Source organism: Gigantopelta aegis, chromosome 8 (genome assembly GCF_016097555.1).
Source record: "Gigantopelta aegis isolate Gae_Host chromosome 8, Gae_host_genome, whole genome shotgun sequence".
NCBI classification, from domain to species: Eukaryota; Metazoa; Mollusca; class Gastropoda; order Neomphalida; family Peltospiridae; genus Gigantopelta; species Gigantopelta aegis.
Window position 1 is genome coordinate 72,938,146 of NC_054706.1, and position 65,028 is coordinate 73,003,173.

The window sequence follows — 65,028 nt, forward strand, 5'->3', positions numbered from 1 at the left end:
TAACGACGCACTCCACATATTTTATCTATGGTTATATGACATTGGCATATGGTTCAGGACCACAAAGATAATGAGAGAGAAAACCCACGCTGCCACTCCATAGGCTATTCTTTTTCCTTAGCAGCAAAAGCTCTTTTATATGCAACATTCCATAGACAGGATAATACTTACCACGGCCTTTATTACACTAGTTGTGTTTGTGTATAAAAAGAAGTTTGATAGAAATAAATAAGTGCCTAACAATTAAGTATATAAATCAATAAATTAAATCATAATATTAAACAAACTCAACTCTTTTAATACACAGCGGATGCATGGTGAATTTGAATATTTATTCTTAAATTTATAATCAAATTTAGATACGGATACATTAAATGAAGTTTATTTAAACGTTTTCCAAATATATACCCTGTCATGATAATATATCTTTATAGATGTGTTATTATTGGTTCGCTATATATAGGCTGTTGTACGCCTAACAACGAAATATACCGAAGTATTTCGGAACCTTACGAACATTTTCGACTATTTTCGGAAGTTCTATTTTTACGCTAGCCTCCATTTGTATATAAGTGTTGGACAGCCATTTTCTTCCTAATCTTTCGACTTCGTTTCAATTAGTTAGGGTGCTAAATATTTAGAAATCTGGTTATATCATTAATCGAGACACAGGAAGATGCAGGCCATTAAGTGTGTGGTTGTTGGCGACGGGTAAGTTTAAAAGTAACTTTAACAAAAAATGTTTACGAATTAATGGAACAGGTTTGACCTCTTCACAGAGTTCAGGCCAGTTTGGTAGCAAACTTGTATCTAAGCAATTTCAGTAAACTTGACGTTTGTTTTCTTCCAAATTAAAGATCGATTTTGATAGACAAATAAATAATTAATCAGACTTACTTGTGTGTTTTTTAAATACAGTTATTATTTGTTATATTGTGCGTGTTAGTTTCAGGAAGTAGAATCGTCTCATTTCCTGACGGGTTCTGTGGAATTTAGGACAGATCCATAAAACAGGAAGCTACATGGACACTGTAACTTGATAAGATTAAAGTAGCCCACGATTCGTTATTGTGTTATTTCTCATTGCAATGGGACAGTCTGTTCGACTGTCATGCTGTAAAAAGATTGCACAATACTTAAAAAAACTTTGGTTGTTGAACTTAAAGAGAGTTCCAACAGGTGCTCTCCTGTCAGTCAAATCAATGAGGGATGCAAAACACTGCACCCCAAAGTATTTAAAAGTCCTAATAAATTGTTAACAACTACAATAAATTACTCTGCTACCTTTAATTACTATTAGATTTTCTAAATTTTTTGTCCAAACATAACTTGTGAAAAACACATTACATTGACATGGATTCCACATATTAGACTGCAACTATATCACCTGTATGAACTTTGTTAAGATCTCCACGTGTAATTTTTCACCGTCTGCCATTTGGCTTTTTTTGTGGAATATTCTTCAAGAGGGGCCGAAGCCTGCTATTAGTGCGAAGTATGTTACGTAATTATGATGAGTGTGTTATACCATAGCACATTATGACGTTAGGTTACATCATATCGATCCACCCCACTTGAAGGAATCCGGGTCGTTTCGCCCTTATTCCTATTCGCCCCCGAGTCGTTTCGCCCTTATTCCCGTTTGCCCCGAGTCATTTCGCCCTTAGAATGAGTCGTTTCGTCCTCCATTATGAGTCGTTTCGCCCCTATGTATTGGGGTGGTCCGAAACAAGAAACTACAATAAATTAATTTTTCGTTCGATTTTACCCACATTTTGTCCAGACAGAAATCTTGAAAAAAACAATGGCATGGATTCCACATACTAGATGATAACCATGTCACCTGTATCGACTTCGCTGAGATCGCATAGGGCAAAAAGTATGTAATTTTGTGCCGGCATCCATTTTGACTTTTTATGGAATATTCTACAAGAGGGGTGACGTCATATTATTTTATTATTATTAATATTATTTGATTGTTTAAAGATACCACTAGAGATCATTGATTTTATATTAATATTTTAATCTTTCACCCCTCTTAAAGAGTATTCCATAAAAAAACAAAATGGCAGACAGCAGAAAACTGCATGTATTTTGCCCTAAACTGGCTGTAACGAGAACAGACATCGATATGTTATAGCATACAACAAACATTTTTTTAAACATATCTTTTTAATGTAAACTGAAGCAAATGGACCTAATTAGAAGAAAAAAACACAAAATGTAATAATATTTCAGACTGGCTCTATGATTACATCTGTATGTGATTTTCTAACGGGAACTCTTAGTTAAAACCTGTTTAAAAAAGCACAAAACACGCATTATTTTAAAACATTTTAATAACAAAATACACATTATTTTAATAACAAAGACAACAATAATGCCATATATAGCATACAACAAGCATTTTTTAAATGTAAACTGAAGCAAATGGACCTTTTAATATTTCATCAGCATAGATGTAAACATGACACGTCAATGGATATTACAGAGGCAAAAAAGCGGTCTCCCCCCCCCCCCCCCCCCCCACACACACACACACACAAAGCACTTTATAACTAATATGTCCTATCGACAATATTATTGTGTAGGCTAGTCTTTGTACTTATTAATATAAAATACATCGGGCCCGTAGGAACTGGGATGGTGTGAGGGGAGAGGTTCTTTAAAATATTGCACATAATAACATATACATATAAATGGTGTTAATGGTTGATAAAGGGTTACAAATTGATAATCTATATCTGATTTGCAACTAGAGTCACGTAAACAAATTTATTCATCATTCACAAACATAAACATGAGGGCGAAACGACCCTGTGTAGAGGGCAAAACAACCCGGTATGGGGGCGAAATGACACGGGGCGATCGAGAATAAGGGTGAAATGACCTGATACCCACTTGAAGAGTATTACATAAACAAGCAAAATGGTCGACGGCAGAAACCTGCATGTATTTTGCCCTATGCTATCTCAGCAGCGTCGATATCGGTGACATCACTAGTCTTGTATGTGGAATCTGTAATGGTTTTTTCACGATTTGTGTCTCCAGGGACAAAATTTGGGGGAAATCTTAACTGTAACTAAAAAGGAAAGTAATTTAGCGTAGTTATTAAGTAGGAAAGTAATTTAGCATAGTTATTAAGTAGGAGAGTAATTTAGCATAGTTATTAAGTAGGAGAGTAATTTAGCATAGTTATTAACAATTTAGTACGGATATTAAATAGAGCCAGTGTTGTCGTAGTGTGGACGTTAACTAGAGCCAGTGTTGTCGCTGTTCTGTTTAAGTCCCGCTTTCGTGTTTTGCCACCACTTCTCTATATTATTCTGCACCCTATTTTGTTTTCCAGCATCCTACTATATTTTATAGTACCCAACTCCGCTATTTTAAAATACACACATTTTTCACACACTGAAAAAATATCAATCAGTTGGCACACTGGACATCAAGGAAACAAGTCTTGGTTTGTGTACTGAAACACAACTGATGAAACATTTCAGTAGCCTACCTTACGACAATTACTGTAACACTATTTTTAACAGCCTCTTATTGTGTCCCATACCATTATCGGTTTTTCACTGTCTGCTATTTGGCTTTTTTGTGGAATATTCTTCAAGAGGGGCCGAAGCCTGCTATTAGTGCTAAGTATGTGACGTAATTATGATGAGTATGTTATACCATAGCGCATGTTATGACGTTAGGTTACATCATATCGATCCACCCCACTTGAAGAGTATTGCATAAACAAGCAAAATGGTCGACGGCAGAAACCTGCATGTATTTTGCCCCATGCTATCTCAGCAGCTCAACTGATGAAACATTTCAGTAGCCTTCCTTATGAAAATTACTATAACACAGTATTTTTAACAGCCTCTTATTGTGTCCCATACCATTATCGATTTGTATGTTTGATATACACAATAAAAGTTATATTTTATTTGAATCATAAACATTTTACTTTTATCATTTCGACAATCTCACGTGATTGGAACAGTCATTCTGTCTTAGAATTTTTGGCTGTCACATCTTTTTAACCGTTAACATTAATTACACTCATTACATAAATTACCAGTTTTAGAAAATTCATCATATCCCAACTCACTGTAATATTTTTATTTTGGGAATATAAAAAAGAAAGTGTGCAGTCTTGAACATTGACTTGACAACATATTTGTTTCAACCATTAATTAAATGTATATTTGGGGTAGAAATTAGTTTTGTGGACTACACAATGTGTCATTACAGTTTACTTTGCATTCTAGCATCATGCTGACAGCCCTCGAAATAAGTCACAAACCATAGGTCAGGTCACATATCAGTTTTGTCTTGATGTTTCCCCATAACTGATACTTTGTTCGTCATCAAGTCTTTGTTTGCAATACATGGTTTTTATTATTTTCTCTGCTGACAGAGCTTTCTGAACATTGTAAATATTATAATACCTAAAGAAATAACTTGTTTCTAATTACAATTATCATATATTTTGTGATGCTAAAATGTCTTACTGACGCCATTTTAATTGCATTAACATCTCACAGGATTTCCTTAAATGGGTCCTACTAAACATCCAAGCACACTGAAAAATTTACTGACACAAAATTTTATGTTAAGCACAATCATTTAGCATGACCCATTCGTCTGGCATTTAGTACAATCTGATGGCAACCTATTTTGACTTCCTACTTGAAAGTAAGAAACTAGAATAGTAACCAAATCAGTTATGACTGATAAATACTATCTAATCTACTAATCAGCTTATTTTGAAGTCTACTAGATGCCAGCTCGGTGTATACATAGCTGCATGTATACATAATCAACCAGACTTGTTAAATATCTCGGGGCGGGATGTAGCCGGTCGGTTTAGGATCGATCCCCTTCGGTAGGCCCATTAGGCTGAAGCCAGTGCCCCACGACTGGTTTATCAAAGGCTGTGTTATATGTTATCCTGTCTATGGATTGATGCATGTAAAAGATCCCTTGCTACTAATGGAAAAATGCAGTGGGTTTCCTTTTTGACTATTTGTCAAAATTACACTATTGACATCCAATAGCCAATGATTAATAAATCAATGTGCTCTAGTGGTGTCATTACACAATTAGTTTTTTAAATATCTCATTATTTATTTTCAGAGCTGTTGGAAAAACGTGCCTGCTGATTAGTTACACTACCAATGCTTTTCCTGGAGAGTATATACCAACTGTGTAAGTACATTTATAAATATGAACAAACATGCAACTCGGACACGAAGCGTTATTTCAAAACTTCTCGTATGTGGGGGTAAAGGAAACTATAGAAAGGGTTAATCCATGCCAACTCACTGAAACTAGTAGCTGACATTTGCCAACTCAAATTTCACACCATTGTTTTTTTTATTATATATGTGTGTATCTTGTGTAGTTTCACCCCTGTTCCAAGTACTTTTGGAGATATGAATTGTTGAAAATAGAGTTCATGGAACCAACATCAGTCTAGTTCTCGGAGCAAATGGCAAAAGTTTAAAGCCGCACACCCTAGTTCCATCCAGCGAAAATAAATTATAATTTGGTTAATCTACAAACCTGTAACACACTTAGATCACATTTTTATCAAATGGAGTGAAAAAGCAGGTTTTATATCGATAAATACCATGGGAATCCCCATGTCCCAATTGCTTGAAATAATTTTGAAAGTTAGTATTCTGATGTCACCGGTAGATGTCGCTCGAAGCACAACAATGCCTACGTCACGTCACGACAAATTTCACAGAGTGCGCACAGACTTGGGGTGCGTTCTTTTCACCTCTCCTGGACATGTTCCAACTGTTCTGTCCTGGTTGTATCCCCTCTCCAGATATCGTAAGACTTAGCAAAATTATTGATTTTAAGGGTTTGTAACGTTTTGTATTGAGACACTTACTTGTCTGAACTTTATTGTTACTGTAAATGTTCACGAACTGTGAAGAAAAATCTCACAAATGAACAACAACGAATCGGATGTTGATTGCGCGAACCGTGCACGAGAAAACAAACCAAACCAAAATGATAACGGTCACGTGGTATACCAACATCTGTGACGTTTACACAGGAAGATTCCCTCTAAAAATAGATTGGACCTCGCTTGCTTAACGGTTTTTTCTCGACAGCACGTCTTGGCAAAAAATGCATTTCGTGGTTTTACAAACATCAGGATTACCAAAAAGCACTTCAGGTGAATGGAAATGTGTATTCTAAATAATAAAATGTAAGTAAAATGCAATTTTATTTGTGAAAAATGGGGTTTAATAGCGAAAAACAATGCCGTAATGGTTAACAAATAGCCGTAACTAGGGTGTGTCCCTTTAACCGACCTTTATTATGCAGTGTAAAACATTTTTTGCTAAATATTGCAGTTTGCATTGGCAGTAAGTATAAAACTTTTGGGTTCATTATAATGACAGTTTAGTAGAACTATTCATATAGGGTTAATGCTAACAAAAAATAAGGCAATCATTTAACACATTTTTACTGTGCCAAATTGATAAACAAAATTTAGGTTTTCTGTCAACTTTTGCTAAACAGAGTTACTTCCCCTGAACTGAACTTTTTTTAAATTTCAGTGACCAGTGGGTTATGGGGAGGGGCTTTAGATTGCATCATAGTCGAGACGATGACCATTGTGCCTAAAATATATATGCCCAATATAATCGTGCCCAAATTAAGTACAAGCATGTTGACCTCAAAATATTTTGCCTCTAAACCACTAAAATGGTAATTTTATTTACATTAAAATAACTTGAAAAGCATTTCAGAATATTGACAACTCTACAGCAGCTGTTAATGACAGTACTGAACTTAAACAATCTTCCTGCATTCAGAAATGACAAAAGTCCCTGTGTCCAAATTAGTTAGATCTATAGCCCTGTGAGGCAACTTAAATTTTTTATTTAAATGAAATATGTTTAACAAAATATGTTTAACATTTAGACCACTGGATTAATTTTTGACAAAAAAACACGTTTAGTGGGTACAAGTTTATAATTTTTACTCACATATATTCACTTAAATGTTTTATAAATACATAAAATAAAGTTCATATTTGAATCGGTAAGTATTATTTTCGTGTATTTTTCAAATTTTTATGCTATTTTATCCCAATGTATGGTGCTTTTCGTTGTTGGTAAAATGATCAAATTTATTATTAAATTAGTTGTCACAATCAGCTATCGATCCCTGAAAATGACTGCAGCATGCCGTCATTGTTACCAAGCGAAAAATACTTGAAAAATGTATATCTAAAGACACAGGAAGCTGAGTTGTTTGCTTCTGGTAAGTGTTATGTGCAAAACGGTGGGAAATATGAATTGGGAAATGCACTGTACATACAGTGTACAGTATGTCGACTGGCGTGACGACGGGCGATATATCTCGCCTACAGTAGTCAGAAGGTTAAAGTGAAAATTACAGTGCCTCCCACTTACTCATTTCACGACTAGTTTTGGAACAGTTGAGTGAAAGGTGGTTATTGAGATCTGTAGCTTTTATTCATAGTTTAACATTGGTCATATTGTTTTCTCTCATCTTCAGTTTTGATAACTATTCTGCTAATGTGATGGTTGATGGGAAACCCATAAATCTAGGATTGTGGGATACAGCAGGACAAGAGGATTATGACCGACTGAGACCGCTGTCCTATCCACAAACTGTAAGTGTCACTTTCTAATATTTCTATTGATCTATTTAATTATGTTTACTTATGTTGAAGGTTGATGTAAAACAATTTATGACATCTTAAATCATTGAACCCATTGAATTCTGATTGTTAATAGAATGAAAACTTATTAATTTAGCCTTAAAAAAAAAAAATGGTAAAGATTTATTTAGCAAATCTTGCGGTGCCTATTACCATCACTCCAAAGTAAAACAATTAACAAACCAACCTTTTATAAAAAAGACAAAAAATACTGTGTTTATGCATTTTGCTTGTAATTAAAACTTAATGGACATATTTCAAAATGCTACTTTGCCAAATTGTCAAGTAAGTCAAAGTATTTCATGTACAATTCAACAGTGGATAAATCTGTAAGTTGAACTCTCTAGGCACAACAATTGAGGTTTGATTGTAGTTTGAGATAGTATAGCTCGAGTCACCTCCAGCCCTCCCCTTATTGATATTGGTACCGGTTAACAACATGTAAGTTTAATGCCACTACTAAAGGTTTGGCATCAGATTTAGGGAAAAAATTGTATTTTTGACACAGTAGGTTGCAGACATTTGGTTGTCGATGATTGCCAAAGCATTACATAGTTACCTCTAACCTTCCCCTACATAACAGTATCAATAAAGGGAGGGCTGGAGATATCTTGAGCTAGAAATGGATTCAGTTTTCTTGTGTAATAATATATAATATAATATAATAAATGTTGTGTACTTGTATTGCAGGATGTCTTCTTGATCTGTTTCTCATTAATCAGTCCAGCCAGTTTTGAAAATGTCCGAGCAAAGGTACGCTAAATGAAGACTTATTCAACATATTACACATTTAAAGTGCCTCTGTAATGAAACAAGCATTTTGCTATCTTTTGGTACCTATATATCACGTTTACAATGTATATGAATCCTACCAAAGTTTAAGAAGATCTATATTCATAATAATCTATCACATTTGTAGCCCTCTCTGGGGAAAACCCACTCAAAGCTACACACCGAGTTACGTAATGACGTGTGATGTCACTCTAGGGCTAGGTTGTAACCACATGTAGTCAAAGAGAACGATACAGACGCTTTCGAGATGTTTCAACTCCAGTGTATATTTTGCCCCAAGCAAAAATATTTCTGTGAAAGGCTGTACAGCTATAGTTTGTCCCATCATTCTATAAAACTGTTTTTTGTAAATAATTTTAGTTTGGTTTGAAGTAAGACCATAAAGGCATTTTGGAAATAATAAAAAATACAATTTTTATGTGCAACTTACAAATGAATCGGCTCAGAAATAGACAATTTGTAGTAAATTCCATGGGACGGACTAGAATATCCACAAATTACCGGACATTGTTTACATTACGAGGCTAGCTTGGAAAAACAAATTGACAATTGTAGCCCACTGGAAAGGACCGTATAGGATAGAATCTGCGATCATCTTTTATCTAAAGACTATGATAATCACTGATAACTGACATTATGGTTTTTAAAAAAAGCAACTAAAAATGCTTGAAAATGTTTTCTGTTTGACATTATCGCGTGGGGCCAGCACACGTGACGACCATACAGGCACATGCGGTCTCGGACAAACATAAACAAGTCGGAGGGTGTCAGCTACATGTATGCGAGAGATTCTAAGGGCAAGTTCATATTGATATCACAAATAAGACGTTTCAATTTTAGTTTCGTACTTAATAATTTAAAAGAAAAAAAGACACGTAATCATTAATAATGTAAATATATAAATATAAATACACACACACTGGGGTAGGTTTGATTTAGTCTTCATTCAAGAATACCAATATATTATAAACCTGTTTCACCACACAAATGGTTCTCGTTCTAGCCAGTGCACCACGACTGGCATATCCCTGTCTGGGATGGTGCATATAAAAGATCCCTTGCTGCTAATCGAAAAGAGTAGCCCATGAAGTGGCGACAGCGGGTTTCCTCTCTCAATATCTGTGTGGTCCTTAACCATATGTCTGACACAACATAACCGTAAAAAAAATTTTATTGAGTATATCGTTAAATAAAACAATTGCATCCTTCTTCCACACAAGAAGTGTGTGTGTGTTGCTGAAAATAAAAAATTAGCTATGGTCTTTATGCATTTGTACTTTTCTTGATCCAGTAAAAGAAATGGAAAGCTATTAAATCCAAAAGCAACAAAATTAACTGTTGGTGGTGTTTTATGTAATATTTATATTTATATTTACATATATATATATACACACACACACACATACATACACACACACACGCACACACACACACACATATATACATTGAGACCTCGATAATCCAGACCGTATGATTTTTCCCTAAAAGTGTTAAGTTTAATGAATTTCCATAGTACTGAATCATACCTGAAGACATATTTCCCTTGAATGGCAAACCAATAAAAGAAATAAGCAACAAATACAGATTTGTATTTAAAAAAACAGGTTTTTTTTTTAATCAAAACCTATATATTGGTGAAAAATAATTCTAAATGAATATTTAAAAAAAAACTATTCAATTTTAAACATCATTTCTTAACTAGATTTTGAATTTTTAAATTTATTTGTACAATCATTTTTCTGTACTTTGATATTTTTCTGTACTTTTGTGACATTTTCATTTCTTGGAATTAGTGTAAAAATAATATACTGACAATTGGTCTCACTTTTAGTAATTACATTTTAGAACGGCAATGAACATGTTAACAAAACGGTATTCTAGATCAGTGAACCATGTCATTCCCACGTTGAAGAAAAATTATTGAACAAAGAACCAACAATTAAACACAGCCGGAGGTGTGAGACCTCGAGTGGTGGCGAGTTCGCTGGGAATCACTGGGATAATTTTTGCGTGTCATAGGCTAAAAATAGCTCGGCTGGCATCGGACAAGTGTTTTTTATCGAGGCGTTTCAGAAAAAATTTACTATTGAAAAACGGGTTGCATTTTTAAAAATTAACTATTGAATCAGGGCTCACGCGACCGGGCGAAGCACGCCCAAACTTCGCTCTGACCAGCCTGACTTGCAGTGTACACAATCACGGATGAATGGTGAAGAACCTGAGGAACACCTATTCATAGATAATAATTAAGTGTGAATGGCCTGAGATTTGAAGAGACACTGGCACCACAAAATCATGGGAAAGGCTCATAGATAAGACTGTCTAGCTCAGACAACACCCATGTCTGGCACTAATAGTTGGAGTAATTATTTAGTTTTACGTAGACTTTGTCATAATGAGTAAATTCAATCTAATTAAAATTAGCTCCACTATTACATGTGAATCTAACAGCAGCCCGTTGGAGCTCATGTCCAGTTGACATTTCATTCGACCAATCAAAACCTTACTTGCGAAATCATGCCAGTGATTTGAAAAGAATTTGAAAACATTCAGGATTATGCCGAAGGTATACGAAATGATTTGGGTGAATTACGAAGTATGCCGGAAACTAATTTCAATATAAAATTTTATATAAAATTTGTTACAAAACCGAAAAAAATGTGATGGTATAGACATAAAATCTGTTTATACTAGTATACAATCCAGAGCTTATTACTGCACTTTCCCCCCTGTTTTTTCAATGTTGAAATTGCATAAATAGTCTTGCCTGATATTTTTAGAATTTGTATGCTTCCGAATACCACTATAAAAGGCGAAGTGTAATTGGTCGATATTTAAATTGTTATTTATTTATTTATAGTCCACGCAATGCTGTTAGATCTACTGGTAGACCAGTAGAGCTAATTTTAATCAGATTGGAGTAAATTCAACTTACAAAACAGATGTCAAAATTATAAAATAGCGGTGACCTGTCCTACATACCCAATGGCCATTTAAACTGGATCCCCAAGTCACTAAAGTGTCCGTGGTAACAGTGTATTAATTAAGAAACTGACGGTGAAACGCATTTAATTGCCTCTGGGTAATCTCAGGTTGACCGTGGTAGATTAATCTACTAGGACAATACTCTGTATGGAGTAGGTATTAAATGAAATGAGAAGACGAACGGTTAAATTAGTGCTTTTCAATTACATTTCATTATTTCTAAAGAAGGCGACATGTGGAAAGGTGATTTAAAAAAAAACATCCTATAGATCACATGTCCATCAATTAGCAGTACTGATGGTAAATAAAATAAAATAAAGTACAGATTTTAAAAATTACACCTGTATTAAGATAACCTCTTTCTTTTTTTTAATTAAAAATTCAAGTCTCCCTGTTGTTAAAAACTTCACCCTCTCTAAAGTTTGAGAGAGAAGTGACATCGCTCTATGATTTTGACCTCGTGTGAGGCCTGTTGAATAGATTAATTTAAACACTATTTCCTTCCATACATCTAATAAAAATGTGTTTTTACACAGGCACTTTAAGATTGTCTTTTAAAAATTAAAATTTTTAGATTCAAGTTTTTAAAAGGGGTTTTGATTATGCAATTTGTCGCATGTGATCGAATCATACTGTGAGGACAGCTAAATTGGAACAGCATTAGTCTTATACGCTATGAGAAATCATATTTGACAAGTCGGTGTGACTAATCACATAAAGAAAACACCCCTTTAGTAAAGTCTCCAGAATTTAGCTACATACTAGTTATTGGTATCAGCAAAAATGTATTACTAAACTCTTATTAATATATTGGTAACATGGAAGAATTTAGGCTGTATGAATTTATATCACATGTTACGTTGTCTCCCTTGTTCATCATACCTGTTGAATTTGACGTAGGTTCTTTTGGGCCAGATCAATTCACAATGTATCAACAGACCCAGGCAGTAAACCTATAAAAAAAAATAAGACACCTGAGTCTTCACTGCAAGAAAATGGGTGTGGGAAACGGGTCACGTAGCATTTAACATATTTAATAAATTGTTTTATTAATATTTGCATCCCTCATTTATGCTGAAAATCACATTTCCATTCGTTTGAATACTCTGCTCTGAGTTCAACTTCTGTTGTATAAATATATAACATCTGTACTAAATAAAAGTTTATTAAATTATTGGCGATAGGTAAAGTATTTGCGCAAATAATCAATATCACTTATTACTATCAGAATTGCATCTGTATATACTCCATAAGTATTTGAAAGTGTATCTCAAACTTTGACCCAGAACTCTGATTTGGTACAGTGTAATCTGTAAGCATAATTATATTAATTATCTCCCTTTAATGTTTGTCCACTTTGAGTTTTTGTTGAATTACATGTCTCTATACCTGATGCACATTTCTTGGGGTGAAATATATAAATTTGTAGTACATTAACAATCTACAAATGTGATGCAACCTATATTTATAATTTGATTTTCCTCAGTCTATTATTAAAACTGAACATTTCTTATCAGACTTAACTGAAAACATAATATCCAGATTACAATTTATTCTGTATCACTTGAACCATGCTATACTTTTACTTCCAGTGGTACCCTGAGGTGAGTCATCACTGCCCCAACACGCCAATCATCCTTGTTGGGACGAAGCTGGATCTGCGTGAAGACAAGGAAACTATAGAGAAGCTGCGCGAGAAGAAACTCTCGCCCATCACCTACCCTCAGGGCCTGGCGATGGCCAAAGAAATACAGACTGTGAAATACCTAGAGTGCTCGGCCCTGACGCAGAAAGGCCTGAAGAATGTATTTGACGAAGCTATACGAGCCGTCCTCTGTCCCAGGCCAAAACAGAAACGCCATAATAAGTGTAAAATTTTGTAAGAAAAGCATTTTAGGGCTAACAATTAAAATGCTGTTTGATTAATTTCATATACATGGACAGTGTACACAATACTAACGTATGTATGCTGTTCATGTTGTTGTGGATTTTGCTATTGCCTGTGGAATATCACATGGGTTTAAACTTGAATGAATTGAAAGAAACAAAACAAAAAAAAGACATTTTAGCTTTGGGGTTAGAATTAAGTTTGCCAAGTGTATACAGTTCCATATTAACAATCTTCCTGCTTCTTTTTCAGTTAATTATTCTTCCTTTTTATTTAATATTGTTTTTTAATATCTTAATATATTCTTGTATTTTAGGACAAAATTATTAAAGGTTTCAGCTTATATGGATCAGATTTTAATTTTTTTTTAATTGATTTTTTTCTTTTCTATTTACGTTTGTATTACTAGCACCAAGTCATCAGTATAACTCAGGTTAATTCTAGACATTTATTTGCATCGTGATTATATTTGCTGGAGGTTTACGGATGAATGCATGTTGGTTGGGGGTGGGGTGCGTCCTAAAAGGACCATCTAATATATAGGTCGAAGTTCAGCATCACTTGGTTATCTTCAAAGCTTGGGAGAGAAGTAGGCTGCTGTGATCTAGGCCATAGAAGTCCGGGGATTTTCTGGGGGTTTTAGTTTAAAAAGTTGACTTGAGGCAGCAATTCCTCTGGCTCTTTTAGTCACATAGAGCCATTAACTTATTAATTAATGCACCGAAGCTAACTACTGTTTGGTCCATTATATTTAGTGGACATCTGACATTTTTAACGGATCATGTGTTAAATTATTGGGATTATTATTAATACTTTTGTTTGCATGGGTTAGCTGTTATTCCCATCTTGTGTTTCTGGAGAATGATGGGCTATGATCTGTTTTCATGTTAGACTGATGCTCGGTTGTTTTGCACCATAATTGATGGGTCTTTGTGATCACTGGAGCATAGTAGTTCAGAGAAAATGATGACCAATTGTACACACACATTGAAAACATAATTACTGTTCTAAAAGCAGAATTGGGCACATTTTACATGTTTAACAAGACACCTAGTTCATCCATCATTGTTTTTTAGCTTGTTTTTGTTTTATATTGAAGAATACATATATAGAACATAAAATGGATGTGTACTAACTCTTGATTCAATAAGCTCATTTCGTGGTGTGCAAAAAACTACTAAGATCAGTTGTTCACTCTGTAAGTTTAAATTTTTACTTGTGATGTGTGTTGAAGGCTTAAATAATGATGGCCCCCACCTGTCAGACTATTGATATCTGAGGATGACCTGTTTATTTATTAGTTGCTAACTTGAGTATGTTAAAATTATTTAGAAATAACGATACTTCGTTCATCTCTTTTTACATTGCTTTAGTTAGACTTGGCTGTGGTTGTTTAATTCCGTCACTAATGTATCTTACTATTTGGTAACAGCCTGTTTTTACTGATGCTCTTGAAAGTCATGTAACACACTGTAAACCTGTACGTTGATGTTATAACTAAGAAATATAGAAGCTATTAAGTGTGTAGCTTTTTTGAAGCAATAGGCCACATGTTGTTTAAGATAGAACGTTTTAACAGATTATCTTAATTCTGTTTGGTGACCATACACTGCAAGTGCCTGGGGTTCTGCTGTACTTGTTAATGAAGCACTTGAAATATAATATAGTGATCAAACTGTTTTGTGTGTGTCATGGTATTACATTGTCTAGATTATTCCAGTGAAGCTGACTGCCAAATGTTTTGCTCATTTGTACAACTTGAATAATGGCATATCAAAGCACCCTTTTCACATGAGGCATTTAATGCAATGAGCACTGAAACGTCTTGTATATCTCAAAAAAATTACAGAATTGTTTTTACTGAAAAGCAGATCAGATTGAAGATCATTTATTCTTTTCCTGTTATAAATATTAAATATTGATGTCCAGTTAAGTATTCTTAAAAGAGAGAACACTCCAAGTTTTCTTCAGTTTGGGGGTGAGAGGTATTGCCTGAACTAGAACAAAGTACATCCTTTTGTCTGTTCAGACCCATTTTGTTTTGGTTTGTTGTATTATGTTTTATTGTGAAAGTGATTGATACAATTATGTGTGCTGTTTTGTTAGTGTTTAGTAGAATGGCCATTATTCTTGTAATATATACTGATAATAATCTTTGTAAGTGATTTAATATATTTCAGTAAATTGTTAACAAGTAATGTTTCAAAAAGAGTCTTTTTAAAGTTGTGACTGAAATTCAAACTTCTAATTTTATTACCAGTAAGTCAGATAAGTTTGATTTTGATTTTGTGTTATTATTATTTTAATTATAAGAGTGTTCTCTGTGGTGATATTATCAAAACCGAACTATTGTATAGCTTGATTTTTTTCAAACAGCATTAATAAATATACTAGTTTGTTATTTTGAGACTAAGAACAGACATTATTTTGTTACAGGTTTTTATCATTATATTAAAAATATGAAAATAATTGTTTATTGGTTATATTAGTTTATTACTGTTGAAGTTATCAAATGTGTAAATAGTTTTAAATATCTATTTCTGTCCTAGGAAATGTCATTACCTTTATCTCTGTTCTTTAGGAATATCGGGCAATATCGGATCATAGTCAAATTATTGAAATGAAATTGTAACAGTGATAATTTTTGTAACTAGCATATTTTGTAAGTTCACTGGCTTTTTATTTGTTGTTTCTTTTTTTTTTTTCATTTTGCACATCAAATATTCATTCATTGAATTTAACATACCGGTACCTTTCTAGACATATAGTAATGTTTATTGAATGTATGTTCAATTTGGAAATTCAAGTCTATTTGTTACTTAAGTTTTCTTGATTTTCAATTATGACACTACCATTTTATTTAAATTTATTTTATTAATATTATTTTTTATATATTCTTTTGGAATTATAGATGGTGTTTAATTTATGTTTATTTTTATTTGTTTAAATAAAATTGCTTCATTAATAGTGCAGTTTAAAAGTGAAAATAATGTGCCACTTATACAGAAATATGGGTTTATTTTTATGTATGGACTTGTTTTCTTCTCTTCTGTTTTTTTTAATGAAGTCATTTTGACCCAGAAAAATTAGTTCATGTTTTATTATGTTGTGTACTAGTAACTAATTATAAATAATGTGTACTTAGGACCATTTATTTCTGTGATTCTGAAATTGTATGTTAAAGGTTTTCATATTTGTATTCTTCACTTTTTCTTTTTCTCTTTTTACTTTTTTTGTTCTCTTTTTTTTTTACTAGTTATGCATGTATTCTATTTTCAAACAGCTTTTAAACAATATTCATTATTATTTTCAATGCATTCGTCCATCTCAAGTTGCACTGTGTTTTTTTTAATGCAGCTGGATATATTAAAACACATTTGTGCATCAAGCATTACAGTATGTTGAATGATTTAAAAAAAATGGTATATGAGACCTTTTACTTGACTAGGACTGGTCTCACAAAACAGTTTCTGCATTGTGTAGCAATACTTGAAATCTCATTGGGCCATGCCTACTTCAAAGATCACTGACGGATATTTAATGTTGCTGTGCTGTAAAACATAGTTAATGCATCGATTGCATTTGTTGCTTGTATATATCTATAAATAACATGGTTGGGATCTCTTTCTCTTTCTCTCTCTCTCTCTCTTTATAACACTACTTGTTATGCATGAGTCACGTAACATTAGTTAATTATGTATAAAGTATGATTAGTGTTATTAATAAAACATATATCTTTGTGTCTGGAATGCTTGGATAGTGATTTCTTCTAACTATGTTGTTGGCTGGACAACGGCAGTAGTTGCTTTAATGGCAGTTTCCAAAGTGTTATTTGTTTTACATTATTATCCGATGTTAATATTTGAATCATGTTCTACTCTAGGCATCTACTCAAATGTTTCTAATGTAAGTATGCAATGCACATGGATTGTCAGATTTCAAAACTCTTGCTCGCTCTTGATTGGGCGTAATTTTGGTAAAATAATTTAGATGCCAGTTCATTCTGTTGCTAACATACCATATTGCTGGAACTTCGTTCCGGAACCAAACTGGCACTCGCTACAGCAGTAGCATTCACCGACTGGCGATCCTTTTTTCATTAATATGTGATAAAGACTGCAGACTGTAGAAGCCTTACTAGACCTCAGATAGCCATAGATTAAAATGGACAGAGATATTGTAAAACAAATATTCTGTTCCTTTTATTTTCTAAAATATTGTTGGATTTGTTTTCCACCTTTATCCAAAGGGTTATACACAAATAAGCTGTCTTCATTTCAAGGTTTTAATAAATTTGAGTAGAGTAGAAAATGTATGTGGAACAATTGGAGCACTTTTTGTGTTAACATCTTTTGTTAATGTAATAATCACTTTGGAAAACTAGTTTGGTTGCTACCTCGAGTATAGTGAAAATATGTTTCTAAAAAAAAAATGTTTTTACCATGTTGTGTATTAATTATAAAACTTATTCTTTCTCTATTGTTATGCATTATTAACCTTCATGTCAAATTGTTCTGGATGATTTTGGTTAAAACTGTGATATCTTGTCAATCATGTTGGTGCTACAAGGAGATATGAAAGCATTTTAATATTGCGAATGTAGCAGAATGTAATCAGGTTGTATCTGAGTGTCCATTACATCTGGAATATTAATGGGAAAACCTCTTCTTATTCTGTAAGAATTATAGTACCATCCACAAAATATAGTGTTATTTGAACTATTTGTTGATGTCAACACCTCTGCACCCAGATTGGCTACTGACCAGGGCCCCGTTCTGTGAAGCATTCTTAGTCCTAAGATCACCTTAAGTGCATAAGATCACTTCATAGATCGAGGCCCTGGTTGGTAGTATTGTATTCAGTTTTGGTGGTATTCATGAATTTAATTTCATATGCTTGTTAAATTGATCAGTCTTGCACCAAAATTTATTTCGACACAAATTTAATATTTCAACTTTCAACTACTACTTTTTTTTCTCTTTTGTTTCTCATTAGCATTTTGAAAGTTGGATTCTTTTGTTTTGAATATAGTTGATTTATAGTTTTGCAGTGAAACCATTTTTATATACAAACCAAAACTAATTTTAAATGGTTATTATATGATTCATAATTGCTATACTCGAGGAAGCTTGCATGCTATGACAGGTTTCATTTCATTTGTTTTGCCCATGGCATAGTATGCTTTTCTACGTGTACAGACTATTGCAAAACTGTACAGTTTGTTATGGAGTTGTGTGTACAGGTTTTGTCACTTTTGATACATATTGCATTATTTCTATTGGATGTTTTGTCAGTGTTGTACATTTGACTTGTATGTGTCACAAATTATATATTTTTGCAGAAAAGTACCCAGCTGATTGTATAAAACGTACTGTACTTTGAACCTTCTATCAGAACAATACCCATCAATAAATTGCATCTACTCATTGACCTTTGACTTTTTTCTTTTTTGTTTGTTCAATATTATTTAAAAAAAAATAATAGTTTATTTTTAAAACTTGTAGAAAAGATTATTTTCTATTAAATTAGTAGCATGAGCTATATCATTGTTATCTACAGTAAACAGTGCTTCACAACTGGTATATCAAAGCCTGTTGTATGTGCTATCCTGTCTGTAGGTGGTACTACTTGATCCCTTGATACTAATAAAAAAAATGTAGTAGGTTTCCACTCTAAGGCTATAAGTCAAAATTACCAAATGTTTGACATCCAATACCCGATGAGTAATAAATCGATTTGCTCTAGTTGTGTTGTTGAACAAAACCTTTTTTTTTCTTTCTGTTTTTTTAAATGGAAAACATTTGAAATCATGATTGATTCATTGTAATAAATCGCACAAACCCCAACTGTTCTGGAAATTATATAGTAATGAAAATGTTTTTGTGAATGGATTCTGATAGTTTCTTGGTGTTAGACAGTCACAGGAACTTATAAATGTTCAGCCAAGTACCAAATACACATCCTTCACAATACCTCCGGTACTTTATTTGCTGTTGGTTATCCCGAATACTCGGCAGTTCGAGAGCTAGACGGGGTGGGACGTAGCCCAGTGGTAAATGATTAATGTTATGGTATTTAGCGTCAAACATAGGGTTATTGTTGTAAAATATTAAAACGGGAATATTTGTCTACCCGGCAATCCCCCCCCCCCCCCCCCCCCCCCCAGCTGAGAGTATGTTGAAAGGTGATTTAATAGATGTTCTATGGAAGGAAGTGTTTTATTTGACGATGCTCTATGGACCCCTTCCTATATTCTGACACCTATAGTGTTCTGTGTCGCAGGTCTTCTCTTTTCCCGAACACGGGCGGGACGTAGCCCAGTGGTAAAGCTCGATGCGCGATCGGTCTGAGATCGATCCCTGTTGGTGGGCCCATTGGGCTATTTCTCGTTCCAGTCAGTGCACCACGACTGGTATATCAAAGGCCGTGGTATGTACTACCCTGTGTGGGATGGTGCATATAAAAGATCCCTTGTTGCTAATCGAAAAAGAGTAGCTCATGAAGTGGCGACAGCGGGTTTCCTCTCTTAATATCTGTGTGGTCCTTAACCATATGTCTGACACCATTTAACCGTAAATAAAAATGTGTTGAGTGCGTCGTTAAATAAAACATTTCTTTCTTCTTTTTTTCCCCCGAACCACCAGTAATTGTACATGCATTGATTGTCGCTCGATTTGCACTGATTGCGAAACTATCTTGTGAAAAAAAGAAACGCAGCTCTCAGTCGGTCACTGTAATCCAAACCCACATGGTTGTCAAAGAAACTAACAACAATAACAGTACTAAAGGTATTTGCTTGCAGACACATTTGAGAGGCCTATAATTTTATGCATGCACACTTCAACAAGGGGCGTATGTCTGTATGGAGGAACAATTAACTACACGTATACTGAGAACACGCATTAAAGTTTTATCTATTGTGTATTTGTGTGTTTGCGTGGTGTATATTGTACTAGTATGTATGTGTGTGTCGTGGGTATGTATATATGAATATTTGTTATGGGAAAATATACCGGTCTATGGAAAAGTGCATATAAAAGTTACTAATGACGTGGTCCTACTGACTCCCCCCCCCCCCCCAAAAAAAAGGTTTAAAAAAAAAATAAAAAAAAAAAAAAAATAATAATAAAATAAAAAAAAAAAAAAAAAAAAAAAAATAAAAATAATAATAAAATAAATAAATACAAAAGTTGTATTCTTAATTAAATACGCCGTTCCCTTAAAAACGATTCTGTGCGTGTCAAAACGTTTACCAAATGTTGACATCCAATAGCCAATGATGAATTAATTAATATGCTCTAATGGTGTTGTTAAACAAAACACTCTTTAACTTTCTTTTCTTTTCCCATTTCCTTGGACAAAAATCAATTTAATTTAATTTTTATTATTATTTTTTTTTTTTTTGCTTTTTTTTTTTTCCATTCAGGACGTCCTTTTGTTTTAGGATGTAACTTACTTATGCAGTTTGTAGGCTACTGGGTCAAATTATCAAACTACACTCGGTCAAAGAACACATAAGAAGTGATAAAGTGTACATAAAAGATAACTTGTTGCTACTCGGGAGGATTAGCTTGTGTGGCAGCAGATGAATTCCTTCTTTAAAATGTGTTTAGGTGTTGTTAAAAAAAAATCTTTCCCTTTCATTTAGTATGAATTAAATAACGATGAGAGAGAGAGAGAGAGAGAGAGAGAGAGAGAGAGAGAGAGAGAGAGAGAGAGAGAGAGAGAGAGAGAGAGAGAGAGAGAGAGAGAGAGAGAAAGACAAACAGAGAGATATACACACAGACATACACAGAGATAGAGAGATATACACACAGACATACAGAGAGAGAGAGAGAGAGAGAGATACACAGACATACAGAGAGAGACGGGGGGGGGGGAGAGGATATATATATATATATATATATATATATATATATATATATATATATATATATATATCCAGACAGACAGACAGACAGAGAGAGAGAGACACACATACAGAGAGAGGGGAGAGCATCAATGAATGAATGAATGAATGTTTAACGACACCCCAGCACGAAAAATACATCGGCTATTGGGTGTCAAACTATGGTAATGCAAACAAAGACAGTATATATACTACTCAAAACAATTTAAGGGTCAGACGATATTTTCGACATTATTTTCTGAATGTCAATTATATTAGCTAGACCATAATGTCACGCATGGTATTGTTCCATTTTGACGAAAGTGGGTCTAAGCAACCCATAAATGAATTAAAATCCACTGTCATTGACACTGTCGACTAGTTCTAATGGCGAAAACATGCTTACATTTGCACGTAAATTAGGGCGAAAGCGAAAGGTCTGCTAAGTGCCCATAACTTGCTTTTTCACAAAGCGCTTCATTTGTACGCTTTGCACGTGTATTCCATATTCCCAATGCCGAATTTCCGTATAATTGGAGCTTGCGTTCGTGTACGGTGCACACTCCAAATTCGACAATGGTACGACTTAAACTGACTATCGAAGATCGAGGAAGGGCTATTGCTTGGCTTCAGGATGGCAATACGCAAAGAAATGTTGCTCTGAGACTTGGTGTCAGTCAGAGTGTCGTTGGCCGACTGTGGCAACGGTACCAAGCAACGAATTCTGTTTGAAATCGTCCACGTTGGGGAAGACCCCGAAGCACTACAAATAGAGAGGATCGCTACATCACAAATATGGCTCTACGTCAACGCACAACCACTGCACGCCGATTACGTGACAATCTGCGGACTGCGACTGGAACTCGAGTGTCTGATCAAACCATACGCAATCGTCTGAGAGCCAATAATCTACGCTGCCGTCGCCAAGCTGTTCGACCACCACTCCTACCACGTCACAGAACGGCCAGACATCACTGGTGCACGCTTCATCTGCGGTGGCAACGTGTTCAGTGGGGTCGAGTGATGTTCACTGATGAGTCCAGGTTTAGTCTCCAGTTCAACGACGGTCGGGTTCGTGTCTACAGACGTCCTGGGGAGCGCTTCGCTGACGTTAACTTTAGACAACGTCACCGGTTCGGTGGTGGCAGCGTCATGGTGTGGGGCGGCATCTCTATCCACCACAGGACCCCCGTCTGTGGTGGATGGCAATTTGAATGGAATCCGCTATCTGAATGAGATTATCCGGCCGTTGGTTCTCCCAGGCCTTCAGCAGATTGGCGGTGGGGCAGTTCTGCAGGATGACAATGCCAGACCCCACCGCGCCAGGGTGGTAACGGACTTTCTCAGACAACAAGGTATCGCCAGGATGGATTGGCCAGCATATTCGCCTGACTTGGCCCCAATAGAGCACGCCTGGGACGAATTAGGCAGGAGAGTTCGGGATAACCATGCCCCTCCGGCCAACCTTCATGATCTGGGTCAACTTCTTATGGCAGAGTGGCAGGCCATTCCCCAAGAGTTCTTCAGACGTCTGATCAACAGCACGAGGCAACGAAGTGTCGAGTGTATTCGCGCCAGGGGTGGATTCACACACTATTAAACGAATGTTCTAATGTGTAAAATCCATGTTTGACAACCTTCAACTTTGACAGCATGTCATGTGACTTTCTTGTATACAGTGACGTTTATTTGTGTGTTTTTTGTAAATATGGAACAATAAATTTAATTTTTGGTGTAGTTTACATCATCAATCTAATACACTCTGAAACTTATTTGGTAATAAATTTTTGACCCTTAAATTGTTTTGAGTAGTATATATATATATATATATATATATATATATATATATATATATATATATATATATATATATTATGTCACACACACAGAGAGAGAGAGAGAGAGAGAGAGAGAGAGAGAGAGAGAGAGAGAGAGAGAGAGAGAGAGAGAGAGAGAGAGAGAGAGAGAGTCGTTAATGAACACTGATGAGAGCGGATGCAGGATTTGATTAGGACAAGGTTTCAGAAATATTCCTGAAAAGTAACACTCCTCATAGGGTGGATGCATCGTCCTTGAAAGTAGCAGTCCTTCTGAGAATAATGCTTTGTCATAGAAAGTGGCAATCTTCTAGAGATGATGAATATCATGTAAATTGACAGTCCTCTTAATGATGATGTGTCGCGAAAAGTGGAAGTCCTCTTAGTGATTATGCGTTGTAATGGAAGTGACAATCCTCATGGGAAGAGGCATTGCCCTTTATTTAAAGTGGAAATCTTCCCAAGGAGGAGACATTGTCCTGGAAGGTGGCAGTCCTCTAGTAGAGCGAAACGTCAGACAGTGATTCATGAGACATTGTTAAAACTTCTCTTTGACACTGCCTTGTGCAGCGATACACCTTTGAACGTGTTTGAACGATTGGCTCAGTCTTTTATGGAAACTTTCTTAGTCAGAACAGCACACAGTACGATATTTAATCCACCCCAACCTAGTCATACTGGTTGGAATGGGAAAATATACTGGGTACAGAAATGGTAGGGACGTGGTATCGATCCAAATATCTGTCGCGTGTCAGCCGAGATAACTGCCACTTAAGTTTTGCATCGCGTCCATAGATGCACTCTGTTTATATACTCTTCAAAAGAAGAAACGCAAAACCACATTGTCGTAACATTTGGAGAATTGATTTAATTATTGAATGGTGAGTCCGATAATTACCAAATGTTGCAGGATTGTTCACAATTCACTCTAGTCCATTGTGAGTAAGTGATAGGACACACCACCAAGGTCAAGGTCATCTGGAGTCAATACCGGGTGTGGCCTCCGCGTGTGTTGACAACTGCCTGGCACCGCCTGCCCATTGAAGCAACCAGAGTACGGATGACGTCCCGGGGGATGGTGGCCCACTCGGCCTGCAAGGCTGCTGCCAGCTCGGGCAGGCCTAGGGCTGTGGTTGTCGCTGTCGGAGGCGTCGGTCCAACTCGTCCCATAGATGCTCAATTGGGTTCAAATCCGGTGATATCGATGGCCAAGGAAGGACATTAATTGTTGTTGTTCTGTAGGAAAGCCGTTGTGAGACGTGCTGTGTGAGGCCTGGCGTTGTCATGTTGGAACACTGCGTTGCAGTTGGCCATAACTGGAACGATGTGTGGTCGGAGGATCTGGTCATGTAGCCCTGTGCATTCAGGTTGCCCTGCACGTGGACCAGGTCAGTTCTGCCAGTGTGTGAGATGGCTGCCCACACCATGACACTACCCCGCCGAATCTGTCCACTTCCTGCACGCAGTTTGCCGCATAACGTTCACCACGACGCCTATACACGCGACATCTTCCATCATGACGTCGGAGCAGAAATCGGGACTCGTCACTGAACCACACCTGTCTCCATCGCAGTTGAGGCCATTGTCGATGAATCTGGCACCACTGCAGTCGGAGTCGACGGTGTTGTGGTGTTAAGATGACACCTCGAACTGGATGTCTGGCACGAATTTCCTACCTCACGTAGGCGGTTCCGTACGGTCTGGTCGGATATCCTGCGCAAACCTGGTATTGCTGCGGCTGTGGAGGTGGCAGTAGTCAATCGTTTCCGAAGGTGGCGTACCCGGATGTAGCGGTCCTGCCCGGGGGTAGTGACCCGTGGTCGACCGGATCTAGGGAGGTCACGTGTTGATCCATGTTGCTGGTAACGGTCCCACAGTCTGGAGATGGTGCTTGGGGACACATGGAATGCCCTGGCCAACGGCCGTTCTGGATTCGCCTGCGTCTAGTCGGCCGATGGCATTGTTTCTCTGCGGTTCACTGAGACGTGGCATGTCCTGGATTGTCAACTGTCGGCCAGATACAGAGGCCAGGCAAGCGAACACCCTGCACTTTTATACTGTCGGTGTTCATGTTGCACGTGCAGACAACGCACGTGCAGTGGTGACATGGTTTGCACGTGGCTGCGTTTTTGCGAATATTCACATTTTGGAACTTTATTGTACAGTAGCTGCGTTTTATCGAATGTAACCGTGGGAATGTGTTTGGGATATGCAATGACCTTATATTCACAAAGCATGAACCGGTAGGAAACATAAAATCGGAGTTATAACCCATTTGTACCCTTTTGCGTTTCTTTTTTTGAAGAGTATATTATTAATGAAAGAAAGAAATGTTTTATTTAACGACGCACTCAACACATTTTATTTACGGTTATATGGCGTCAGACATATGTTTAAGGACCACACAGATTTTGAGAGGAAACCCGCTGTCGCCACTACATGGGCTACTCTTTCCCATTACAAGGGATCTTTTATTTGCGCTTCCACAGGCAGGATAGCACAAACCATGGCCTTTGTTGAACCAGTTATGGATCGCTGGTCGGTGCAAGTGGTTTACACTACCATTGAGCCTTGCGGAGCACTACTGGTAGTAAAAAAATTCCAGTTGGGATCAATACCTACCAGCCTGGGATTGCCTGCCAATGCGACCGGGTTATTCATTGCCTCCCTCGAGTTTCGGCTGACAGTTTTTCGTTAGCTGGAAATCACACGTTGGCCTTTTGTGACGCGCGCTATTTTCGTCCCGTCAAGACTTCCTAGCGACATCAGGCCACACATTCACTTGGGCAACGGCAGCTCCACCATGCAGGATATAAAGTGTGTCGTGGTCGGTGACGGGTGAGTATGATTAGTTGAAACACTTTTGATAAAATATCTGCATACATAGTAAGTCAGACTTATATAGTGTCAAAGCCATTTTATTTAAGCAACTTGTTAGCTACGCGTTAGAAGTGCATGTATTTCAACAGTAAAATGTCAAACTCACGTTCGACTTGTTTTTTCCACTTAACAGGTCAGAGAGTCCCAAGGCTATGAGAATAAATAGATGTTTGAGTTGTACTGTAAATGTGTTTATCGGGTGGGCCGGCACATCGAAGGCGTTTAGTTAAGTATGCGTAGTATACTGTTACGCATCTGAAGATAATTAATATATTACTCAATTTTTGCTTGATATATATCAAATATGTTATGATAAAAAGTTTTTGTGCACGTCTTAAATCTAGGGGACGGGGCGTAGCCCACTGGTAAAGCTCTCGCTTGATGTACGGTCGATTTGGGATCGATCCCCGTTGATGGGCCCATTGGTCTATTTCTCGCTCCAGCCAGTGAACCACGACTGGTGTATCAAAGGTCGTGGTACGTGTTATTCTGTCTATGGGACGGTGCATATAAAAAGATCCATTGCTACTAATAGAAAAATGTAGCAGGTTTTCTTTTTAAGACTATATGTCAAAATTTCCAAATGTTTGACATCCAATAGCCGATGATTAATAAACCAATGTGCTCTAGTGGTGTTCGTAAACTAAACAAAACTTTGTGATTATGTGGTTAGGATGTTCCATACATCGCTATAGTAATGCATGACCACGATTAAATATACCATTTATCGAACACATTTCTAAGTGGCGAGACGTAGCCCAGTGGTAAAGCTATCTCCCCACCCCCAAGTAATACACCACTGGTTGGAATGGGAAAATATACTAGGTCCATCGATGAGAGGGACGGGGTATCGATCCTGATATCTGTCGCGTGTCAGCCTGGTGTGGTTTCAGTCTAGGATCGATTTTCGTCGGTGGGCCGACCCATTGGGCTATTTCTCGTTCCAGCCAAAGTCCGTGGTATGTGCTATCCTGTTTATCGGATGATGCATATAAAAAATCCCTTGCTATTAATGACAACATGTAGCGTATTGCCTCTCTAAAAGTACCATCTTTTTTAACTCCAATAGCCGATGATTAATGCATCAGTGTGCTCTAGTGGTGTCATTAAACCAAAAAAAACTTTAGCTTTTAACTCATATACAGGCGCGTGTGTAGACATTTTAGCGGGGAACGGGGTCTAGACTTGTCGAGTGAAGTTCATGGATGGGGGGGGGGGATGTAGAGTCATGCTCTCCCGAGAAATATATTGAAATTAAAAGAAAATTTGCTTGAGCAGGGAGGGGTTTCGAGCCACAAAACCCTCCCCTATACGCGCCTGCATATATGTTTTCCTAAAATCCCTACAGAAAGTTAGTTGAGTAGCACTGGGAGGCGACTTAAGACCTTACTGGCCTTTCCAACTATTTCAACGCCTAAGCGTAGACAAACAAATTATACACACACACACACACACACACACACACACACACACACACATATATATATATGCACACACGCACATACATACATACACATACACACACACACACATACATACACACACACACACACATATATATGCACACGCGCGCGCGCACACACATACACACACACACACACACACACACACACATATATATATATATATATATATATATATATATATATATATATACAAATCAGCCTAATGTATTCCACAAACATACATTCCCGTCCATTTCGTGTATGTTGGAGTTAATGAAGCGAAAACGTTTGAGGCCAAATCCACCTGCTTGACATTCCAAAAGTCATTGTTTTAACTAGGTCACAATAGTGGCGCTACGTTTGCATGTAATAACTTTGATGTGAAGACGCAGGGCGTATTTAGCGACAATACTCATTGTAAAATGTCGCCTTCATCACACATGTTGCTCAATCAGAGGGAAAACCTATATATGGCGTAGTCGAGAAAGGGGGCGGGGGGAGGGTGGTGCACACTGTTGCGAAAACATAAATACACAAATGCATACACGCACACACACACACACACACATACACACACATGCATATATGAATGCATGCATGCTTACATACATACACTCACATATATACATAAATACATACATCAATACATCAATACATACATACATACATATATACATACAGAAGCGAGAAATGGAGGGACATTTTGTATTTGAAATATGGCAGGCTAAGTACTATGTATACTAAATCCTACAAAGACGCGTGAGATGGAGATATATTTTGTATTTGAAATATGGCAGGCTAAGTACTATGTATACTAAATACTACAAAGACGCGTGAGATGGAGATATATTTTGTATCTGAAATATAGCAGGCTAAGTACTATGTATACTAAATACTACAAAGACGCGTGAGATACATTTTGTATTTGAATATGACACACTAAATATTATATTCATTTATATACTAAATACTATATACAATGAATGAATGAATGTTTAACGACACCCCAGCACGAAAAATACATCGGCTATTGGAGCGTCAAACTATGGTAATGCAAACAAATAAAGTGATGTTCAACATCAATATAAAAATTCAAGATTTAAATAAAAACAGTGTAAAGAACTGTGCAAAAATACAAATATCACAGATAGATACCGACTTTTACTCAAAATTTCAATGTGTGCTGTATTGGCCATTCTCAAAGAGAATGTTACACCCCTGCACCACGGTGAGATTACAGCACGCGCAGGGGATACTATATACATGCGTGAGATTAAGGGATATTTTATATTTGAAATATGACACACTAAATACTATAAACATATTGTATATACTAAATACAATATAGACGCGTGAGATGGAGGGGTATTTTGTATTTGAAATATGACACACTAAATATTATAAACATATTGTATATACCAAATACAATACAGACGCGTGAGATGGAGGGGTATTTTGTATTTGAAATATGAATCACTAAATAAATAATATACACATATATACTAATACTATATAGACGCGTAAAATGGAAGGGTATTTTGTATTTGAAAGTAAAGTTTGTTTTATTTAACGACGCCACTAGAGCACATTGATTTTTAATCTTATCATCGGCTATTGGACGTCAAACATATGGTCATTCTGACACTGTTTTTAGAGGAAACCCGCTGTCGCCACATAGGCTACTCTTCTTTACGACAGGCAGCAAGGGATCTTTTATTTGCGCTTCCCACAGGCAGGATAGCACAAACCATGGCCTTTGTTGAACCAGTTATGGATCACTGGTCGGTGCAAGTGGTTTACTCCTACCCATTGAGCCTTGCGGAGCACTCACTCAGGGTTTGGAGTCGGTATCTGGATTAAAAATCCCATGCCTCGACTGGGATCCGAACCCAGTACCTACCAGCCTGTAGACCGATGGCCTGCCACGACGCCACCGAGGCCGGTTTTGTATTTGAAATATGACACAGTATATATACTATATACTCATATTATATATACTAAATACTCTACAGACGCGTGAGATAGGGATATTTTGTATTTGACACACTAAATACTGTATAGACTCGTGAGACGAGCAGACGTTTCAAGTATGTCAGTCCGTCAGCTTAGATGCTTGTAAATAACTATATCTCCTGACCCGCTATATCCGGTCATAATGTCACGGTGGTGCGAAATGGCTGATTGTCATAAAGCGACACGCTTTGACTCCACCAGTGATGTGACTGTTAACACTCGCCAAAACTAGGCTTCGTCATTCGTTACACATTGATATATACTCGCGTGAAAAAGTGCAGCACATTTTGTGATATAGAATTAATGTTGTTTCGAAAACTTGGCTTCAACATGCGTTACACACTTTAATATACTCGCGTGCAAAAGTGCAGCACATTTTGTAATATAAAAGTAATGTAGTTAATAAAATTAGGATTCGTCATTCGTTAGGCTAAATAAATACTCTGGTATAATTGCTTGCAATAGTAGTTTAACACGTTTTGTCATATAAAATTAATGTAGTTTAGATAACGAGACTTCGTCGTTTGTTCACATACTATTATACTCGTGTAGAAAATGGTAGCATAACATTTTGAGAAATACAGTGTAGTTTGTTGCACTTTGATATACTCGCGTGCAAACGTGTAGCATAAATTTTATGTCATTCGAGTTTCGAAATATAGACTTTACAGTTCATTATGATGGATATTCGCATATAACAAAGCTTGTAACAAACAACAACAACAACAACAACAAACAAACAACAAAAAACAACAACTAACAAACAAAACCCACCATATAATATATAAATAATATACATGTATTAATTTAACTTAACAATTAAAAAAACCAAAACATTTATTGTAATATCAAATAATATCCCTTCAGTTCCAATGTGAATTTATATATAGAAGTCTACCAATATTTTGTAAAACCCAGCATATTTCAAAATTGGTAGTTTATAAATATATTTGTTTTTGTTGTATAATACAAACAACAACAACAAACATCCACCACTGTGTCGCTTAAAATGAAGTCACTTTTGTTACTATATTGCCGACACCCCCTACCCCATGTCATCCACCTCCCAGGAAGAAAAGACAAACACCAACACTATGTAGCTTAAATAGAAGTCACACTTTCATATACAGTGTAGATAATACGTGACCACGAAAGAAACAATATATACGACTGACAAACATATATCCTGTTTTATTTAAACAGGAAGTCAGCTACTTGGGGGTAAACAACCCATCCATGGTGTCAGCGTTATATAGATACTTCCTCGTTTAACGCAGCCCTCGTTTAGTTGGCTAAACAATACATACGTAATAAACAGCAACTTCCTGCATGTAATCTGAATGCCAAAACAGTTATCTTATTCAAAATCGTATATCTGCACAAGGCCGAGTCAGGGAATGTTTTGACAATGCACAATGATTCGTGTTATGGGGTGACAGATACATATACACGGTTATGGGTGGAAAGAGGTGTGATAGGGGTGGGGCATGACCCCCCTCCTCTACACAAATGGTCTGCTCCCACATAGATAGGACGTAGCCCAGTGGTAAAGGCTCGCCTGATGCGCGGTCGATCTAGGATCGATCCCCGTCAGTGGGCCCATTGGGCTATTTCTCGCTCAAGCCAGTGCAACATGACTGGTATATCAAAGGCCGTGGTGTGTGGTATCCTGTCTGTACAATATAGCGGGTTTCTTCTCTAAGACTATATGTTAAAATTACCAAATGTTTGACATCCAATAGCCGATGACTAATAAATCAATGTGCTCTAGTGGTGTTGTTAAACAAAATACACTTTTTTTGTTTATAGAAGGACTGCTACTCTCCAGGATGATACATGGATACATGTAGGCCTACTTCCTATTTAAAGTTTGTTTTGTTTTACGACACCACTAGAGCACATTAATCATCGGTTATCAGATGTCAAACATTTGCATTTCATAATTGTGACAGGTAACCCCCGGTAGTGTTCGAGGGAAACTCACTACACGTTTTACATTATCAGCAAGAAATCTTTTATACGCACTTTCCCCACAGACGAGACCACGCTATTTGTTATTCCAGTCGTGGAGCGCTGCAATCCCCAATACTGGTTTGACAAATCTAAGAGATAGAGCTCATTGAATACGTATACATAGACAGTTGTGATGAAATATATTCATGGATCACTTACTAAACAGTAATGCCATCAGATGTTTATGTGATCCACTGGAGTAGGTCCAAATGGTTGCCGAAACACAACTATTTCGTGTTGATCACTGTCGTCGTCATCATCTTATTTATATCATCGTTATAATCCTTTAAAATGATTCCGGTTGTCAAATTCATCAAGAAAATCTTGAAAGGAAACCCGATGTATACATTTATTTTCCAGGATTAGCAAGCATAGGCGTACGGGCTCCCATTTTTGTAGGGGGACAGGCTGGCTTTTGCCCGAATTAAACGAAAATGCCCGAATCTGGATAACAATATTTATTCCTATTAGCATTACTACCCAACAGCTATATAGGGCTGCAGACGAATCACTACGCATTTTTACATGGAGCACAACTAATTTTGAGGGTAGAATGATGGAAATGCATGGTAAGAAGGTCTCAGGGTAGCACATTTTGCCCAAATATCTCTATAATTTGTGCCCGAATATCAGGCGAGCGCTTTACCACTGGGCTACGCCCCCCCCCCCCCCCCCCCCCCCGTCTGAACCAGTGTCAGTTGTTAAATGTCGGTTATAGATACATACAATTGTGTTTGTTTTGTTTTTTCAGAGCCGTCGGAAAAACGTGTTTATTGATCAGTTATACAACTGATTCATTTCCTCACAAATATATACCTACAGTGTAAGTATTAAATGACGTTTACACTATTACTGTAAGTATTAAATGACGTTTACACTATTACTGTAAGTATTAAAGGATGTTTACACTATTACTGTAAGTATTAAATGACGTTTACACTATTACTGTAAGTATTAAATGACGTTTACACTATTACTGTAAGTATTAAATGACGTTTACACTATTACTGTAAGTATTAAATGACGTTTACACTATTACTGTAAGTATTAAATGACGTTTACACTATTACTGTAAGTATTAAATGATGTTTACACTATTACTGTAAGTATTAAATGACGTTTACATTATTACTGTAAGTATTAAAGGACGTTTACATTATTAGTATGCGGCGGTGTCTTCAAATTGACGAATCAGGAAAACATTCAAATTCTTGATTATAGAAATTAATAGTAATAATAACAATTGACAAAATAATGAAAATGTTTTGCGTTTTTCACTGGATGACAAGCAGTATGATGATATAACTGGTCTGCCTGTGATTAGATTGGTGATTTGTTTTGATTGACAGGTTTGACAACTACTCAGCGCACCTGGTGGTGGACAACATCCCCGTCAACCTCGGCCTGTGGGACACGGCGGGTCAGGAGGACTACGACAGGCTGAGACCGCTCTCCTACCCCAACACGGTCTGTAGTGTCTGTAGTCACTCTCTCCTACCCCAACACTGTAGTGTCTGTAGCCACTCTCTCCTACCCCAACACGGTCTAAGGTGTCTGTAATCACTCTCTCCTACCCCAACACGGTCTGTGGTGTCTGTAGTCACTCTCTCCTACCCCAACACGGTCTGTAGTGTCTGTAATCACTCTCTCCTACCCCAACACGGTATGTAGTCACTCTCTCCTACCCCAACACGGTCTGTAGTCACTCTCTCCTACCCCAACACGGTCTGTGGTGTCTGTAGTCACTCTCTCCTACCCCAACACGGTCTGTGGTGTCTGTAGCCACTCTCTCCTACCCCAACACGGTCTGTAGTGTCTGTAGGCGCTCTCTCCTACCCCAACACGGTCTGTAGTGTCTGTAGTCACTCTCTCCTACCCAACACGGTCTGTAGTGTCTGTAGTCACTCTCTCCAAACCCCAACACGGTCTGTAGTGTCTATAGTCACTCTCTCCTACACTAATCCGGTCTGTAGTGTCTGTAGTCACTATCTCCTACCCCAACAAGGTCTGTAGTGTCTATAGTCACTATCTCCTACCCTAACATGGTCAGTAGTGTCTGTTAACACTACCCTTCCCCAACACGGTCTGTGGTGTTAACAGTATCATACCCTAAGGCGGTATATAGTGCCTGTTAGCACTGTTCCATACCCCAACAAGGTCTGTAGTGTCTATAGTCACTATCTCCTACCCTAACATGGTCAGTAGTGTCTGTTAACACTACCCTTCCCCAACACGGTCTGTGGTGTTAACAGTATCATACCCTAAGGCGGTATATAGTGCCTGTTAGCACTGTTCCATACCCCAACACGGTCTGTAGTGTCTATAGTCACTATCTCCTACCCTAACGTGGTCAGTAGTTTCTGTTAACACTACCCTTCCCCAACACGGTCTGTGGTGTTAACAGTATCATACCCTAAGGCGGTATATAGTGCCTGTTAGCACTGTTCCATACCCCAACACGGTCTGTAGTGTCTATAGTCACTATCTCCTACCCTAACATGGTCAGTAGTGTCTGTTAACACTACCCTTCCCCAACACGGTCTGTGGTGTTAACAGTATCATACCCTAAGGCGGTATATAGTGCCTGTTAGCACTGTTCCATACCCCAACACGGTATGTAGTGTCTATAGTCACTATCTCCTACCTTAACATGGTCAGTAGTTTCTGTTAACACTACCCTTCCCCAACACGGTCTGTGGTGTTAACAGTATCATACCCTAAGGCGGTATATAGTGCCTGTTAGCACTGTTCCATACCCCAACACGGTCTGTAGTGTCTATAGTCACTATCTCCTACCCTAACGTGGTCAGTAGTTTCTGTTAACACTACCCTTCCCCAACACGGTCTGTGGTGTTAACAGTATCATACCCTAAGGCGGTATATAGTGCCTGTTAGCACTGTTCCATACCTCAACACGGTCTGTAGTGTCTATAGTCACTATCTCCTACCCTAACATGGTCAGTAGTGTCTGTTAACACTACCCTTCCCCAACACGGTCTGTGGTGTTAACAGTATCATACCCTAAGGCGGTATATAGTGCCTGTTAGCACTGTTCCATACCCCAACACGGTCTGTAGTGTATAATGTCTATTAACACTACCCAATACATAAACAGTGTATATTGTGTATGTTAACACTATATCATACCCTAATACATCTCACCGTGATAGAAACTTGTGTGTGTGTGTGTGTGTGTGTGTGTGTGTGTGTGTGTGTGTGTGTCTGTGTGCTTTCCTGTGAAAACAAGTTACTGTATTCAGTAAATTGGTAATAAATTCTGTAGTCGCTACTTATATATTTTTCAACATGATTTTTATTTTATGCTATTATTATTATTATTATTATTATTATTATTATTATGTTTTAAATGTTGTTTGGTTGGTTTCAGAATGTATTTATAGTGTGTTTTTCTGTCGTCAGTCCAACGAGCTATGAAAACGTTAAAGCAAAGGTAATTCAGTTTAACTCAGTGCTGTTAAAACATATTACAAACTAAGGAATTATATGTAATGAGTGTTCAAAAATCAGCCTCAACCCCATACACACACACATACAAAAATGGAAGCCCATACGCCTATGGTTTCAAACACAGGAATGTGAATATATGTGTGCATTAGTAACAGTAACTGGGTATGTAAAACACGATATATGCAGCAGCTGTGGTAAATTAACATACGACAGGAGAAAATCTATCATAAACATTTGGTTGGAACTTCTTGGTATATTTTGTAGGAGGTTGCAGATGTCCCGTCCACACCCCATTTTTTTTAAAAAGGCTATTAACTTTGGACGTATACCGATACCGTTCCAAACGTCAACCTAATGAATTATTCAGAGGCAATGTCTTATAAAGGACTCACTTTATTTGTTCCATTTGGAATAGTTAGGCTCTATTTATTGATTCATTGTTTGTGTAGTTTAGTAACTATCACTATACACAGTTCTGTGTATATACAACGTTCGATCTCTACCATTTTACACATTTTAAAACTATTTGCAATAAAATAACAATTTTCTGGGGGGAAAATGAGACCCTTAAGCCTTATATATAAAATGGCTTTTAGACGTTTCATTGACAGCAGATATAACAGTTATTGCTTTTACCGGTTATCAACAATATGTCATTGTTAAAACTTCTACATTCTTTTCTTTCTCATTTTTCTTCTTCAGTGGATCCCAGAACTTAACCACCATTGCCCAAGAGTGCCGTGTATTCTAGTTGGGACCAAACTAGATCTCCGCGACGACAAAGACACACTTGACAAGCTAAAAGTCAAAAAATTGTCTCCCATAAGTCATACTCAAGGCTCACATTTGGCCAAAGAAATCAAGGCCGTTCGTTATATAGAATGTTCCGCTCTGACCAGGCATAACCTGGAGACAGTGTTCGTGGAGGCAGTGCGAAGCCACAACTCCAAGAAGAAGAGTAGTAACTCAAAGCACTTATGTATTGTGCTTTGAAAACTATTTCTTTTCCTGCACATTTCTGGATAATTTATTTACTTAGGTAAACTGGAAGGACCAATCAATAATACCTGAAGAATGTGTGTGCTTTTCATTGGCGGACCAGGAAATTTGAAATAGGAAAGGAGCACCTTTATGGATTCCTCACTTTGTTGGAGGGATGTTTTTTATTCTGTAAATTTTCGATATATTCCACAGAAATAATAAGAAGTGTATCCCCTCCGAATCAATCAGTGCCCTTCGAAGTGCAGACTTGGACATACAGCAGTGTGTGAAATCTTGCTATACTGCCACCAGACTTTCTGCGTTTGATATTTTCTGAGCACTAGTAAACTTCATATGCATTGCAATATGTTCATTCGGTTATGCCAGACAAAGAAGTAGTCACAGATCCGTTTTTGAAAGGAAAGCCGTGACTGAAACTGTTTATATTTGAACCAGAGATGATGTAATGGTGTACCACGGCATCATTCTCTTAAGTTCATGGCATGATGTCTTGAGACAATTGGATTTATTAGCGTTTGAAATAGCACTTTATGCTGAACGAAAGTGGATTCCCAGACCTTTCTTGTAAAATCAGCTACAGAACATCTATACAAGAATAGCAGCCCACGTCAGTTGTAAACTGACAATGATGTTTTACCTTCTGCTGTACACGTGACATAGCTGACGGGGTTTTTTTTCTTCTAAAAGAATAGAATCGATTCTAATAGAGGCTTTCTTTCGGATTCGCCACCGAATAACAATACGAGAATAGTCGATTTAGTTATACATAATGTGAAAATGTACAGCATCTCTTGCTTTTTATTCCTGACACAAATTTGTTTTAACTTAAACAGATTTCTAGTGTTTAACATGTCCATACTATATCGTTGTTTCTATATTCAGGTCTGGTGTTTATACAATGTTACGGTCTACTAGCTCTTGAGGTTTTAATAAGCCCGCTCATGCCAATAGCATGTTTACAGGAAGCTGTATCTCTGACTCGCAATCATTGTCCAGAGGCTAGTTCAGAGAGAGTTAGTTTTAGCTCCCTTCATCTTCACAAGCCAAGGAACCATTCCGTATACTGCATTTCGTATTATAAAATGCAGTATGCTATACGGAATGGCGCCGTGGCTTACGATCAATCAATCAACCATTTGAATCGTGCTAACATCCACGGAAGGTTCAAGCACGACTGTCTTGGGCACCTCCTCCAAGATCGGTAGATGTGTCCAAGACAGGGGCTTGGCTTACGAAGATGAGCTACCGTTAGCATGTGAATTATAAAAAAAATACTAAAACAAAAGGATTAAATACCAGAATACCAGTGCTAAATATGGTAATATCTTAAATGGGTCCACTTAATCTAAGTGAAGAGAGCAATTAATCGTTCTCATCAATGTTTTTCACGGAAATGTCTGCTAAAAGTCTGGAGAGACTTCGCTGAACTCTTTTAAGTCTTCACATGCATGTTTTATAACCACGGGTCCTGTTCCATGTTCAGCCAGTCAACGTTTCGCTATCGTTCGCGAACTATTTGAATGGTTCCCGACGTGGTAATTTGGTTTATTGTGAAGCGCATAAACCAGTCTAGCGGACGTTTTTCTGCTCGGTCTGGCTGAACTCGGGGCGGGTTATTACTTTCTAGTCCGTGTCAATATGACCAGTTAATTATTTTACAAAATAGCTGCATAGCTGCATAATCAATTTTAATAGACCTGATGGCAGTTATTATCATTATTATGACCAAGTAATTGACGAATTATGCACTAGTACGTACATATAGGCATACCTATCACTTTTGACTGATAGAGTCATCAATGTGAGTTCAGAATCACAGGACATTAGTAAATGATTTTGATTTAATACTGTTAATCACATTTACATTAGGAATAGATGGATAGTTAAGTGAATAACTAAATAGTTAGCTAATATTATAATACTAATATATACATATATAAAAGATAGTCCTATTAAAATGTACAATACATTTAAACCAGTGAACAGATATACAGATAGAAAATACTACACGATGATGGTTTGATATCATATGTCTTACAACTAATTGTTTTAAAACATATCTAACGTTCGAAAGTGAGTTGGATACGTTTTAAACGAATTCTAAGATAAATGATATCTAATGGATAAGAATGTAGTATTCTATTTTTTACTTATTTAAAAAAATAAAAAATAAAAAAACAATTTCAAAAACCCAAGTAGATTTTAAATACATTTAAACGTCTTTTTCAGTTAAAACGTATTTTCAGCGCTTCATCAAGCAATCATTTTCAGGTTTAACTTATACGTTACAGAGTATTTAAATTCGATGTATTGATGTGGTGACCGGGTCATTACCGTGGAGTTGAGCCGGGCGGTATACCGTATATACCGTTCGGTATTGGTATCATGTCAATACCAATTTATCGTACCGAGCAAATTGCAAAATACCGAAATTTCGGTATTGAAAAATGTTATCCGCCCTTTAGTAAAGCACTAAAAATATATCTGACAAGCGCAAAATAGTTGAAAAGAAGAGAGATTAAGGCCTTGTGTATGGAATTTTATTTTATTTGGAAGAAATTAGAGGGTGAGACTTATTTCGGGCATGCATTTAAAGCAGAGTATACCGAAAATACCGCTCGATATCGGTATCGGTATTGTATCAATACCAAATACTGCACCGATACCGGGTATTCAACATGCTTATAAAAGTTTATAAGATTTTAATGAAGATTTTTATAAATACTGATAGAATTTAAAAAAAAGTATTTTAAAAAGGTCTCCTACAAAATGCCTAAGACTTGGCAGGTATAAAACACACCAAAACCCCTCTAAACCAGAAACCCATGGGACCCTCTAAACCGGACACCCACGATACCAAGTAAAATGTCCGGTTTATAAGAGACATCCGGTTTATTGAAGGTAAAAAAACTAATAAAAAAATCTTTCTTATATAATTCTGTTCCGTATTGATAGATATATTTAACAAGTGACAAAAAACAACAACACCAATCAAATACGGATAAAACGTTGCCCCTGTCTAAATGTGCGTCTGCACTTGACCGTGTTAAATAACACTTAAAACTGTCATCAGCACCAACACCCATGCGCAGCATCGGTGTTTATACAGGTGAATCACGTTACAGGACGGCTGCTAACATTTCACTATAGTTAATGAAAAATGACCCTCCACCGAACAGATGACATTCCGGAAGTATTATGAAACATGCCAGCGATTTGAAGCATTAACTGCGTGCATGTGTCATTTTGCTTCACTCCTCACATCTTTGTACCTTTATATACTTCTTCATCAACTATTCATTGTGTATAAAAGGTTATACGTGTTGCTAATAAAACATGAACTACTAGTACACGACATGCAGTTGTATTATTTTAAAATATATTTCAAGTGTGTATCGGGGTGGGGTGTGGTGGGATGGGGTGTGGTTGGCAATGTATATTCTTTAAAGTAGGAGTAATATCATCAGATCCTACCCTTTTAATTGGTTATAATTTTGTTCAACAAATATTAAGAACTATTAGCAGTGACAATTTAAAACAGGAACACTGGTTGTGAAAATGGTAAACTGAATAGTACATAATTATCAGCCTCAACTTTTTAAACATATGTCATTATCACGCACGGCGGAAGCAAGTCGACATTAGGGGGCGGGGCTGACTGCGATGGAGGGTACAAAGAAAAGTTTTCAAGGGGTTCGGGAGTATGCTCCCCCGTAAAGTTTTGAAAACTAAATGCATTTTACCAGAAAAATTCATCTCTGCCTTAAGATTTACTACCAATACTATTTTTTATTCATAATAAAAAAATTAAAAAAATAAAAAATGTTTGTCTTAACTTTAATGACGAATGAACCAGCACATCATAATAATTATTATTAGGATAACAGTTTACGTTAACATAGCTTGACAAATAATTAATTAAAAATATTTTTTAGGTTAATATACATGTATATGCATTATTATATTGCATGAATTCTGTTTTAAATTTTGTGTTTATATTATCATACAGGGTTTCGCACGGTGGGACATGAGGGAGTCTCTGAACATTGACTATATACAATGGTCAAAAGTTACAGGTCTATCTTATCTTATTTGAAGGTTAATCCGGAAATGACCAGACAAGTGTGCGGGAGGTAGTATGTACCCTTGTCAAAGTCATGTTCACGAGGGCGAGTGGTTGAGTACGGTCGCTCACTAAACTCGATTTTCAACTAACCTGAGACTTATTATCGGGGACAGAGTGCTCGCTTGAGATGTTAGGGGTTGCAGGATCGATCACCACCGATAGTTTCAAGGTTTTCCCGCACCAACTAGAGTGACACGCGACTGGTATACTAAATCTGATTCTTCGAATTTATATTGTCATCTATAGGAGGACAGCCACTCCCAATGATATCCTTTACTGGACAATACTTTCTTTTGACCGCCACAAGGAGGACTGCCATTGCCAGACAAGTTTACTAAATCAAAACTAGCACAGGTCAGAGCTCATTGGAATAAAATAAAAAAACAGCTCTGGTGACATGCACTTATGAATCACTGTCAAAACAAAGGTAATAGCAGGTGTTTGCGAAAGGTGGCACCCGTCATGAATAGTGCCGCCAAAGCTGTGAAGTCCGATATTTCGTCTAAAACGTCGTTCCATCACCAAAAAGATGAAAAGGTATGCGCAAGTTCAAAATATGGAATAGTATCAGCCCTTGGTCAGTGACGCATCGTATTTGTTTGAATGCCCTCAGGAGTCCCTGGATATATGTACACTCCTGTTAATGGGAAAGTGCATATATAAAAAGATACCTTGCTGCTTTATTGGAAAAAGTAGCCGGTGGTTGTTTTTTTTATCTATCGACCAAATAAATGTCAATATAGCCATACATAGCCGTAATTTAAAAATGCCCTTTTCTTGTCAGTTTCTACCGCCCCCTCCCCACCCCCACCCCCCGACACACAATCAGAATATTAATAACGAAGCCGTAGGAAGCGTTAAGGTTGGTCAGAACAAATATTTGGCCTGTTTATTAGTACCTTACCGGTCCAACCGGAGGAGACTAGATTTTATCTCCGTCTCCTGTCTGTCTGTCCCAGATATACTGAACTGAAATGATGTGTAGGCCTCTAGTTTAACCATGTACTTTTACTTACATATACAGTTTGACTTTCATTACGTCATTAATTCTGCTCGAAATGTAAAGGAACAAACTATAAATATCTGCTTCAAACTGCCTGAAAATGGATTTAAAAAACCAAAACAAAAACCCATGTTTTGTTTTTTTAAACCAAGAGGGTGACATTATCTCATCATCCTCACGTGTTGGGGTGTAAATAGACCGTACAAGTAATTTTAGGCTTCCTGTGGACTTGTAAATGGTTTCCTTCTATTGTGTAGGTGATATTACAACACTGACATGATAATAAATATTAATTTCTATACGATAATCTGAGCGCTAGATAAGATTTTAACTTGAAGTCGGTGAGACCCAAGCAGATTGCCAAAGGCTGTATATATGTATCTTGTTGCCATTTTTGTTTTCCAGATCCGATGATTGAGTGGTGTCCATTTAATGACGTCATGGGGTCAATCTAAATACTTCCAACGATATTGATATACATGTAATATATTTGAGGTGTGTAAATCACCAATATATTTACACCTGACGTCAATCAAGCACTAGGTCAGTCGTGCATGAACGACGTGACCGAGCCATCACAGCAACCACGTCCACTACACGTTGTGGAAGACAGTTATTAAGCTAGGCATTTTAACATCAGTCGCACGGGTTGGTGCTTTACCGGTAGGGAGGCGTAGAGGAGGAATTTTGAAAAAAAATTCATGAACGATTTTAAGGTGTCCCGATTTCCATAGGACTACAGGACATCCAACAAACATTTAACACTATCATGCAGTACCCCCCACCCCCACCCCCAGAATACAAGGTATTGAACTAATTTACTAGGTCTGTCAATCTTTTCTCTGAAAAATGCATAATTCCCGTCATAGGTATGGGTGGGTCTACGTTTTACCACGTTTGTTAAGATTTTATTTTAAAGAGTTTAAAAAAACCCACAAAACAAAAACAAACTCTACAACAAACAGACCCCCCCCCCCCCCCCCCCCCCCCCCCCCCCCCCCTCATGACATAGACAACACTTTTCAATGAAAACAGGACACGGTATTATACACTAATACCCGCTTTTAGTCAGGGTGGGGCGACATACATGTAAATCCTAAATCCATCCATAAACAACTAGTACTGAATTTTTGTTTTGGCGAACTTGCCATCGTTTTTCTATTTTATTTGTAATGACTGCCTTGTACGACTCCGGTCGTTTGCGGTTTTAACGTGATCTTTATGTGGTTTCAGCCCATCCTCTTCAAAACGCTATTGTTACGACTTTGCTTAACCAAATGCACATCAATTAAATTCGTTATAAAACATACATGAACCATCCTTAAGGGCGTCACAAAGATTCTTGGACTTTAAAACAAGGGTACAACGCCTCAAAAACATCCTTGTCCCTCAATAACACAACACCCTCCTCACCCCCCCCCCCCCCCCCCCCAAAAAAGAAGGAAAAAAAAAGAAGATCCAAAACAAATCACCCACACCCACCTCAAAACAAACCAGACACGGCCCGGAATTTTTTTTCCAAAACCCAAACAAACAAAAACCCTGTTTATTTATCTGTGGGGCATATATGACATATACAATGGAATTTGGTGTCAAAGTGTGTGGAGCGGTTTTAACAGCACATTTACATACAGTCACATTCACATATCAACAAGTCTTGATGAATATAATCCGTTTGTTTGACCCATAACATTCCAAAGATTAAGTGTAAATATTTTTGACAAATATTGCTACACATTACTTATAACTCAAGATATCAGTTTGACAAATCCAATTTTTTGTTGTTGTTGTCACTGTTCGACTGGTACCGTTGTCTTCTATCATATAACATTCATCTAATATTTGGACCCCCTAAACAGGCTGTACTGGTGTTTATGGTAGCTCAAATACTACATACATATTTCATTGAACGTGCAATGAAATGAATGTGTAAGTTTTATTTATTAAAAGTCATAGAAGTGGAAGTCCTCCTAGACAGTACAAAAATGTAATATTCTGTAGATATCTCATGGGAGTGGCAGTCCTCCCATACAGTACAATAATTAATATAACATCTTGTAAACATCTCACAGGGAGTAGCAGTCCTACAGACTGCAAGGATGTAACATCCTGTAGACGTCTCACAGGGAGTAACAGTCCTAGACTGCAAGGATGTAACATCCTGTAGACATCTCACAGGGAGTAGCCATTCCAGACTGCAAGGATGTAACATCATGTAGACATTTCACAGGAGTAGCTGTCCCAGACTGCAAGGATGTAACATCCTGTAGACATCTCACAGGGTGTAGCAGTCCTAGACTGCAAGGATGTATCATCCTGTATACATCTCACAGGGAGTAGCAGGCCTACAGACTGCAGTGATGTAACATCCTGTATACATCTCACAGGGAGTAGCAGGCCTACAGACTGCAAGGATGTAACATCCTGTAGACATCTCATAGGGAGTAGCAGTCCAGACTGCAAGGATGTATCATCCTGTAGACATCTCACAGGGAGTAGCAGGCCTACAGACTGCAAGGATGTAACATCCTGTAGACATCTCACAGGGAGTAGCAGGCCTACAGACTGCAAGGATGTAACATCCTGTAGACATCTCACAGGGAGTAGCAGTCCTAGACTGCAAGGATGTATCATCCTGTAGACATCTCACAGGGAATAGCAGGCCTACAGACTGCAAGGATGTAACATCCTGTAGACATCTCACAGGGAGTAGCAGTCCTAGACTGCAGGGATGTATCATCATGTAGACATCTCACAGGGAGTAACAGGCCTACAGACTGCAGTGATGTAACATCCTGTATACATCTCACAGGGAGTAGCAGGCCTACAGACTGCAATGATGTAACATCCTGTATACATCTCAAAGGGAGTAGCAGTCCTAGACTGCAAGGATGTAACATCCTGTATACATCTCACAGGGAGTAGCAGGCCTACAGACTGCAAGGATGTAACATCCTGTAGACATCTCATAGGGAGTAGCAGTCCAGACTGCAAGGATGTATCATCCTGTAGACATCTCACAGGGAGTAGCAGGCCTACAGACTGCAAGGATGTATCATCCTGTAGACATCTCACAGGGAGTAGCAGGCCTACAGACTGCAAGGATGTAACATCCTGTAGACATCTCACAGGGAGTGGCAGTCCTATAGATGAGGCACCTGAGAGATTCTTGGAATCAATCATGATTTTGCAAAACTTCACTTTAAACTTCCTTGTGCAGAGATAGTTTTAATTGAAATTTAAAAAAAATTCATTGAGATTCAAACAAAATAAAAAAGTACATACTTCAAAAACTTAGGTCAATGACTTAATTCAACTAATGGAGCAATATTTAACTTCCACATGTTAGTCTTTTTCTCTTTTTATTATTTCTATATAAACAAAACACAAACATATTAGAACTATGCTGTAGTTTATTGGCATCCTATATTGCGTAATCCACTGATTATGTAACAATGTTTATAAAATAAATAACTTGTTAAGTACCATAGACACAATTGTTTTAAATATTGCAGCAAATCAGTTGGTGATATGTAGTTTTACAATCAAGATGTCTATCATCCATGTCAATACATTTCAGCAACAATTTGCTTTTCACAAATTCAAACTTACAACATTCCTTAAAAAACATCTGATCGAAAGACCACTGTCAAGAAAAAAGTAACCACCGTACACAAAGCTGAAATAATAAAATCATGAAGTCATCAGATAACCAGGTTCTCACATGCAGCTACTATCACCCAGAGGTAATAAGTGTCATGGACATCAATTCAGCAAGTCAAATTTACATCTTTAAAACAATGGCCAACTCACATCACAAAGTTTTGTCAAATGAAGTCCATCAACCTATTAGATGTTTGGAAAAGGTACTTAATGAACAGATGAAGACCATTGTTTGAAAATATACACAATTTATTTACTTTTTAGTCTATGATGTAACCGTTCCAGTGAAGATTTCTTTTTTAGTCAAGTGTAGTGTCCTCACGACTACTGTTAACAACTGATGGTCACTGATCAAATGGAATGTGCTAGTCTGGAACTGGTCCATGGACCAAACACATATCTGAACCAGTGGTGGCTACAAATGAGTATTTATACGGGCATTTTACTAGTAAATAGACATGGCTGAGGTGGAAAACATGCTGCCTCATAAAAAAAAAGAGACTTTCTGGGGCGCCTGTAATATATTTCCCTGAATTTTTAACTGAAAGGGAGGCTTGGACCTCACGTCTCTACCCCACCCCCACTCCCATTGTATTGTCACAATGAGCTCTAGATGTGAATTTCCTTTTATGCCTAACAATGGTCTTTGGAACAGTGAAGTATATATTAACATAAACAAATAAAATCAAAACACAAATTAACAATCTTACAATTGGTTACTAAATGTAAAATATATTATTTACATACACAAAGGTAGTAAATATGATTCCAGTATATATGCGATGTATTAATGTGCTAGATGGTAGTGCTATTAATCAGTGATAATAAAACACACAACAATATCACAAAGTGATGTAATACAATCTTCTCATTATACATGTATAATAGTATAATACAACCATCTCATTACACTAAAGTCCGAACCAGATTGTTAACAACTACGATAAATTACACGCCTACCTTTAACTACTACTAGATTCTCCCCACATTTTGTCCAGACACACATCATAAAAAACCCATTATACTGACATAGATTCCACATACTAGAAGGTAGACAGTCACATTTCACCTACCGTATATTGACTTCACTGAGAACTCATAGGACAAAAAGCATGTCATTTTTCACCATCTGCCTTTTTTTATTTTATAGAATACTCTTCAAGAAGGGTGGATTAGTGGAAGCCTCCGAAGTATGTGACATAATTATGACATCATGATGATTGCCTATACCATAATACATGTCATGATGTTGTTAGATTACATCACATCCTTCCACCCCTCTTGGAGAGTATTCCATAAAAAAGCAAAATGGCAGCCTACATGCTTTTGTCCCAGGCAATTCCAGCGAAGTCGACATAGGTGACATGGTTACCATCACGGTTTCTGCCTGGTGAAAATGTTGTGGAAATCTTAAGATAATCAAAGGTAAAAGAATAATTTATCATAGTTGTTAACCGTTTTGGATTTTAAGTCTGATACAGGTAATACAACCGTTTCTTTATTATTATTATAAGCCATATAATACAACCATCTCCTTATTATAAGTCATATAATTATAATAATACAACCTTCTCTTTATACTGAGCCATGTAATACAACCCTCTCATTATTATAAGTCATATGATTATAATAATACAACCTTCTCCTTATACTAAGCTATGTAATACAATGTCATTGTAAGCTATATAATGCAACGTTCTCAATATTATAAGTCATATACTACAACCTTCTCATTATATTAAGAAAGATAATACAACCATCTCAGTAAGATAAAAAACTTTTCACTAATCTCTATGAATTATAATTGTATAATACTCTTACAATTTCAGGAATACTTTTCCAAATGATGCACTCATCTCTACGGCACTCATTTCTGACTTCTATTACTTCAGTCTTACAGTAATACTGCAATAACAAATTGGAACATTTTTTGTTTTAAGGTGTTGTTTTGGTATGTTTTTTTAAAAAGTTACCTTTATTTTTTAAATTGGGAGCTAAATATTTTTTACACGAAAGTATACAGTGTCGGAAATGAAAAAAATACAAATTACAGTGATATCAATTCAAGGTTCTGAAAATGTATGGGTTGTGGAAATAACACAAAGTCATGCACTTTAGAAGCATGATTTTATATCACTTATTTTGTATGTGGTCAGCATTAAAGTGCTGGTCGAGCCTGACCTTACTTTTGTCTTGATATGGAGAGATGTGAGTGCGTATACGATGTGTAAATGATACATGCATCAAATGTGATAGAAAGAGTTAAACAATATTTAGTAGAGCTGTTTTTGTTGTTGCTGAGCCTCCTCGATCTTATATAAATTTACGATTTTGGCAGTGATAAAAAAGACAGCATGTCAAGGATGTCACAGTTGGTAAGTCTGATAGGCACAACAGATTTGTCCATCACAGATTTGTCCACCACAACAGAGGATCAAGTAGTTGCGCAGCGATGTCTTTACTGTACGTTATGTTCAGTGTGAAGTGAAAAGTAAATTACTTTAGAAGAAAAATAACTAATCAAGGATTCAAGATGGAAATGAAAACAATGGTTTCACATTAAATGCTCAACACTTCTAGACTAATATAATCTAACTAAATGTATACACAACAATTACACTGACATTAAATAATTCTGTAACCATGCATTCCTTAGCATTTCTAGGGATATATAGCAAAACAGCCTGTGTGCCTTTGGAGATATGAAAAGACTTAACTAGTAAAACATTAAAACATTTTGCCAACATTTAAGTGTAAATTAGCTCTTCTATTCATGGATAATAATAATGTAAAAAATATTTTAAAAACCCTAAAGAAATAAACATCAAACTCCATCATTACATTTTTATAACTATTGTATTGTTTTCTACCATAATAAAGAATTACAATAAAATGTTTTGTTAGCGTTTTTTAACACAAAAACTAGATGTAATAAAATAAATACATGAATGGCACTCACAACACTGTAAAATCACCGGCACACAAAACAATAAACGTAATAATGTACAATTACGACTTTCCTCAGTGCCATTTACTGCAGAATGAGATGCAATGCAAGGCCTGATTTCAATTAATGCGATTCCATGCACGATTTATCATGCACATTTCGAGGCGTGGAAATATGCTTTTTCATATCTGTGTTTTCAAAACAGGATTACTAAAAAACATTTGACATTGTCCAAGTGCACTTCTAGGCCGCTAGTAAATACTTTGCATTATGAAATCATCACACTGATTATTGCCTGCACCTGGAATCGCTTGTATGGAAAAGGCAAACTTCTCTAAACCGGACACCCTCGGGACCAAGTAAATACTTTGCATTATGAAATCATCACACTGATTATTGCCTGCACCCGGAATCGCTTGTATGGAAAAGGCAAACTTCTCTAAACCGGACACCCTCGGGACCAAGTAAATACTTTGCATTATGAAATCATCACACTGATTATTGCCTGCACCTGGAATCGCTTGTATGGAAAAGGCAAACTTCTCTAAACCGGACACCCTCGGGACCAAGTAAATACTTTGCATTATGAAATCATCACACTGATTATTGCCTGCACCTGGAATCGCTTGTATGGAAAAGGCAAACTTCTCTAAACCGGACACCCTCGGGACCAAGTAAATACTTTGCATTATGAAATCATCACACTGATTATTGCCTGCACCTGGAATCGCTTGTATGGAAAAGGCAAACTTCTCTAAACCGGACACCCTCGGGACCAAGTAAATACTTTGCATTATGAAATCATCACACTGATTATTGCCTGCACCTGGAATCGCTTGTATGGAAAAGGCAAACTTCTCTAAACCGGACACCCTCGGGACCAAGTAAATACTTTGCATTATGAAATCATCACACTGATTATTGCCTGCACCTGGAATCGCTTGTATGGAAAAGGCAAACATCTCTAAACCGGACACCCTCGGGTTCCAAGTAAATACTTTGCATTATGAAATCATCACACTGATTATTGCCTGCACCTGGAATCGCTTGTATGGAAAAGGCAAACTTCTCTAAACCGGACACCCTCGGGACCAAGTAAATACTTTGCATTATGAAATCATCACACTGATTATTGCCTGCACCTGGAATCGCTTGTATGGAAAAGGCAAACTTCTCTAAACCGGACACCCTCGGGACCAAGTAAATACTTTGCATTATGAAATCATCACACTGATTATTGCCTGCACCTGGAATCGCTTGTATGGAAAAGGCACTACAGTGAAACTTCTCTAAACCGGACACCCTCGGGACCAAGTAAATACTTTGCATTATGAAATCATCACACTGATTATTGCCTGCACCTGGAATCGCTTGTATGGAAAAGGCAAACTTCTCTAAACCGGACACCCTCGGGACCAAGTAAATACTTTGCATTATGAAATCATCACACTGATTATTGCCTGCACCCGAAATCGCTTGTATGGAAAAGGCAAACTTCTCTAAACCGGACACCCTCGGGACCAAGTAAATACTTTGCATTATGAAATCATCACACTGATTATTGCCTGCACCTGGAATCGCTTGTATGGAAAAGGCAAACTTCTCTAAACCGGACACCCTCGGGACCAAGTAAATACTTTGCATTATGAAATCATCACACTGATTATTGCCTGCACCTGGAATCGCTTGTATGGAAAAGGCAAACTTCTCTAAACCGGACACCCTCGGGACCAAGTAAATACTTTGCATTATGAAATCATCACACTGATTATTGCCTGCACCTGGAATCGCTTGTATGGAAAAGGCACTACAGTGAAACTTCTCTAAACCGGACACCCTCGGGACCAAGTAAAAATTCCAGTTGTAAGAGGTATGCGATTTAGAGAGGTTCTCTTCTGGACAGATAGTTAGAAAATGACCATGAAAATCGTCCTGTTTTGAGGGATTCTGGTTTATAGAGGGTCCAGTTTTGAGAGGTTTCACTGTATGTATATGCTCAGTACTGAAATTGCGTTAATGGAAAGCAGACCTTAGTTCTGACATTGTGTGAAATATCAGCGTTTTAAATATACCCTACATTGGGGCTGGCTCACAAATAGCAACATTTTTACAAGCGTATAGACCATACTTGTTTGGGTTTTTTGTACTCCACCCACCCCTCTCCCATAAAGTTTACATAGATTTTTATCAACATTTTTTGTTTGTTCTAAAAGCATACTCTGGCATTAAACTTGTACCAAATATTTTACATATTATTTAGTTATATTATAAGATATTTTATTAACATTTAGCCAAGTTTTTAACTGATGAAAAAAAAGAAAAATGCTTTTTCAAAAACCATCTAGACCTTTATTGCATGGCCTAACTTAAAAATCAAACCATTACAAAAACCAGCACCAAAATATATATGTGGGAGGGAAAGTAAACTAAATATCTGAATATTTAATATTCTAATAATTAATAACACATAACTAATTTAATAGTAATTTTAGTAATAAGAGTAAAATGTATTATGCTAATCTTATAATGTAGGAGAAAATCCACCTTGCGGAATTTTAACATCACACTGAAACCAAATGACTGTTATGCAGGTAAGCAATTTTAAATGCTATCACATTTTTCTAATGTTAGGAACAGAGTAATCACTAGATAATGTTGTATACAATATTATGTGTCGGTCTGTCGTACAACAATGTAACTAACAAATTTGTGTAGTATGTAGTAGATACTAATAACTGGTGGTAAACTTTACTAAAGATAGTACTATACAGTGATTAACAGTAAATTAATGATCTATTAACAAGTTATAACAATAACTAACAGCATAATCAAAATTTTTTTACAATGTATTAAATCATGGTATTTTTATAATGTAGTTACTGGTAGTAAAATAGTAGTGATTAGTAGTAAACTAACAATATTCCTAACTTGTTATAACCAAAATAGAATAGAATAGATGTTTAATGACACCCCAGCTATTATAACCAACAGTAAAGTAATATTAGTACAATGTGGTTACTAACTATAAAGTAATGGTATTTTAGTACAGTGTAGTAACTAGCCATAAAGTAATAGTTTTAGTACATATTAATAGCTAACAGTAAGTAACAGTATTAATACAATGTAGTAACTAACAGTAACAGTATTAGTACAATGTTATAATTAACAGCAAAAATAATATTAGTACAATGTAGTAACTAACTGTAAAATTAATAGTATTTTAATTCACTGTAGTAACTAGCCATAAAGTAATGATCTTATAGTTCACACTGGTAGCTAACAGTAATGGTATTAGTATAATGTAGTAACTAACAGTAATGGTATTAGTACAATATTACCACTGACAGTAATGCAATGGTATTAGTACAATGTGGTTATTAATGATAAAAGTGATATTAACACCATGTACTAAGGAATTAAATAAGTACAATGTAATAGCTAAACATGATTTTCAACAGTTAATATAAAATGTTACTTGATTAAATCAGGTAAACAATTTCACTAACATATTACACAATTATTGGATTTCAAGAAACATCTTTGGCATTTATTTACATATATCATCAACATCTAAACGTTATCTGCTAACTGCTTGCAAAATTTTATTTTCATTACCTATGATTCAATGTTCCTAGTTGATATACATAATTACATCTTCAAATAATAATTTTTAAAAAATCAGATTATTTAATGTTTCGTTGTTTTAGCTTTTGAGCGTTTATTTTTTAAAATGATTAAAAAGTAAGTAACTAAGGTACATGTATATGGATATTTCTCATTCTCATGTGTGTGTGGTTTTTGTGGGGTTTTTTGAGGGTGTGGTGTTTTCGTGTTTGTTTAATTTTGTGTTTATTTTGTCTTACAGTGTTTTTAGAGAATGAAATTTGATAGCATTTTCCAAGCACACACACACACAAACAAACACAAACACACACACACACACACACACACACAGACACACACACACACACTTTTAATCAGGGGTTACACTGAAACAAATTTTGGTTTAGACAATTTTCCAAAATGTAGAGTATTTCCTTGAAAAATCATTAAAACGTGGTTAATTTGAGGAATATTTTATTAGCCAAACTAAATGGGAACATATTAATTGCATAATTACTACCGTTTGACTGACATCGATATGTAGGGTCTGTGTATACTGTCAGTCTGACATTAAAAGATGCTTTCCATACAAACAATGGTGTTAGTACGAGAACAATGACAAACGAGGAAGTGGCCACTTGGTGAATGACAAGTGCGACCAGCCACAATGGCACACAAACACTTCGAAACGGCTGACTGGCTCTGAAGAAAACAATTTGCTTTCAACTTCCTCACTCGGTCTTGAAAAAGTTTAAATAGATGATTGGTGTGTGTGTGTGTGTGTGTGTGTGTTTGTGTTTGTGTGTGTGTGTGTGTCTGTGTGTGTGTGTGTGTGTTGTGGTGGTGATGGTAGGGGGGTAAATAGTGTATATGATTATTCAGTGGTCTCTTTTATGTGGGGTTTTTTATTTCAGTAATATTTTGAATATGTTAGTGTTGTTTTTTCAATACAGGAATAAATGTCCATTTAACTACATATATTGCAATAATAAAAACAACAATAATAAAAACAACAATAATAAAAACAATTTACATTTATAGCCATTTGAATATTTTATGTCATTTTGTCCCAGTATGAACTTTTGTCTTAATTCACAAGCAAAATGAAAAATGAAAAAGAAAGCTCATGAGACAAAAAATAAACCCATGTGGGTGTATTCTGATAGGCTTGTTAAGCATAAACTGTCAAACCTGCTCAGAGGACCTATAAATCAAACAGACACTGCATTAAACAACCAACTGCTTGAAGATAGCATTTTGTGACAAATCTTAACATAAATTTAACAGTGTGTGATATATAGAGGATTCATCACAAGTGTTTTTTAAACTGGAAAATATCAAGTCTATGTTAATTAATACTGTTAACTAGATAAGGCTGATATTTAATATATTAAAAAAAGCCAGTGTAGTGAATTCTATTTATCCTATAATACTTCTAGTATAACATTTTAATTTTATATTTAGTATATATATGACAGTTCCAAAGTCACTTCCATCAGTAATATGACATCATCATGGTAAGCACAAATGCAGTTTGACATCAGGCACTTTAGCTGAATCCTATCAAAATGTTATGCTCAGGTATACAGGACATATTGTATTGCAAACAAATGACCCATTAACAGACAAAAAATATTAACCAGGTTAATAACAGTAAATATCAAATGGGTTTATAACATGGATATTATGGTTAAGTTGCAGGATAAATACTTAGATCAAACTCCATAATTCTGAACATCTTAATTAGAACAGACTCTTTAATGAAAGTTTGTTTTGTTTAACAACACCACTAGAGCACATTGATTAATCAATCATCAGCTAGTGGATGTCACACATTTGGATATTCTCACTCATAGTCAACAGAGGAAACCCGCTACATTTTCCTAATGCAGAAAGTGATCTTTTATATGCACTTTGTCCAGTTGTGGTGCACTGGTGGCTCGTTAATGATGTCACACGCATGAAATTCGAATGTGTTGACATGACGTTAAAATTTCAAGATATCTTAAATCTAGACTGAAAGTTTTGTAAGCGTGAGAAAAGAAAACCAGTTAAATTTGTGTTGTGTTCAAATGCATTACACTGTACAACAGTTCATGTTAAGTTAATTTGTCTCAAACTAATCACAAACATCTTGGATTAGGAATAGCTGAGCAAAATAATACTTCATCTGTTAATACGTAAGAAAAGCATTAGGCAAACAATTTTCTACATCGAATACTTCATTGTTAATACCTGTACATAAAATAGTAGTACACACAAACAGTTTGTTTTGATTAACACCACCACTAGAGCACATGGATTTGTTAATCATCAACTATCAGATGTCAAAACGTTTTGGTAATTCTGACAGTCTTAGAGCAGAAACTCGCTACATTTTTTCGTTAGAAGCAAAGGATCTTTTCTATGCATCATCCCACAGACAGGTTAGCATATAACATAGCTTTTGATATGCCAGTCGTGGTCCACTGGCTAGAACAGGAAATAGCTCAGTGGGGGCACCCATGGGAATAAATCCAAGACCAACCATGGATCAAGTGAACGCTTTACCACTGGGATACGTCCGACCCTTGGTATGCACAAAAGCCTAAATATGGAATATACTTCATCTGCTAATATACCAAATAATATAGCTATACATATCTAAATTTGAAAATATACTACTAGATTGAAAACACCACCCCACCCATTAAACATTATATGCACACAACTCTCAAACATGGAATGAAACTGCTTGTATTTGTAAACCAAATACGATATCTCAACAACTATGAAAAAGAACTGCAATGTATTGATATATATATAATGATGCCAACATTCTTTTCAAAACACAAATACTGATAATTATTAACAATTAATTACTCACATGAAGATGAAATCAAGAAATCATGTGATGGCAGTTATGTTGCTGATTACATACAAATAAAAATTCATCTCATAAAAACAGCCAACAATTAACAAATAAATCTTTGAAAATGCCAGCATTTTCAAACTGGTCAACTACATGTAATAAGCCTTTTCTAAATCAGCTAGATGATTCTATTTATAGCCAAAAATAACTGGATCCTTCTTTCAAATGACTGCATAACTACTTTACCAACAAATATCCAGTTATGCCTGTTTAATTAAAATTACAAACTAATATCGCATCCATATATATATATATATGTATACACACACACACACACTCACACTGTAGTTATGTACAAGGTAAGACTCCAAAGGATGTTTGGACCAAGTACTGACATGGTCACTAAAATCATTGGAAAAGATTGGAATTAAAGGTAGGTAGGTTCACATGACATTTGACCTTCTAAAGGCACAGATTATGTGACTTAAAATATACATGTGTGTACATTCCCCTGCAGTTAACACTTGCTACGATGTGCCATGTTGAAAACATTTTAAAGAGGTAGCATGAGCAAAATGAATGAAGTTATTTGACCTGATTTATGGCTATGTTGCTATAATTCAATTATACACCTAAATATTAATAACAAGCTGGTTATGAAGACTTTATAGATTCTTAAATAAATTACTTTTCGAGACAAATTAAATGTGATTATTAAAATAACAACTGCAGTTCGGCCAGTCTACCCATTATCTTACAGAGTTAACAAGTCCAACTCTACAGTATTTTCATCCTACCTGTCATTCAACACTATGATCTGTCTGCCCAGTAACCAGTTAACTCTTACACATTTTACTTTTCTCTATTTTGGTCTGTCTGCTCAATATCAAGAAGGGGAGACATATTTGACAGTACAGTATTTTGGTCTGTTTGTCCAACATCCAAAAGGGTTGACATATTTGACTGCCCAGTATTTTGATTTGTTAGTCCAATATCCAGAAGGGTTGATATATTCGACTGTCCAGTTTTTTGGTCTGTCTGTCCAATGTCCAGAAGAGTTGACATATTTGACTGTCCATTATTTTGGCCTGTCTGTCCAATATCCAGAAGGGTTGATATATCTGACTGCCCAGTATTTTGATTTGTCAGTCCAATGTTTAAACAGGTTGAAATATTTGAATATCCATTATCTTGGTCTGTCTGCCCAATGTCCAGAAGGGTTGACTGTCCATTATTTTGGCCTGTCTGACCAATGTCCAGAAGGGTTGACTGTTCATTATTCTGGTCTGTCTGTCCAATATCCAGAAGGGTTGACTGTCCATTATTTTGGTCTGTCTGCCCAATTTCCAGAAGGGTTGACTGTCCATTATTTTGGCCTGTCTGACCAATGTCCAGAAGAGTTGACTGTTCATTATTTTGGCCTGTCTGTCCAATATCCAGAAGGGTTGACATATCTGACTGCCCAGTATTTTTATTTGTCAGTCCAATATCTAAAAGGGTTGAAATATTTGAATGTCCACTATTTTGGTCTGTCTGCCCAATGTTTAGAAGGGTTGACTGTCCATTACTTTGGCCTGTCTGTCCAATGTCCAGAAGGGTTGACTGTCCATTAGTTTGGCCTGTCTCTCTAATATCCAAAAGTGTTGACATATCTGACTGCCCAGTATTTTTATTTGTCAGTCCAATATCTAAAAGGGTTGAAATATTTGAATCTGTATTTTGGTCTGTCTGTCCAATGTCCAGAAGGGTTGACTGTCCATTACTTTGGCCTGTCTGTCCAATGTCCAGAAGGGTTGACATGTCTGACCGTGCAGTATTTTGGTCTGTCTGCCCAATGTCCAGAAGGGTTGACTGTCCATTATTTTGGTCTGTCTGTCCAATGTCCAGAAGGGTTGACTGTCCATTATTTTGGCCTGTCTGTCCAATGTCCAGAAGGGTTGACATATCTGACTGTGCAGTATTTTGGTCTGTCTGTCCAATGTACAGAAGGGTTGACTGTCCATTATTTTGGCCTGTCTGTCCAATGTCCAGAAGGGTTGACTGTCCGTTACTTTGGCCTGTCTGTCCAATGTCCAGAAGGATTGACTGTCCATTATTTTGGCCTGTCTGTCCAATGTCCAAAAGGGTTGACATATCTGACTGTGCAGTATTTTGGTCTGTCTGTCCAATGTCCAGAAGGGTTGACTGTCCATTATTTTGGCCTGTCTGTCCAATGTCCAGAAGGGTTGACATATCTGACTGTGCAGTATTTTGGTCTGTCTGTCCAATGTACAGAAGGCTTGATATATTTGAATGCTCAGTATTTTGATTTGTCGTTCCAGTATCTAAAAGGGTTGAAATATTTGACTGTCCAGTATTTTGGTCTGTCTGTCCAATGTCCAGAAGGGTTGACTGTCCATTATTTTGGCCTGTCTGTCCAATATCCAGAAGGGTTGATATATTTGAATGCTCAGTATTTTTAATTGTTTGTCCCATGTTTGCAAGAAATGACATATTCAACTGTTCAGTATTTTTATCTGTCTGTCCAATATCTAGAAGGGTTGATATAACTGGATGTCTGGTATTTTGGTCTGTATGTTCAATATCAAGATCTGTAGACAAGTGGTCTTGTTTAGGAATACTGTCTATGGGTCCTAAGACTTCAAGGCTATCTAAGTCTGTCTGGACTGTAGACATGGGTCCTAAGACTTCAAGACTATCTAAGTCTGTCTGGACTGTAGACATGCCGTCTTGTTTAGTACTACTGTCTATGGGTCCTAAGACTTCAAGACTATCTAAGTCTGTCTGGACTGTAGACATGGGTCCTAAGACTTCAAGACTATCCAAGTCTGTCTGGACTGTAGACATGCCGTCTTGTTTAGTACTACTGTCTATGGGTCCTAAGACTTCAAGACTATCTAAGTCTGTCTGGACTGTAGACATGGGTCCTAAGACTTCAAGACTATCTAAGTCTGTCTGGACTGTAGACATGCCGTCTTGTTTAATACTACTGTCTATGGGTCCTAAGACTTCAAGACTATCTAAGTCTGTCTGGACTGTAGACATGGGTCCTAAGACTTCAAGACTATCTAAGTCTGTCTGGACTGTAGACATGCCGTCTTGTTTAGTACTACTGTCTATGGGTCCTAAGACTTCAAGACTATCTAAGTCTGTCTGGACTGTAGACATGCCGTCTTGTTTAGTACTACTGTCTATGGGTCCTAAGACTTCAAGACTATCTAAGTCTGTCTGGACTGTAGACATGCCGTCTTGTTTAGTGCTATGGGTCGTCAAGACTATGTTTCTGGAGTACTGCCGTCTTGTTTAGTACTACTGTCTATGGGTCCTAAGACTTCAAGACTATCTAAGTCTGTCTGGACTGTAGACATGCCGTCTTGTTTAGTACTACTGTCTATGGGTCCTAAGACTTCAAGACTATCTAAGTCTGTCTGCATTGTAGACAAATCTTCTTGTTTAGTACTACTGTCTGTCAGTCTGAGACTGGACAAGTCTGTCTGTGTTGTAAACAAATCTTCTTGTTTAGTACTACTGTCTGTCAGTCCGAGACTGGACAAGTCTGTCTGTGTTGTAAACAAATCTTCTTGTTTAGTACTACTGTCCGTCAGTCCGAGACTGGACAAGTCTGTCTGAATTGTAAACATGTCTTCTTGTATAATACTACTGTCTGCCAGTCTGAGACTGGACAAGTCTGTCTGTGTTATAAACAAATCTTGTTTAGTACTACTGTCTGTCAGTCCGAGACTGGACAAGTCTGTCTGTGTTGTAAACAAGTCTTCCTGTTTGGAATGACTGCCTACTGATCCTACATCTATCAGGCTGGACAAATCTGGCTGCAATGCAGACAAATTAATCTGTACAGTCCTACCGTCCGTCTGTCCTGCTACTGGGATTTCTGACACGGTCACATGAACAGGATCATCTATCCATCCACTAACCGACTGATCAACAGCTGTATCTGCTTGTGTAATATTTACAAGGGCTGACAAGTCTGTTTGTACATTATTTTGATTTATCTGACTGTTACGCGCAACATCAGAAAGTCGTGTAAAACCTGGCCCCACACTCTCCTTATCTGTTTGTTCTGCATCAGACAGCGGTGACACACTTGGCTGTACGACACTCTGGCCTGTTTGCTCAGACAACTCCAAATTCACCACTCTCCTCAGTGTTTGTGGAAAATCCGCCAGGGCTGAAAGGTCGTCTTTCTGGACAATCGGCTTAACATTGGGAACACCGGAAAACTCTGGACTCTGAAAAACAAACAGAATTATCACTTGTTATCATTTAATATCCACTGTTAAAATAGCATGCAATATGAAGTGATACATCCAGTTAAATACCATGTAAAACTTCATAAAAATTTAATATCCACGGTTAAATAACATGTAATGTGAAATGATATATCCAGTTAGATACCATGTAAGACTTCATGAATATTTAATATCCATGGTTAAATAACGTAATATGAAATGATATATCCAGTTTGACACCACGTAAGACTTCATGAATATTTAATATCCACTGTTAAATAACATGTAATATGAAATGATATATCCAGTTAGACACCATGTAAGACTTCATGAATATTTAATATCCATGGTTAAATAACGTAATATGAAATGATATATCCAGTTAAGACACCATGTAAGACTTCATGAATATTTAATATTCACCGTTAAATAACATGTAATATGAAATGATATATCCAGTTAGATACCATGTAAGACTTCATGAATATTTATTCAGATATTGAGATATATAGCTCTGCAGAATCGAGGTACATGTCTTAAATACAACAAATATCTTCTAAAAATGATTTGGGTAATAAGTTTGTTTCGGGTAAAAATTTGACACCGAAATATATTGTTAAATACTATGAATATTATACTGTATTAATGATCAATAGAATATTGAGAGAGAGCAGAATTAAGGTATGAAAATTAAATACAATAAGAATCTTCTTAAACCATTTCATTAACTTAAATATAACAAACATGTTTCAAAACAATTTCAATAACTTTCATTTAACTATGTATTATGTATTTATCTAAACAAAACCTAAAAACCCACAACATCCAACTAATCTACAAATATTAGTAAGCATGGTGACAAAATCAACACACTAGTAAAATAATGACTGTTTAAAGATTAACACCACAAAGATACATGGTTTGTTAGCATGCAAACTTATAATCATGTTAATAAAAAATAAAAAAAATAAAAAATTTATTTAACGACGCACTCAACACATTGTATTTACGGTTATATGGCATCAGACATATGGTTAAGGACCACACAGATATTGAGAGAGGAAACCCGCTGTCGCCACTTCATGAGCTACTCTTTTCGATTAGCAGCAAGGGATCTTTTATATGCACCATCCCAGACAGGATAGTACATACCACGGCCTTTGATATACCAGTTGTGGTGCACTGGCTGGAACGAGAAATAGCCTAATGGGCCCACTGACGGGGATTGATCCCAAACCGACCGTGCATCGAGCGAGTCATGTTAATATGCTACATACTCAAATATTAAACTGACGATCAAAAGAAAGTATACCAATTATTTTTATTATAAATAAAGACAATACACGTTCATGGAAGGTTAGATAGGTTCCAGTATTGTTCGTTATAATGCAATCAATGACAAATAGTCGCACATTGCTGCGTTTGGGCGATGCCGCATGTGCAAAATGAGTTCATTCATCAAATTTATACTGCACGAGAAACATGATACTCGTGCACATAAGGGTGTAAAAAAGGGTGCCATTGCTTAGAACATGCCTTAGTCAACAGTAAAACACCAGAGAACATGACAAGGCTAACTGCTGAAGAAAGAGAGAGAGAGCTATTGGTATGATGCAGTTCGGTGCGAGTTATGCCCATGTGGCAAGAATTCTGAATTGCACAAAATTGATGAACACCAGGTTGATACAGCGTTACAGGGTGACTGGCAGGACTGCAGACAGACCATGAAGTGGAAGACCCCGCATCACAACAACCAACGAGGACCGCCATCTCCGCATCTTACACTTATGTAACAGATTCCTCACTATGACGTCATCTGCAGCGACTGGCCTTGGACATGTCATCAGTCGTCACACTGTACGTCGTCGACTACGACAGCATGGTATCAGGGCCTATCGACCATTCAGAGGGATGACATTGACGAGGCAACATCGACTTCGACGTTTACGTTGGGCACATCAGTTTTAACGTTGGCAACATCGGAACTGGCAACATGTACTCTTTTCTGATGAGAGCAGGTTCCAGTTATTCAGAGCTGATGGCAGGACTCGGATATACCGACGTGCAGGATAGAGAACAGCTCAGTGCTGTGTTCAGGAGACTGAACCGTTTGGTGGTGGATCTGTGATGGTTTGGGGTGGTATCTGTGGCCAACAGCGGACAGACCTTGTCACTGACGAAAATCTGTCCGACATCGGGTCCATGCTTGAATACTTGCACATGGTGGACATACACGCTATTGAAACATGTTCTTTGTTGTCAAATTTATTCACCTTCATTATGAGTGGTCCTTTATGAAATCGCACATTTCACCCCTAGTGCTGTCGTGAACTATGATATTATCATTTTACTCGTGTTTATTTATCGCCAAATTATTATACTTTCAAAATATAACATTTGCATCAACTTGTGTTTTGTGTTGTTTTTAATACTTTGAAAAAATAATTGGTATACTTTCTTTTGATCGTCAGTTTATATTTGTTTTGATCTGCCTAAAAGTTAAGACTACAGAAATAAAAGCAAGCTGAAAGAGCATGATCAGGTCATTGAAATGACGTCCAGGGTCCTGAAAGCCTACGGTTTTAGGCAATCCATTTTTTGTTTTACATGCGTAACACCATGTACACACGTTCAGCATTTAAACATTTCTATTTGTAGGCCTGTATTTTCACACAGATATCCCCAAACAACAACGTCAGATATGTTATAATAACGTTATATAATACTCTTTATATAGCACATGTATTACGGATTTCTGTTTTGGGGTACCTGTGTATTTTCATAAATAAGTATCATGAGAGGTGACAGCTAACAGTCAGTCAACCATTAAACATTGTGCTAAGATGTTAAATATTAAGTTTGTTTCTGGCAATACTTATGTGCAATGTAACAAGAGAAATCTGTTAACAGATGACAGAGTGGTTAAGCTATTGGGTGTAAACATCCCGGATGCTGGGTTCAAATATCAGTACTGGCTTTAACTTATAAAAAGTTACTAACCAAAAAAAAAGGGAATGTTTGTTTAGCAACCCTTGAAATTCACAATACACTGACAGCATTTTAGTACAGATAATATTACAGGTAATCACTCAATACGGCTTTATGACAGCACTGTGAATTTTGAGGACTAGTTTAGTGTCACCTAAGAATATCGTTTAATCAATGGAAAGAAGGAACGAAATGTTTTATTTAACAATGCACTCAACACACTTTATTTACGATTATATGGCGTCACACATATGGTCACACAGATATTGAAAGAGGAAATCCGCTGTCGCCACTTCATGGGCTAATCTTTTAGATTAGCAGCAAGGGATCTTTTATATGCATCATCCCACACAGGATAGTACATACCATGGCCTTTGTTACACCAGTTGTGGAGCACTGGCTGGAATGAGAAATAGCCCAATGGGCTAACCGAGCACTGTACCACTGAGCTATGTCATGCCCCTGTTAACCAATGCCTACTGGGCATCATACATATGGTTAAATTGACACTTTGTATGGAGAATGGGGAAAATGTACTTATTGCCATCACATAGACTATTTTCTTTTCATTAATTTAATTTCAACTTATTTTCATGCTCATATCCAATTAAGGTTCAAGCACACTGTCCTTGGCACACACCTCAGCTATCTGGACTGTCTATCCAGGACAGTGGTTAGTTGTTAGTGGTTAGTGAGAGAAGTTGGTGTAGTTGCCTTACACCTATTCAGTGAGTTGCTAAACTCACTCTGGGTGGGAGTCGGTAGCGGGGTTTGAACCCAGTACCTTCCAGCCGTACCTCTAATGACTTAACCACTACACCACCAAGTCTGTGTAGTTGCCTTACATTTACCCATTGTTTCAGCTACAACTCACGCTGGGTGAGAGCCGGTACTGGGGTGTGAACCCAGTACCTACCAATCTTAAATTCGATGGCTTAATCACTACACCACCAAAGCCAGTTACTCTTTTCAAATTGCTGCAACTGCCAAGGGATTTTTTTTATTTGAACTTTCCCCCCCACGGCCGTGGACACAAACAGGCATGAAGCGCTGACTGTAACAGGCAATATAACAATAACAATAGGTTCAGTCAGGTATGTGACCCAGCGCAGCCAACCAGCTAGGCGGAAAGCTGTACCACTGGACTACATCCTACTCCACACCGATTGGACAGACGTCACTGTAAGACAGCACTGCTGTTGTCTTAAAACATTACACGAAACTTATCACAATGACAACCAGTTACCACCTGTTTATGTAATTGACTTGTTAGTAACAGTGATAACAAAAACAGTGTATTCATTTATCACATTGGTGGCCGGGTTAGCTTTACATTCATGTCACTATGATAACCTCGGGTATATCTATTCAGACGAGTAAGATTGCAACTACTTTCTGTTTATTCAGGTACATGTACAGTGAAACCAGCTCAAGTGGACAACTTAAGCATAAACATGGCTTAAGAATTTTTTTTTATATCTCACCCACCTGTAATATTTTAGTGGTAAAAAAATAAAATAAACAAGAGTATCGGTGAGGTACCTGTACATGATACGGCCATCAGGAGTTTGATGGAAAACCATATCTACATTAATGAATATGTTACAGGTATGATTCAATTAGAATTATGTTAAATTTTTGCAATCGTATGTATCTGCATGCAAGATATGATCCAAAGATTTATTGTCATGTGCAGTAGACCGTGAAAAGTAGGTCACAGTGACCTAGTAATAAAACGTGACACACTGCCATCCCAAGTTGTTACTAAATGTGAGGTTTGATGGTCCTGTATGCATCTGTATGCAAGATATGGTCCAGACAAGAAAAGGTTAACAGATGGACGCCATACCATAATACGACCCATAGATGGGCTTATAAAAATACTTGACCGGCCTTTTTGGATAAGCGGGCATTGAATGTGGGGCTTTTTTTCTCTTTTTTAAGATTCCACTGGAATCCAAGCAAGATGTAAAATAGATAATTTAGGATTTTATACTTCCAACCCAAAATCTGGGATTCGCGGAAGAACAAAATCATGCTAAATTTGTAGCCTGGATAAGTCATCAGACTTAGGCTGGTAGGAATGGAGTTTATATCCAGGTACCGGCTTCCATCACAAATTTTTAACAATGGAGAAATGATGAAAACCACTGTAGCAAATTGACTCTTACTAATCATTAACATGTTTGTGGACAACAGTTTGGTTCAATGTAGGAATAAAAACCCATTGTTTTTGTTGTTGTTTGGAGTTTTTTGGGAGTGTGGGGCCAGCAGTAACACTGTAACCATTAACCTACTTCCTAGGTCCTGTTTTAAGAAGCAATCGTAGCACTAAGACCACTTTAAGTGCATAAGTTTAATTAGTTAAACCATTCAGGTGATCTTAGTGCTAAGATCGCTTCGTAAAACAGAGCCCTGGATAGACATTAATGAATCTTGACTGAATGTAAGGAAGAAAATAAAGTTTAGATTTAAAAAAATAAAAATAAAAATAAAAGAAAGAAGAACAAGAGAAGTACAGTACAGTGAGTTTAGTATGATGATGTAGTAACAGCCACGCACATCTCCACTGAAACAGACAGACGGCTCTAGAAACAAGACACGAGTGCTCTGCTGGATGAACAACAGGGAAGTAGGAACAAGTCTCGTGATGAATAAATTCTTTATATACTCTTCAAAAGAAGAAACGCAAAACCACATTGTCGTAACATTTGGAGAATTGATTTAATTATTGAATGGTGAGTCCGATAATTACCAAATGTTGCAGGATTGTTCACAATTCACTCTAGTCCATTGTGAGCAAGTGATAGGACACACCACCAAGGTCAAGGTCATCCGGAGTCAATACCGGGTGTGGCATCCGCGTGTGTTGACAACTGCCTGGCACCGCCTGCCCATTGAAGCAACCAGAGTACGGATGACGTCCCGGGGGATGGTGGCCCACTCGGCCTGCAAGGCTGCTGCCAGCTCGGGCAGTGTCTGGGGCTGTGGTTGTCGCTGTCGAAGGCGTCGGTCCAAATCGTCCCATAGATTCTCAATTGGGTTCAAATCCGGTGATATCGATGGCCAAGGAAGGACATTAATGTTGTTGTTCTGTAGGAAAGCCGTTGTGAGACGTGCTGTGTGAGGCCTGGCGTTGTCATGTTGGAACACTGCGTTGGCGTTGGCCATAACTGGAACGATGTGTGGCCGGAGGATTTGGTCAATGTAGCCCTGTGCATTCAGGTTGCCCTGCACGTGGACCAGGTCAGTTCTGCCAGTGTGTGAGATGGCTGCCCACACCATGACACTACCCCCGCCGAATCTGTCCACTTCCTGCACGCAGTTTGCCGCATAACGTTCACCACGACGCCTATATACGCGACATCTTCCATCATGACGTCGGAGCAGAAATCGGGACTCGTCACTGAACCACACCTGTCTCCATCGCAGTTGAGGCCATTGTCGATGAATCTGGCACCACTGCAGTCGGAGTCGACAGTGTTGTGGTGTTAAGATGACACCTCGAACTGGACGTCTGGCACGAATTCCTACCTCACGTAGGCGGTTCCGTACGGTCTGGTCGGATATCCTGCGCAAACCTGGTATTGCTGCGGCTGTGGAGGTGGCAGTAGTCAATCGTTCCCGAAGGTGGCGTACCCGGATGTAGCGGTCCTGCCCGGGGGTAGTGACCCGTGGTCGACCGGATCTAGGGAGGT

The 65,028-nt window shown here is 37.1% G+C and overlaps 2 protein-coding genes across 3 annotated transcripts in view; one reads left to right on the forward strand and one right to left on the reverse strand.

Moving 5' to 3' along the window:
- The first annotated feature begins 550 nt into the window (after nucleotides 1–550).
- On the forward strand, nucleotides 551–39,249 carry LOC121380182 (ras-related C3 botulinum toxin substrate 1). Its single transcript, XM_041508990.1, has 8 exons — nucleotides 551–711; nucleotides 5,131–5,202; nucleotides 7,543–7,660; nucleotides 8,399–8,461; nucleotides 13,078–13,352; nucleotides 18,604–18,607; nucleotides 34,818–34,880; nucleotides 35,600–39,249. The coding sequence occupies exons 1-8, from the start codon at nucleotides 677–679 to the stop codon at nucleotides 35,888–35,890; spliced, it is 921 nt and encodes a 306-aa protein (XP_041364924.1). The 5' UTR covers nucleotides 551–676; the 3' UTR covers nucleotides 35,891–39,249.
- Nucleotides 39,250–58,206: 18,957 nt separating this feature from the next.
- Nucleotides 58,207–65,028, reverse strand: part of LOC121379031 — a 33,693-nt gene continuing 26,871 nt past the window's right edge. For both annotated transcript variants that reach the window (XR_005958799.1, XM_041507474.1), the window contains exon 12: nucleotides 58,207–58,342. The gene's annotated coding sequence lies outside the window, so the exon portion shown is untranslated. The remainder of the gene's footprint in view (nucleotides 58,343–65,028) is intronic.

Bases quoted from the DNA above. Each gene is read 5' to 3' on its own strand.
- LOC121380182 (XM_041508990.1), top strand. From the start codon at position 677: ATGCAGGCCATTAAGTGTGTGGTTGTTGGCGACGG. The intron at 5,203-7,542 runs GTAAGTACATTT...TCTCATCTTCAG, and splicing joins GGAGAGTATATACCAACTGT to TTTTGATAACTATTCTGCTA. The intron at 7,661-8,398 runs GTAAGTGTCACT...CTTGTATTGCAG, and splicing joins CGCTGTCCTATCCACAAACT to GATGTCTTCTTGATCTGTTT.